This window comes from Octopus bimaculoides, chromosome 16 (assembly GCF_046866305.1).
Source record: "Octopus bimaculoides isolate indiv1 chromosome 16, ASM4686630v1, whole genome shotgun sequence".
Classification (NCBI taxonomy): Eukaryota; Metazoa; Mollusca; class Cephalopoda; order Octopoda; family Octopodidae; genus Octopus; species Octopus bimaculoides.
In genome coordinates this window covers 44,209,933-44,282,021 of record NC_142943.1, presented here as the reverse complement: position 1 = coordinate 44,282,021, position 72,089 = coordinate 44,209,933, and the positions used below count along the sequence as shown (strand labels likewise).

Genomic DNA, 72,089 nt, shown 5'->3' with positions numbered 1-72,089 from the left:
CAAAGTATCAATAATTGTTGGGGGTAGAAATATCTTCTGATTGAAAGAGAAATGCTAGTCATTGGGATACGGTTCTAGTTGCATTAAGGATAAGCATTTGTGTTACTAACAGAGATACTCAACATGGAACTGAGGATCTACCAAAGCTATTCATGGGGGACAGAGATCCCTGGTGCAGCTTAGTGAAGGTGCCATTTTAGTCACCAATGTCCTGACTATGCAACAGCTTGTATTGGATTCCATGTCGCCAGTAACATTCGTGAGAGATCTCACATGCAACCCAACATAATATATATAATTTTCATCATCATCACCATTTAATGCCTGTTTTCCATACTGGCATATGTTGGTCAAATTGACAGGAGCTGGCAAACTAGAAGTTTATGACAAGTTCTACTGTCTGTTCTGTAATGGTTTCTACAGCTGGATGCACTTCCTAATGCTGACCACCTTATGGAGTTCACTGGATGCTTTTTATGTGGTACCACACATGATTTACAAGATAATGAGCCCTCAACAGAGAAGCATGGAGTAGTATTGAAGGAGGTAGCTTTGTAAAATAAAGGGTCAAAAACAGGTGTCTTATTGTAGAGAAGTTACAGGGCTACTCCAGTTTTAGAGGAGAGAGAGATGATGGTGAAGATGTGGTGGAGCATTCCTTCAAGGTATAGGAAGATGAATATAAGTGAATTGGTACAGAGGCTTGCACAGGGACGGAATGAGTGGGAAATTGAGGGGAGGGGGATACAGTGAGTAGTGATTATCGGAGGACGGGTGGGAGAGATTAAGAAGATGCTGGAGAGAGACTCATCAGGAGCATAGACATAATCAACATGCCTTTAGAGCCTCATTTTTGCAATAATAAATTTGTCTGCTCAAACAGCAAATCACCAATTATCTTGGTTTTTTTGTCATCTCTGTGTGGCTCAACATCTGGAGGTCAATCTCCACCACTTCCATTGATGTCATCCTGGGTCTCCCTCTTCCACAAGTTTTGTTCACATTTAGCAATCGGCACTTCTTAATACAGGTGTCCTCATCCATATGCATCACATGACCATACCAGCACAGTCTTCTTTCTTGCACACCACATCTCATGTCTCTTATGCACAATTTTTCTCTCAACGTATTTACACTGACATTGCACATCTAGCGGAGCATGCTAGCTTCATTTCTTTCAAATCTTTACATGTTCTCTGCATTCACAGCCTGTAGCATTGCTGTTTATACACAAGCATCATACAATCTGTCTTTCTCTCTGAGGGAGAGACCTTTTGTTGCCAACAGAGGTAATAGCTCTCTGAATTTTCTTAAATCTATTCTTATACTAGTAACTGTACTTTCAGAACAACCTCATTCACTGTTAATTCAATCACCTAAGTAACAGACACTATCTACTAGTTTTAAGGATCCTCCTGGGTGTTTGAGGAATTTTATTTCCTCTGTATCCTTAATGTTTATTGCTCCTGTGCATCTGCCACACATAAAGTCATCTTTCTGTTGACTATCCTGTAATTCCACTGCCCCTCTTATATGTTCATAGTTTGCACTTGGTACACCATAAGGAATTTCTACTTAATCTTTTCTATACATCAAGCAAGGACATTTTCTGAAGGGATTGGTGGTTTGTCTATTTTCTTACTTACTAGAACTTTGATCTTTGCTAAGTTAACTTTAAGGTCCTTTGACTCCAGGTTTTATTTCTAATCCTTTTCTAATTTTACTACAGATTCAGTTGTAAGAACAAGGTCATTAGCATAGATAAGCTCCCATGGGCAACCAATCTTAAACTCTTCTGTTATGGTTTGGAGGACTATGATAAATAAGAGATGACTAAGAATAGAGCCCTGGTGAACTTCTACCTGTACATCAAATTCATTGCTCTGCTCACTACTAACTATCACCTTGGTACATTGCTTGCATAGCCCTCACCAGCCATTCATCTATCCCAGTGAGGTAGACAGAGCCACAAAAGAGAAGAGAAGTGGGAAAATGACAGTAGAAAAGACTGCACTGTCCATAACAGCAATTATAAGGTCCTGCAAACATTTTGTCAATGCTTGTATGTGCTGGGTGGTGTCTCTATGCCCATACTACTCTGTCAAGACTTCTCCACATCTCATTTCTCTATCCCCTTAGTAGGCTGTTATGTAGACATGTGTGTGTGTGTATATATATATATGTAGGTAAATGGATATGTGTAAGTAAACAGATAGATAGGTATTTAGGTAATACAGAAAGACAAACACACACACATCCATACATAACAGATGCATGTACATAGTCACACAAACCCATACACATATCTAGGCCAAATCATAGAGAAGAATGGAAGATATCCTGACCCATCCAGGGCAGACGCAATCAAGAATATGCATCCTCCAATGAATATACCAACATTACAAGTATAATGGAATTGAAGGCTTGTGATACCTGTGGAGTATCTCCTTCCCCCATTACAATTATTTCTGTAGTCTTAAGGATCTGGAACACAAAGAAGAAGCTTACAATAGTCGTTTGTTTTTAGTTCTTGTTCATGTGACTCACTCCCAGTGACCATCTTTATGGCAGTGCGTGGTTTGTTATAGCTCCATTCACATGAGGTTCATTACCTCTGGAGATAACATGTGAAGTTAGTGAGGGCTAAGAGTCTGCTGTGGGCTGCCAGCTTCGCAGTGTTTCTCAGCATAAGTGAGAAGGAAGAAAGAGAGAGAATGTCTTAATTCTCCTGCTTAAATAGTTGTTACTGACGAGAGTCTTGCTGTCTCATGCATGACAAATGGTTGCAGGCAAGATCTCGCTCCTGTCTCAGACATGGTAATGACTACCAGCAAGATCTCGTACAAAATGGTGCTGGCTTCTTGTGCCTTGTTACACAAGCTTTCCTTGGCCTAGTAAATTACTATCAGTAGTACATTCCAAATATACATACATTGAGAGCGCCATTAAATGATTTACTAAAAAACAAAGTAAAATGGAATTGGTCAGTAGAGTGCCAAAACACATTTGAAGACATACAGAAAATACTAATTTCTGACTTGTCACTTGCACATTTTGATCTTACAATGGACATTGTAGTAGTGTCTGATGCTTTGGAGTATGGAATAGGAGCAGTCTTGCTACACAAGTATAAAGATGGAAATATGAAGCCAGTAGTTCATGCTTCATGTTTGCTGATAGCAGTGGAAAAAAAGTTTTGTCAAATAGAGAAGGAGATTCTATCGATTATATTTGTGGTAAAAAATTTCAAAAATTTGTACATGGTAGAAGTTTTTTATTACAAACCGTCCATAGACCATTATTATCAATATTTGGATCAATGAAGGGATTGCCTACCCACACGGCAAACCAACTACAATGCTGGGGTAAAATATTGCTGAACTACAATTTTAAGATGCAGTATATTCCGTCGAAGAAAATTGGTCATGCAGACTGCTTATCGAAGCTAATTCCCAAGAGAGTGGAACTGCTAGAAGAGACCATGATAACATCATTGCAGTTAGAAAATGAAGAAATATTGTGTGTAATATAATCCGGGAACTACTGGTGACAGTGCATGATATAAAAATGAAATCCACAGAGGATAGTTACATGACAAGAATGAAAGAAACATTGAAAAATAAGCAAAATGAAAATACAAATTCAAATAATTTCTCACTGTGACAATGTATACACAGAGAGTAGTAGTACCAAGTGCACTACAGAAACGAGTATTGCAACAATTCCACTGTGGGCACCTGGGAATGTTCAGAATGAAAGCTTTAATGAGGAACTTTAGTATATTGGCTGACTATGGACAGGGACTTCAAGAAATTGGTGAAAGCATTAGAGGTTATGTGTTGGCAACTAAAGCATCACCAGTAAAATACTAATTGTAGCCAGAGACTGAGAGCCCACAGTCCAGGATACATATCGACAACACTGGACCAGTGAATGGCACATACTATCTAATCGTTGTGGATAGCTATACAAAGTAGCCAGAGGTATGCAGATGTAATAAACCCACAGCAAAGACAATATTGTTCCTACTCAAATTATTTGCTTGATACGGTGTTCCAGACACATTAATTAACAAAAAATTGTACATCGCAAGTTATTTCATGTTAAAGTTGTTGTATTTCTGTAATTTCAACCAATCACTGACATCTATTCAGCTGAATACAGTCAGTGCTGGCCAATCATAAAAATGTTATTCCCTGTGACATATTTCATCCGGCTTAATCGTAATTTATACGCATATATTGTTTATATAATAAATTACGCTGTGCGTATCTGTTTGTGTATATTTTTGCCATAACCTCACTCATAACCCTAACCCTAAACTAGAGTTTGATTTGAAGAAGATTTGGCTGCTATTTCTAGGTATGAAGCACTTGGTGGAGGTGCATTAATAATTCTGGTAGCTCCAATAACAAGTGCAGGCAATATTCAAGTATTTTTATGGCTTTTCCCCCTTTGTTTACGAACAGTCTAGTTAATCGGAAATGTCAGAACTAACGGGGATTAATACCATATACACCGTCACAGCACTAACTGTATCCAACTGAATAGACGTCAGTGATTAGTTGAAATTATCGAAATAAGACAATTTTTAACGTGAAATAACTTCGAATACAAAATTTATTATCTGTTCTATACCACAAAATATACAAGTATACGAAGTTTGAAAGTGTTTCGGTACCAAAAACACTTCATAAAAAAATGTTGCCCGTCAAATCACAAAGGCCCGGGAAAAGATCCCATTATACCGCCACAGCGTGTTGTTGACAATCCACAGCAGTAATTGTTTTCACCTCAATAGACGTCAGTGATTGGTTGAAATTACCGAAATACGACAATTCTTAACATGAAATAACTTCGAATATAAATTTTTTTCTCTGTTCTATAAGACAAAATATACAAGTATTCGAAGTTTTAAAGTGTTTCGGCAGAAAACACACTAAATAAAAAATGGTGTCCGCCAAATCAGAAAGATCCTAGAGCAGTCTGTGTTCTTTTTACAGGGGAAGGCCAGCTTATGGGGTTATCGTGGGTTTTCCATCCATATAGGGTTTAACTTTACGGCGTCTCGTCAGACCCCAAGACCTCTTTAAAATATGGAGGGGAAAAGCCTCCTTACAAATGTAAACAAGGGGATTATCTCCTTTTGCCAATGGCTATCGACTATCGGTATCCAGCTGTGTCACCATCATTTAGCTGCAAGAGGATTATCTCTCTTTGCCAGTGGCTATCGACTTCCGACTGTTCCGCTATCTTGCAGATTCCAAAAAGCTAGCAGGAATCTCTTAAAATGTAAAGATGGCCCTAAAATCTCTGTTCTGGAGTTAAGTATGGCGCCTGGTTCGAGCGAATCTTTTAGGATTCTCGTGCGTTCAGCTATGCATAACTTGCAGCGTTTCGTCCCGTTGATGTGGGGGCCTGGGTTTTCGAGGATTTCCCATGAGATCGAGTGTGCAGGATCCGCAATAGTTGCCCGGTAGGAGATCGTCTATATAGCCGAAGTACGAGCGAACCCAGCCAATTCTACCGGCAGGACCAATATCAGGCGTAGACACGTGGACAGAACCAACAACACCGCCACCATCGCCGCAGCGGACAGCGTTGGCAGCACCAACAACACCACTAACACCAACAACACCACTAACACCAGCCTTACCAATAGCTTCCCTGATGTCCACAGTAGCAGACCTAACAACGCCCACAATGCCTGGCCTGGCTGCCCCTATAGTAGCAGCAACGAAATATAAAGTATATATATATATAGAGGGCGGGGGAGTGAGATAGAAAAGACATTTTCAATTTCAAGGAATATAAGAATGTCTGATAGTAGACCATTCTCTTGTGTGGATATTTATTATGAATAGTGACTCACTGTCACAAGAAGAAATGTCTACTGTTTCTAACAGACTAAGTAGTCGTTACAACTCATAATGTTATTGTACTAAAGATTTGGCCAGTGACTAATTTTGTTTGATTCATGTCAGGAAGTGAGGGCAATAATTCTAGAAAAATGTCACACCTGCTGGATGGTTGGTCATTAGAGAGGTTTCACAGTGCCCCCAAATTTTCACCCTAACGTGGTGAATTGATTTTTTTTCTCTTTTTCTTCTCACTCTTATGTATATATTTAAGTATAAATAAAGTAAAGAATTGTATGTTGTGTGTACTTGTGGTTGTCAACAGTATGTGTATGACTAATATGTGCACGTGTATGTGTATACAAATATTCATTAGTGATTTTTATTGAGAAATTACTAGAATTATCTACATAATAGAGACCACTATATTTATACATTCATTCTCGTTTGCTCTGTATACATATATAGACGTACATAATATGCATGTATGTATACAGCCATCTATTTATCTCTCTCTCTCTCTCTCTCTCTCTCTATATATATATATATATATATATATATATATATATTATAGGCGGAGGTAAAGAATACGTACACCACCCGTTTTCGGTGTAACAAAAACCCTAACTCTAATCACCGGATGTATGTATTCTTTACTTTCGCCCCTAACCCTAACCACCAGGTGTACGTATCCTTTACTTTCGCCCCCTAAACCCTAACCTTAACCACCGGGTGTATGTATTATTTACTTTCGCCGGGAATTTAAAAAAAAGTATATATATATTTACACACATACACGCACAATGCATTTCAAATTATTGAGGACGTAACATTTAAAAAATTTTATTTAAAAACTACTCGCTGGAATTCAACGAAATATCCACAAAATTATGGCAACAGTCGTACGTGCGTGGTGTGTTTTTGCGCAAGTGTAAACAAACCGCTGTCATTTGTATGATTTCCACAAACTTTCAGTGTTCCAAATTATTAATAAGTATTCTGATAATTATGGGTCGTAAATGTGACTGGACTGCTTCATAGAAATCTGTTATTACTTCTGAACTTGCAAAAGGTAAATCAACATTAGCAATATCTAAAATGATTGGAAGATATCACCAAACTGTGGAAAAAATTGTTACAAATCCTACGAAGATACGTAAGAGAGCCGACAGGGATCAGTCGAGGGCTGTTTCTCAGCGCTCTCTGTCATGAATTAAGCCTGAAGATGTAAAGAATCCTGGTGGAGAACTTATCAGGCGCATTAGCGAAACAGCTGTGTCCAGAACTACCCGATGCTGTCTTCTGAAAAAGGTCGGTAGTGACTATTTTGTTTAAAGGCCTCCTTTAAACAAAATACACATACAAAATCGTCTGATTCATGCAAGATAATGCGCCCTCGCACTTAGCGAAGAAAACTATGGAGTATCTGCAACGATTAGGTTCCTGTGGACCTAATTGTTGCCTGCCTGACTTAATCCCAATAGAAAACTTGTGGAGTATCTGCAACGATTAGGTTCCTGTGGACCTAATTGTTGCCTGCCTGACTTAATCCCAATAGAAAACTTGTGGAGTATTCTAAAGCGACGAGTTTACGAGAATGGACACCAATTTAGGAGTAAGGATGAACTGTGTCAGGCAATAGTGGCTGTATCTCGCGGTATAACATCAAAGTAAATCTAGAAATTAGCACGTTCCATGGACCAGCGCCTTTTCCAACTTATTTCAAACAAAGGCTCACAGACATTCTTTCGTAACGAAAGAATGCCGGCTCATATATTCCTTACTAACCTGCTCACCAATAATTTTTGAACGCTGTTTATTTATTTCTATTTCTTCCATGTTTATGACTGTATGTGTTCATTTCAGTATGTACATCAAACAATGAAATAGGTATTTTCTTGTTTACATGAGTTTTAATTACATCTCGCTAATAATTTGAAACAGTAAAAGTTTACGTTAATTTGGTAAATGCCCGTAGTTTCTGTGTTGTTTTATGAAACCTCTCATGTTTTACAGACCATGCACATATAACTGTTGTCATCATTCTGTGAAAATTTGGTTGAATAAATTAAAAATAAAATGTTGCGTCGTTAAAAATTTCAAACGCAGTGCACACACACACACATACGAGGAGATGCTGAAAAGTTTCTGGCTTTGGCTAAAAGAAAATACAGAAGGATCAGTCAATTATGATTTTATTTAACATATTGCCCTCTCAGATTCACACATTTATTGCAAGTTTTCCTAAGGTCTTGTGAAAGACCTCAGAAGGTTGGGCCTCCAACCAGGCTTTCTGTGACATTCTTAAAGCCAGGAACTTTCCAGCACCCCCTCGCGTGTGTGTGTATATATACTCCACTTGCGAAGACCTGTTGAGGCAAGTGAAATCGAAATCGAGTTAAATTCGACGACTGGCACCCATGCCAACATCGTCTCCTTCATTGGACACGAAACTCAGCTTGCGAAGACTTACTGGGGCAAGCGAAAGCGAAATTGTGATGGCACCTGTGCCCAGCATCGCCTTTCTGGCACTTGTGCCCGCGGCATGTGTAAGGACTTTCGAGCGAGGTCGTTGTCAGTGCCCCTTGACTGGCTCTTGTGCGGGTGGCACATAAAATACACCATTTTGAGCGTGGCCGTTGCCAGTACCGCCTGACTGGCCTTCGTGCCGGTGACACGTAAAAGCACCCACTACACTCTCTGAGTGGTTGGCGTTAGGAAGGGCATCCAGCTGTAGAAACTCTGCCAAATCAGATTGGAGCCTGGTGTTGCCATCCGGTTTCACCAGTCCTCAGTCAAATCGTCCAACCCATGCTAGCATGGAAAGCGGACGTTAAACGATGATGATGATGATATATATATATATATCCTTTCTTTTCTTATTGGGGTAGCTAAATATCTCATCTATAGTAAGATACCCATTTCTAACCCTCTATTACTTTAACTTATCAACTGGCATAATGCTGCCTCCCTCGATTCCACTTTCTCTCCCAGCCAAGAGGTCTTCATCTTGTAAGTTACTTGGCAACCCCACTAATGTTGGTGCCATGTAAAAAGCACCGGAGCTGGTGTCACATAAAGAGCACCTGTTACATTCTGCAAAGTGGTTGGCTTTAAGAAAGGCATCTAACCATAGAAATCATTCCAAAGGAGACATTGGAAACTGGTGCATTTTTTGGCTTGCCTAGCTCCTGTCAAACCATCCAACCCATTTCAAAATGGACATTAAATTATGATGATGATGATGATTTACCTGTCTGTCTGTCTGTCTATCTATCTATCTATGCAATGACAATACTGATATGTGTGTGTACAAACGTATATACATGCATATACCTACTTACATACACACACGTGTGTGTATATATATATATATATATATATATATTCATATACACACAATTTCTTCCTTTTCTCTGCTCTTCCTACACTACTACTTCCGTGAATTATCATTCCATATAGCTCCAGCCTTTACATAAAAAAACAAATTCCTAAAGACACACACACACAGAGACAGAGCATATATCTACCTTGCGAGCATATGGAAAGGAGGACATTCAAATGGTGATGATTTCATATATATATTGGTGGGGGGAGGGGGAGAAACAGGCAGGCAGACAGACAGATTTATGTGTCTGTGTATATATTTTTAATTTACCAGAATGTGATGTTTGTTTGATTGGTGTCTGTTAATGTTGTCATGGACATCCATTATGATGGAGACTGACTCTGTGTCAGTAGGAGGAATTGGCTGCTATTTCTATCAAGTTGACTGATCACACAGAGAGACTATTTTGTTCGCTCATATATATATAAAGGAGTATATTCTGTAAGTGTGTGTGTGTGTTAGTTTATGTGAGTGAGTGTGTGTACGAGTGGGTGTGTCATGGTAAGTTCAATCATGGTTCAGTACCTTCATATAATTCTTAACCATACCTATGTACAAGGAATGTGGGATAGTTTCTGCAGTTTGCCTTTCAATAAGTTCGACATTATTAACAGCCAAACTTGTCTTATTCATTTATATTTTTACCAGTTACAGTCACTAGAATGTGGCCTTGCCGGGGGTCACTATTAGCAGTTTTGTTGATCATACTGACCCTAACACTTGTGTTGATTTAATTTTTTTGTATTCCATTTTCAAACTGCTCAGTTACTGGACATAATGAGACAACACAACCTAAGTATAGAACATGGACACAAACATAAACAATGACACATACATGCATGCACACATATCTAAAATACATATACACACACATAATCATCATCATCATTTAATGTCTGTTCTCCATGCTGGCATGGGTTGGACGGTTTGATGAGAACTGGCAAGCCAGGGGACTATGTGAAGTTCTTTTGTCTCTTTTGGCATGGTTTCTATGACTGGATACCCTTCCAAAGGTTAAACACTTTACAGAGTGTACTGAGTGCTTTTTCTCATAGCACCAGTACTGGTTGGGTCATCAAATAACTTGCAAGACAAGACAAAGTTCCCTCAACTGGGGGAAGTAGTATTGAGGGAGGTGGCTTTGTGCTAGTCAATAAGAGGTTAAAAGAATAATAGAGGGACAGAGATAGGTGTCTTGCTGTAGACGAGATACAAGGATATTCCAGGTGGATAAGAAGACTTAGAGAGAAAGGTAGAAATGGAGAGAGTGGGAGAGATGATGGTGGTGGATATGTGTCACAATACAGGAGACTATAGGTGAAGTGATACAGAAGACTGAACTGATTAGGGGGACAGGTGGGAAAATTTCACAAGAATGTGAGGGGTGATGGTTAGATGGGACATAGGTGGCTGTAGCAATTGAAAGTGAGAGATATAAGAGTGGCTCAGGGAGTGGGGTTATGCTAGATATGTGTGTGGGCATTGAAAGAGGTGTAAGAATGGATGGAGTATAGCAGACAGGAAAAAGCATGGAGGAAGATAATGATGAATGGAGGAGGTTCTAAGGATCATATCTTGCATGGCCGGAGAAAGATGAGGAGTAGAGGTGGTTCTGGGGAGGGGAAGGTAACAAAAGGTATGTGTGTGTAGTGTGTGCCTATTCTGCTCTCAGATGATTATGGTAAGCAAATAATATCAGAGATAAAGAAGTGATGAGTGTTAGGGAATGAGACACAGGGGAAGCTTGATGGTGCAGAAAGAATGGAGGTGGGGTTGAACTTTGCACGTACAAGCATTTACCAAGATGGTTTTAGGATATCGATTCTGTTGTGAGGGTGGGTTTTCTCAAGTGCAGCAAGGTGCCAGATATCTAGGTTCTTTACCATTTCCACCTTAAGGCTCAACATCTTGAGATCAGTCCTCAATACTTTGTTGCATGTCTTCCTGGGTCTCCCTCTACCACAAGTTCTGCCTACTTTTAAGTGATTAGCACTTCTTTATGCAACTGTTCCTATCCATACACATCATATGACCAAACCAGTGCAGTCTTACATCTACATCTGATTCCTCTTATGTCTAACTTTTCTTTCAATGCTCTAGCACTCTCTTGTACATGTATATTGATATTACGCATACAGTAGAGCATACAAGGTTCATTTCTCTCTTATCTACATGTGCCCTCTGCATTTAAGGCCCATGTTTTACTGCTATGTAGCATTGCAATTCACACACAAACATTATACTTTGATTGCTAACAGAGGTAAAAGCTATCTGAATTTTTATCATCCTATTCTTATTCTAGCAATTACACTTTCAAACCATCTTCCTCCACTGATGATTAGGTCACCTAGGTAACAGAAATTATCTACAACCTCTAGGGTCTTCGACAAAACTCATTTCCTGTGTATCTGTAGACTTTATGGCTCCTGTGCATCTTTCACACATGAACACTACTTTCTTTCTTATTCTTCCTGTGATTCCACTGCACTGGGTGTACTGAATGGAATTCCTGCCAACACCTTTCCTACATATTGAGTAGGGCCATTTACCTAAATTAGGTAGGGTTCTGTCTGTTTTCTTGTTTACTAGGACTTTGGTCTTTGCTAAGTTAACTTCAAGGCCATTTGATTTGAAATTTTGCTTCCACACCTGGAATTTCTTCTCTAGTTCTGGTATAGATTCTGCTATGGAAGCAAGATCATTGGCACATAGCAGTTCCCATGCATATCTGGTCTTGAATTCCTCTGTTATGACCTGGAGGACTATGTTGAACAGTAGGAGCACCTACTTGTGCACTACATATATGTGCATCCCTAGGTGACCAGAGTCAAAACACTGTTGTGTCATCTTCAGTTTCTCCATATTTTATACCCACACCAAATACTAATTTTAGAATTCCTTTGATATAGAGAAATAAGGTAATACAAAGAGATAAAAGTGAGAAAAAAACAACAAAAACAAAATAAGGGAAATAAAAAGATATAGAATAAAGAAAGCAGTAAAATTTTAGGAAAATTAAAAAAAACAATTAAGCATAAGAATGTCATAAAAGGATAGCTTTTGACAATTTACCCATCTCCTGTGTCTGTTACTGTTCCATTTCAAAGAAACCAGTTCACTTCCTTGAAAGGCTATTAAACTAACAAGTTTAGTTACACACACATACATATATATTTATTCAACCCTATTGTACATACATGTGTATACACATACACATATTTATTATATCCAAACATACATCTCATAAATGCATAATCATTCATGCTACTCCACTTATGAGACCTGCAATCCTGCTCATTTATCAGTACTTTTTCGATTTATATCCATTCATTTGGAATTATTAGCTTATGCTTAAAAGGAATTTAAATCTATAGGATAAACTCATAGGGTTTGTTTGTACATACCTACATAGTTCTATATATCATGATATATCTATTTGCATATAATTTATTACTATAGAGATAATTTCAATATTTATTCCATAATTATACCTTGTATCTGCATATACATTTATACTGAATGATAAACACATTCTATAGGTGTAGAGAATCTAAAGATGATACAGCAATGCTTTGACTCTGGTCACCCAAGGATGCACAGCTATTGTCAAATCTTATTAATGCAATATTGCATATAATTTATGTAACATTCAGCAATTAACTGCTGATAACACTGTGTAACAAAATTTTAATTTTTTTTGTCTTTGGTCAATAAGTATTATTTTCTATTTGCTTCTGTCTAAAAGTTAAAGGAAATTACTACTATTCCCTTCAAACTTTGCTTTTGTGACCTGGACATCAAGTTTTGAATCTGACCTATTTTCCATTACATTTCAGACAGATTCAATGCTGAATTGCTGAAGCAGAAATATCATTGTAACAAATATTCCGCTCAATATCACAGATTTGCTTGACTTTCACCACTTGGGTATGTCCCTTAGCGATCTTGAGTAGGAGTAATTGGGAAGCATAATAGCCATGTTTTGAGAGGGATTCTTTGGGGTTTGAATAAATGTATCAAAAGTAGAGTGTGAAGGAAATATTAGTCATTTTTCATACTTTCTAGGGTCAAGCAAATAGGAAATAACAGTTGCTACCCAACGACAAAAATTATGTTACATTGTATAAAGATACATTGAAACAATTGTTGCGATTTGTAATAAAGCCTGTTCAATCCATATCTCCTCATATTAAATTTTTTTTATATTCATGTGTATGTAAGTATGTATGTATGTACAGATACAGGCATGGCTGTGCAGTTAAGAAGTTCTCTTCCTGAGTATATGGTTTGGGGTTTAGTTTTATTATGTGGCACCTTCACAAGTGTTTTCTGTAGCCAATGAGTAGAATTAGACAGAAACTTGAAAGAAGCCTGTCACATGAGTGAATTTATATATATATATAGGTTACATGTGTGTGTGTGCATGTATATCTATTATGTGTGTGTATATGGGAACTTATACATACATACATGCATATATATATATATATATATATATACATATATGAAGTAAAACTCCCTTTGGTCACAAATGACAATAGTATTGCACCTAGAAAGTTCCACTCTGAGGCACAAGTCCAGGCAAGGTTGTTTGTGCATACCAGTCACCCTTCTCCACACCACTGATGTCCAAGGGAAAAGCAAAGCAAAGGTCAATTCAGCTTGATACTGGTGATGTTGCAACTTATTTCTACAGCTGAGTGAACTGGAGCAACGTGAAATAAAGTGTCTTGCTCAAGAACACAACACACAGCCTGGTCCAAGAATTGAACTCACAACCTCACAATTGTAAGCCTGACACTCTAACCAGTGAGCCATGCACATATACATACATACATATATCTTAGGTCCTAATAGGTTATAAATGTAGGGTATTTCCAGAGAAGTACCCAACCTGAATTCTTGGCTGTCAACACTGTTGGGTTCCAGACCAATGCCTAAATTCTTCAAGTGTTGACAATCCTGGTTTCATGACGGTAACACTGTTATGTGCATTTAGTGAAGAGTAAATTATAATCCAAGTCATAAGACAAAGGAATTCGAAATTCTTTAACACATCTTTAATGATTCCTCACAATTGTTTTTGTACCAACTCTGCTTGCAACACCAGTTTACACAAGAATTCAAACTGAAAATTTACATGATGTTTGTGGCTTTAGATATTAGAGTGGCACTTCATCAGACTTGCATCATCCCATATCTTCCTGGGTCTCTTTCTTCCATGGGTTCCATATATACATTAGTATATTTGTTCAGTATAATTTAAACCTTAAACTGTTCAACAAATATTCTGTATGAAGAATTCCATGTGTATTCTGTTGACGTTCTGTAATTTTATCTTTTGTTATTAAATCTGGGTTCCAGTGTTACAGAGTATATTTAAAAAATAAGACATGAGAGATTATTTATATTTAAGTAAACCATTTTAAGTATGTTTCATTAACATAAGGTGATAATTGGTTGCATAATTATCAACCCTTATTGTCAAATAATGAGGCATGTGTAATTATTAAATATATGGTTGGAGTGAAAAGGTAACAATAGTCACTAGCTATCTCCAATTTGACAGTAAGGGTTGATTATAAAATTTACATTATATAACCAATTATTACATTATGTTAATAAAACATACATAAGAAATATATAATGAAATATTTTATGAACAATCTTTTGTGTTCTATTTTATTTAGCTCCTTATCCCTTTGCAAAAAACTGATTCCCTCCCTGCTGGATTATGCCACCATCACTCAAGCATTCTTATTCAGCTCATCTGTGCAAAAGAAGGATCATTCATTGTGAAGAGCCATAGGAATTAAGCTCAACTTCTATTTCTCACACTAATCATTATGCCTGGTCCTTCCTTCCCAGAGGTTGACTGTCTGAAATTCCTTCCTTGCTCATATCATTCCTGCATAGGTTCAAGAGGTCCTTAGAAGTCCATATAAGATTTTGTTGTTAAAATTTATCTGCAACAAATTGGTTATATACTTTTACAATAGACAAAATATTTAAACAATTTTTTAATAGAATTCCTAATATTATTTAATTATAAAATTATAATAGGATTTTTTAAACATCGAATGGCTAGGAGGGTCCATTCGAGTAAAATATGATTCAAAAGGGTCCACAAGCAAAAAATAGTGAGAATCACTACAATAGAGAATTAGCTGTTAGGGAAGGACTGTGAGTTTGTCATATCAAATGATGTTGGCAGTTGCAAGCTATTTGTTAATAACTGTTATTTCATCTCAGATTGCCTATTCAAACATACCATAAATCCCCCATCTTTGAAGAATGAGAACCTTACTTGAGCTTTTGTAAGGGTGAAATCCAAGTGAAGGGGAGAATGTTGATAATTTTCATCATCTAACTGGCCTTCATAGGATTTTCGAGGGAGATCGTTGCCAGTGCCCCTGGACTGGCTCTTGTGCGGGTGGCACATAAAAGACACCATTTTGAGCGTGGCCGTTGCCAGTACCGCCTGACTGGCCCTCGTGCAGGTGACACGTAAAAGCACCCACTACACTCTCGGAGTGGTTGGCGTTAGGAAGGGCATCCAGCTGTAGAAACTCTGCCAAATTAGATTGGAGCCTGGTGTTGCCATCCGGTTTCACCAGTCCTCAGTCAAATCGTCCAACCCATGCCAGTATGGAAAGCGGACGTTAAACGATGATGATGATGATGATGATGATGAAGATGGTATGCACAATAAAATGCTTCTTCCCTGTTTAAAAATCCTGATTTGATTTAATGGGACCCATTATTCATATACTGTCTATAATATTTTAGAAAGTTTGATTTATTCAACTTATCTTTAAATTATAATTAAACGCAATTATTGTTTGCCAAGTTTAAGGCATCGAAATGTATTTATTAATCATCTTGATACAAAAATGATGTCTGTCTATTTATTGATGTTATTCAATTTGATACCAACATACCTCAGATCAACCCTAGTTCTATGATACGAACTTCTTGTTTTAAAGTGATCTAAATTTTAAACTTTCTATTAAAATTTCATGTAAATTTATGTTGCACACACTTTACAAAATTAACAGAAATCAAAGAAGAGTATTTCAACAGAAATTTGGTAACGAAAGGGCCAATAACGACTAAGTTAATTGATTAAATTTCTTATTATTTTAAAAGTAGTGAATTTCAAACGGAAAAAGGTAACAAAAATGTTAATTTAAAGCAGTGGGCTGTGATGCTTGAAAAGAGGGAGGAACAAAATGTTATGTTTAATAATTAAAATGTTTTTAAACTTTTAAAACTTGCCTAACACTATTATAAAGAAGAAATAGAGATGCATTGTTATTAATTTTTTTTAATTAATAAAAAGAGTGGGTAGGGAGGTTAAATTTCCCAAATACTTTTGTACGTGATTGGAGGGTGTGTGTCTGGTATTTGTCAGTTTAAGAGGCCACAGATTAAAAGTGCATTGGGTCTTAGCATAAGCTACTCGTTACTAGCTACATCCGGCCCCGGGATAAGTAGTAAACACTTCTTTAATTAACAGGAACGAGGGGGGGTAATAAACGTGAACGCCAGTACAGTTTGAACTCGGAGCTTAAAAAGAAGAAACTAAATATCACATCGATCAGTTAGAAATAACAGCCAAATACCATCACTAGCCCTCGCGGTCAAATTACATCCTAGACATCTTTAAAAAAGGCGAGACAGTCACAGCCGGAAAGCATTTCATCATAGTTTTGCTTAGTCACTTTTCACCTGGAGCTAAAGAACTAGGTTACATTATTCCGAGAATTCATTCATCGAACCTGGAAGGAGGAAAAGCGATAAATAATTTCTAAAATTGGCATCAAGCCACATATATTATAGTCGCATGAACAAGGCCCCAATTACAGCAGAAGGAAGAGTCGTTCTTTGAGAGATAATAAATATATAAATAAATAATTAGGACATCGGATAAAATATGTGACAAAATGGAATTAAAAAACAAAAATAATATAATGTACAACATATCGATTTTTAAAGGCAATGGAGTGTTATGTACATTACTGGACGATACATCTGTGCCTGTCTTAACACAGCATACACGTGTTCCATTGGTGCGTAATATAACCGACAAAGTATTTAGAAAATTGCTTAATACACATTGAATCCTTAGTGTATCTCCAGTTATGATATAAAATGACATAAAAAAACCCAGTTTATCCATTTATTCAACTCATCAGACAAAGCTAATACCTCTTGAAAAAAAGGCATAAATACCACTGCATGGTGTTGTGCCCCGTCTTATTGTATAGATAAATCGAGAGGTTTTATGTAAGATACTTTTGTGACAGAATATCGAAATGTGTTTAATAATTATTATATTGTGTTAGACACGTTATCTTTTGACGAAACCTATCTATAAGGACTCCTTTTTGAAATCAATTAGCATACACGAAGTGCGGGATCACTTAGAATAAGAACAAAAAAGAGCGTGTATATCTTCCTACAAATATCTCTATTTCTTTAATACTTGCACCTATATCTATACATACACAAATTTGTTTATACAGGCTATTTTCAAGTAACACTTTATAAGTTGAAAACACATACACGGCGTGTGTTTGTAACTCGTGTGCCTGCTTTGCTATTCGATGTTACTTGAATTCGCGCGAAATTTCGAGACGAGTGGATCCATATCAATGATCGCTGGTATTTTTGAGTTTAAATGTAGCTTTGGTCGAATTGTGTCACCCCATCTTCTGCATTGGAATAAAATAAACACCAGTAAAATATTGAGATCTTTTATTTTATCATTTAACTGTAATCTAATGTGAAACGATACATAGCTGATGGTACGAGTCATATAAAATAAAATTTTCACAAGGATATGGGTTCAACCCCCACTCAATACGTTTTCCTTTGTATTACTAACATTTCTTGGAAAGGATGAATATCACAGTTACCCGTTCTCTGTTTAAATTTTAAGGTTTCCATGTCTAACAGAAAGAGACATTATTGGGGCAGCATGGGGAGAGATAGAGAGATATTAAAGTACGTTCGTCTCGCTCCCATTACGAATTCCTGCTCGATGCCACTTCGGTCGTCATTCCTTCGAAACCTATTAAAATAATTTACACTCAGAGATTAACGTAATCGATTATACATTTATCTCCTTTTCAATAATTAGGCTTTATACCTAAGAAACCATTCTGACTAATGTCAATGAGTTCGGGCAAGGGAGTCAGATTTGCTCCTTTCAACTTTGTCAAGCTTTCCGGCAATCCACTCACGATTTCCAGTTGTAGCTATTCTACGACTGGGAAAATGCATAAACGAAACATATTTCCAATTTCATGAAACTAGACCAAAAAACATCTTATATAAGAAGTACTTATTATGAAGTTGGCAGAAACAATAAATTGCTCGGTATCATTGTTTCATAGTATTTAATTTACTTTAAAAAAACTCAGGGATCGATGAAATAATACAAGTTATATATTAATAAATTCATCGTTTGATCTCGAGTGTAAATAAGAGATCACAATGATGATTATTTTTAGTAGAGAAAAGAAAGACAAAAAAAAGGTGGGGAATGCCATCGTGTTTTCGCGGAATTTTATTCATGAGAGGCGCGTTCGAGGAAATGTAAACGACCTGTACTTGATATTTCCCTACTAAAGCCAGACAAAGGTTGACTTCTTTAAAAGAAAGTCTCGTTCTTACACTGAAGACTCTAAATGGTTTAAATGTTGTCATAATTACCGTTTTCTTTGTTTCCCTCTTATGTTATATTACGCTGAAGCACCATTTTGTCACGTTCATTTATTAAAAATCGAATCGGGTATTTCTTTGTCCACAGTGCATTTTGAATTACCAATTTCATCTACTTTCACTCCGTTTCGTCTTGTATAATTTATTGTGTAATAATAGTTTTAAGGGAAAAGTCGCAGTTGTCGAAATTTTCCGAAACATTTAAGGCAAACAATTTCATTATAGTTTATAGAAATCTTTATTAGATGGTAGGATAGAATAAACAACAGTATATGAGTTATATTAGTCAGTTTGGGAGTGTCTACGTGGTTGCTGGCCCTGCTAGAAATAGAACTGAATTAACCTCAAATAACCGTCTGCTTAAAAAGAAAACGAGAAACACATTGACTGTAATAAACAATGATTAGGTAATCGTTCTATCTCATGGAATCCCTCTGAGCAAAGGGTCTGTTCAGTCAAAGATGAGTAGGAATTGGCACGGCGATGTTTAAATTTTAAAGGCAACATCGAAGGAAATAAACCACCTGGCCATTTTTTTTCCACGTCTACTGCTCTAGTTATCATTGTAGTAAAAATAAAAAACCGGTTTTCTTTTTATTACATTTAGATTTTAACGAGCGTTTAAATGACATGTTAGGTCTATGTCTTTCCAACCGAGCAAAGTCAACGTGAAAAAGAAACGCGTCCGAGAATCGAAACCCAGTTTGTCGACCACCCCCTACTTCGACTCCACTGGGAGCTTACCTCTTACTACTACCACCATTGTAATAAGAAAACAAAAAAAAACCGTAATAATATAATGCATTTGAAGTTATAAATAAAATTTAGTTTGGCTTCTAATTTCTTCTTAATTACGTAAAAAAAGGAGTTAAGGAAGTCTACCTGACAAATAATCATTGATAAAAAAAATTATCTATGACGTATCATTAGTTACTGGAAGGTTCCATGAGTCGCCGTATAAAACGTTGCTCGGCCGCTCCCGCTTCATATCAGTTCGTTTGGTGGAAGAGATCGCACTGTCGTGAGAGACGTTCTACATTGCCTTAAAGTTCATTAGCGATATCTGGTAGTTATTTCTTTCTTTTTACATTATATATTTCGTCTGCTTAAACACACGTGTTATATACTTATATAAATATCTATAGATATGTAATCATATAGTTAATTTTCAAGCGTTTTTTCCTCCTGATTCATCCGGCTTCCTTTCCCTCCTGGTAATTTAATTATTCAGAAAAAAAGAAAATCTCCCCCATATTAATGTATTTTCACCTTTCTCTGGTTTTGTATAATGTTAAGAATTTTCTGAATTTTTGTAAAATGTTCAGATTTATGAATTCCCTTTTAATATCCTAAATCGTGTGATCTACCATTATCATTAGTGGATAATAGTATTTTTCTGCGTAAATTTTCCTTTTTTTTTTTTTTTTTCTTTCAAGCTTTCATTATAATTAACCCTGCTTGCCCTTTTATCCCTTCTGTTGAATTTAAATCTTTTTGATTCATTCAAAATACTATTTAACAAAAAATTCCCCCCCCCCCCCCGAATATTTTCAGTGTTCAAAATTTCGATTGCTAGAAATTTTTTATCTAGCACAAAATTAAAATGAGAAAAGTACTTAATTAGAAATTATACTCGGAAGACTTGAAATAATTAGACATGGTGTGATGTAGAGATACGCCCTGCTTCTACTAATCTAAGCCCAGCTGTGAATGGCGGCAGCCAATACTACAGCCTCTCGATCTCCCCTATTATCGCTGCTACTAACAGGTTTTTTTCCTATTATATAATGAATGAAAGCCATGATAGTGAATCTTTCTGGCCACGTCTCTCCCATCGTTTCTCATTATAGTATATCTGGCAGTTCATGTCACAATCTATTGATTAATCTTCAATAATCTCCATGTACTTTACCAGTACCTGCTCTTTATTGCTGTAATCTGTATTTAATCAATATTCCTCCCAATAACAAATTTTACATGAGCATTTAAATGTTTAAATTCATTTAGATGTGTGGATAAAATTAACATAAAAAAACCGTTTTGTTAATTTTCTTGACATTTTTTTCTGTAATTTTACACTATTTAATAGCTTTACCAAATGTTTAATCATGTGGCCGAGCCAGCTCCATTTTTGTTCGTTATTGAATTATAAACTGGTCTGTTTCTCACAGAAAGCAGTATAACGCATTTGCCGGTTTCAATTTTCAATTTGATAATTATTTTCATAGGGTTTTGGTAAAAAGCTGTTAATTTTTCCAATGGATTTAGATCTGATATTAGCCACGTCTTAGCCAATGAATCCATTTCATGAGGAGTCCCGGCAGTGGTAAAATTATTGATTATATGAGAAAATGTATCAGATTTGGCCTGTTCTTATTTCTGATGAGAACCTCGGCTCCTTCGTTAGTGTTAGATTTTGAAGCTGTCCATGTGGTGCTGGCTTTAATGATCTTGCAATGCCATGCCGTGTTAGCATCCAGATTAAACAGCAATGATTTCTGTGAAAGTTATTTATGTGATGAGGGTTGCTATGTACTTTTCAGACTTAAATATAGCTATTGAAAGCAGCGCTGCTTATTTTATAGGCTTTTGTGCGAAGGCTATTGTGATGTATCCTCGTGCTCAGTGACTTTCAACATAGTAACACTGTTAGCACTGCGCCTGCGCACTGACACGACCCTGCGGTCGGTGCCCTTTGTTGCATAATTGTAAACCTTGGAACCTTTTCTGTATGGAAATTTTGGCAGGATTTTTTAGTTGTCGAAGGGAATATTGTATAGTTCATACCCTCCTCCGAAATCGCAAAGTAGTTGTTTGAAGGAGATTAAATGTTTAAAAAAATTGTTCGGCGGCGAAAATGTTGACGGTTTCCTTTGTTTCGGTTGCTGTTGAGTTAAACATAAGGAAATGTATAAACATTCTGTTTTCGATTGCTTTTAAGGTTTATGGAATATTTTTTTTTCTCTATTGCTCATTTTCTGTGAATTCTGGTTTCTTCAAAACTGTCAACGTAGCTTAGCACTTAAATTCAGTACACGTGTGTGATACCATTTCTTGTTAAACATAGAATGTTTGTACAATATCTTGTGGGCCCAGAGCTTTTACACTTGTTGCTAAATAAGCAAAATGGTGATTGAAATGGTTTTCCTTTATCTGGAATCATTTTCAGTTTTGGAATGGTTATAGCTATCTTATAGTGAAAAAAAAGGTAAGAAATTCCAGAATTAATATACTGAAGCTCTCCCCTCATGAAAAATTAATTCAACCTTTTCTCCATGAGCTTTTTTCGAATAGTTATTTCAAAACACCGCAATTTTCTTTGAACAGAGTATTGTGAAAGGTAACTAGATTTTGGATTGCATCTTTTTTTTTCCGATAATAAATTTATAATACTCTTACTTGCAGGTATGGCGAAATCGCAAGCTATAGGAATTGATCTGGGAACTACCTACTCCTGTGTAGGTGTTTTTCAACATGGTAAAGTCGAAATCATTGCCAACGATCAGGGTAATCGCACTACACCAAGCTATGTTGCTTTCACTGATACAGAACGTCTTATTGGCGATGCTGCCAAAAATCAAGTTGCTATGAATCCCGAAAACTCCATATTTGGTGAGACTTTCTCTTTTTCTCTGTCCCTCCTTTTCCATCTGAATTTATTTCCATAAAAATTCATAATTTTTTCTTTTTTCCACTTTAGATGCTAAGAGATTAATAGGTAGAAGATTTACTGACGAGGTCGTGGTGGCGGATGCAGCTCTCTGGCCTTTCAAAGTTATCAATGATAATGGCAAGCCTAAAGTAAGAGTTAACTTTAAGGGAGAAGCAAAGACGTTTTCTCCAGAAGAAATTTCCTCCATGGTTCTTACCAAAATGAAAGAAACTGCTGAGGCATATTTAGGAAAGGTATTGTTCTGAACATTTTTTTTCTAAATGTTAATGTTGGGTATAAACCCCAAAAGTTCGTAAAGTGAAATACCTGGAATAAAATTAAAATGTTTTTGTTAGTCGTTGGTGTAAAAAAAATTTTTTCTTTTCTTTATAGACTGTAACCAATGCTGTAGTTACTGTTCCTGCATACTTCAATGACTCTCAGAGACAGGCCACTAAAGATGCTGGTACCATTGCTGGTCTGAATGTTTTGCGTATAATTAATGAACCTACAGCAGCTGCTATTGCTTATGGTCTTGATAAAAAGGTAACTTATCTAGATTTTAAATAATTTGATATTTGTGAAGTTCCTAATTGGAAGCAGTTTTAGAATTTAAGTTGGTATTGGCTTTAATCCTTTTCCAGTTAGGCGGGATACTTTTAGTGCAACATTGCTTCACCTATCCTGCCCAGGGACCCTGTACTACATTGCATAATTAAGTGCTGTCATTTGCAACTATTACAAGGTAGTTAACGACTTAATGAGGTGGTATTAGAAATTTGAATCAAGGTAAAAGATGGAGAGAATAAACTTTTATCTAGTTGAGTAACATCTTATCTAGTTGAGTAATAAACGTAGCATTTTCATTCTTTCTAGAAATGCATTTTCACAGCTTATCTGTGACTTCACTGAATATTTTCTGAAGTGAGGCACTTTCATTAAAGATAGAAATAAAACATTCCTTCATAGAATGCTAATGTTTTAGGAATGGGATCTTGATGTCGACATATCAAATAACAGTTCAGTTTTCTGATGTATTCATAAAGGTGTATGCTAAACCTAATTCCTTGACCATCGAGTTTAAAATGAATTTTGGAGTGACTGGTAGGTAGCTTGCTTACCAGCCACATGATTCTGGGTTCAGTCCCACTGCGTGGCTGACCAAAACCTTGAGTAGATTTGGTAAACTGAAAGCCAACCGAATGTTTGTGTATACTTGTCTGTTTGTAACCCCCCCCCCCCAACCATCGCTTGACAACTGATGCTGGTGTGTTGTGTCCCTGTAACTTAGCGGTTCGGCAAAGGAAACCGATGTTAAACTAAAGGTGATGCTCCAGCATGGTCGCAGTCAAATGGCTGCAACAAATAGAATAAAAGAATCCCAAGCTTGAATTTTTGAAGCCAGCATGGTTTCTTAAATATTTGCAACTATTACAAGGGAGATAATTATTTCGTGATAGAAATTTGAATTTAATTTTATTTAAATTAACTTCTAATTGGTTATCCTTCATAACACATTGTGCATGAATTTCTAAATTTTCTATTTAGTTGTTGCTGGTTGAGAATTTTAATATTGATAAAAACCATCTTTTCAGGTTGGTGGTGAAAGAAATGTGTTGATTTTTGATCTTGGTGGTGGCACATTTGATGTCTCAATTTTGGCGATTGAAGATGGCATCTTTGAAGTGAAGTCTACAGCTGGTGACACTCACCTTGGTGGTGAGGATTTTGATAACAAAATGGTGACACATTTTGTCCAAGAATTCAGCAGGAAGCACAAGAAAGATTTGACAACCAATAAACGTGCTGTTAGGCGTTTAAGGACAGCATGCGAACGTGCCAAGAGGACATTGTCATCAAGTACTCAAGCTAGCATTGAAATTGATTCTCTATATGAAGGCATCGACTTTTACACTACCATAACCCGTGCCAGATTTGAAGAATTGAATGCTATCCTTTTCAAGAAGACTTTAGAACCAGTGGAGAAATCTTTAAGGGATGCAAAGATGGGCAAAACTGATATCAATGATATTGTTTTAGTTGGGGGATCCACGAGAATCCCAAGAATCCAGAAACTTTTACAAGGTTTCTTTAATGGAAAGGAATTGAACAAAAGTATTAATCCAGATGAGGCTGTTGCATATGGTGCAGGTAAGTTTAGTTTCTTGAACAATTTATCTTATCTGTCTATGCTGTAATATTCAACCATTTGGACACATTAATGTTTTATTTAAAATTTGTTTTGTAGCTGTCCAAGCTGCTATCTTGTCTGGCGATAAAGATAAAGAAGTTCAAGACCTTTTGTTGCTTGATGTTGCCCCACTCTCCATGGGTATTGAAACTGCAGGTGGTGTAATGACTTCCTTAATTAAAAGAAACACAACCATTCCAACCAAACAGACTCAAACATTCACCACATATTCTGATAACCAACCAGGTGTGCTTATTCAGGTGTATGAAGGAGAACGTACAATGACTAAAGATAACAATCTCCTTGGAAAATTTGAATTAACTGGGATTCCACCAGCTCCGAGAGGTGTGCCACAGATTGAAGTCACTTTTGATATTGATGCTAATGGTATTTTGAATGTATCGGCCACTGATAAGAGTACAGGCAAAGAAAATAAAATTACTATTACTAATGACAAAGGTAGGCTGAAATAGTCTTTTAAGTTGACTGATTTATATGGAATTGGTTTATCTGGAATTGCTTTGTGTGAACCATTGAGTGGAAAAGTCTAAAACTCTTTTTTTTCTTTTTTTTTAGGCCGTCTTAGCAAAGAGGAAATTGAAAAAATGGTCAGTGATGCTGAGAAGTACCGGCAGGATGATGAGAAGCAAAAAGATCGCATTGCTGCTAAGAATGGTTTGGAGAGTTACGCTTTCAACATGAAATCAACTGTTGAAGATGATAAAGTAAAGGACAAGATATCTGAAGAAGATAAAAAGTCAATAATTGACAAATGCCAGGAAGTTATTACTTGGCTTGATCAGAATCAATTGGCTGAAAAGGATGAATTTGAGGCTAAGCAAAAGGAAATTGAAAAAGTGTGTAATCCAATTATTACCAAACTCTATTCTGGTGCTGGTGGTATGCCTGGAGGTATGCCTGGTGGTATGCCAGGTGGAATGCCAAACTTTGGTGGCTCAGCCGGTGAATCGACAGGACAAAGTAGTGGACCAACAATTGAAGAAGTTGACTAAATCACTTGACTTGTACCTACCTCCTAATCATTTGATTTTTTTTTTTTTTTTAACTCATCTCAACTCAGTTTATTTTCTGTGTATATATATATATCTATTCTTTACTGTATTGTAAATACATGTTACAGGACTTTTATAATAAGTCTTAGTTAACGCAAATGTTGACATGTTATTACAACAACCCATTTCAATACAATTAATAAAACTTAGTAATTTAAATGATTTCCTTTCTTGATCTTGCTCCTTTGCTTTATATCTAGGGTCCGTTGTGGTCAAATGGTTCTTTATATGAGTCGTATTGACCTAATAACTGTTGTGATTAATATGTACCACAAGAATAATAGTATATTTAGTGCACTTTTAGTAGGTTTCTGTAAAGTTTGATTCCTGATCAAAAAAGTTGGACGTCAGTTTTAAAATCTTATAAATCATGTTGCCAGAATCTTTGAACAAAAGGAAGCTGAAATGCATGGCTATGATGTTAAGAATGGTCCAGTTTCTTATAATGGAACAGCTTAAAACATTAATTAGTAACTGAGCTAGGTGTTTTAGGGAAGCAGCCGGAGAGTACTTGCTGTTATTTAGATCACTGGCAGTTCTGACACTGCAGAAGCTGGCAATTCTAATTTTTCAGTCAAGTTAAATTTTTTCCTTTTCTTTGTTGTTGGATATGGTTAAGTGAAAGTTTCTCAACTTTGCACTGAGTGATGCTCTGGACAAGTGTCTACTTTCCTTGGCTGAGTTTGTTACCAATTGCGGGAGCATGTCTGGTCCCCCCCCCCCCCCCCCGTGATAGGTTTGTTTATGACCCCCATAATTTACTGGTTCGGTTGAAGATTAGAATACCAGACTAAATACTAGGATTAATTTCAAAATACTTTTAAGCATGGCTGTGGTCCAGTATCTTAAGTTAAAGAAAAATTTAATTCATAATGGTGCGGATAGCTCACCTGTTCTAAGGTTAGAGTATTTAACCTTTTTGATAGTAATCCTGGTTCTGATTCAAACTTTTAATTTGGTTTGAAATGTTTATTTGCTCTGTGCACCAGTTTAATAAGGATTTAAGATTGTCTGGTTAGATTTTCAGTGGAATTAACTGGATTTGATCCCGAATAATTCCTGTTTTATAATAAGATCCAGAATTGCAGTTGCAAGAAACTTGGACCTCTTAATTTCTAACTTATCAGTCTAAGGCGAAATGATCTGGGAGAAGTTAAGTTTCTTCTAACTGGGCTTGATGTAGGAGTTGGTTTTTGTAAAAAATGTGTTCAGCTTTTTATATCAAGTGATTTATTGACTAAATTTAAGATGGAGTGCACGATAGTTTCTATTTTAAATTTGTTTTCTTATATTTATGCAATTTAATTACAGCTATTAAGGTGGAAAGTTATTCATGCAGAATTACAGTACAATATTGCATGGTGCTGAATTTGAATTTTCTATTAGCATCCAGCCACAGACAGATTTAACTCTTTAGCATTCATATTCTGCTGAAGTATTTATTTATTCACATTATTTTGAATGACTTGTACATTATTTTGTAGCTTTGAGATTTTGATGAGGTAACTATTTTAGAATGATATTGTAGGGCTGGTGTGAGAGGCCAAATCTAGCTAGTTTTGAACATAAGACAGGTAAAACATTTCGGTTTAATATCGTGGTTTAAATGTTCAAATGGGTTAGTGGGTGCAATTTCTGAATCTTTGCTACCTTTAACTATGTTTACATTGTTGTAGGAAGCAGCAATGTTCTGATCTGCATTTGTTAAACAATGAACCCAGTAACATCTCAAGTGTTGAGTCCATTTGGGTGACATTCTGTCCAAGACAAATAGACTAGTGATGATTTAAATGAACTTTTGGTGGATATAGCTATGCTCCCACAAGATTGAACATGTAGTTCATAGGATTAGCTTTACATTTAAAGCATTCAACCATTGGAATGGTTTTAATTCGAAATTTTCTTGCTGTTAATTTTGTTTGTCATTACACTTAGGCACTGACTTAAATTTTAGTTGAGCAAATCAACCCCAGTACTTAAGTCTGATACTTATTCTATCAATCTTTTGCTGAACTGATAATGGGAATGTAAATACCAGTTGTCATGCCTTGGAGAACAAACAGCTGTATATGGTGTGCTTTTTGTTTGCCTACCAAATTCACTCACAAGGCTTCAGTTGACCTGAGGCTATAATAATACACACCTAGGCCAAGATGCCTTGCATTGGAACTGAACCCAGAACCATGTGGTTAGGGAGAAAACTTCTTGCTGCCCAGCCAAAAGGTGTACCACAAAATTTGGAATTAGAAAATTAGCGTTATGTCTTTCAAAGACAAAGGTCCCTGGATTTGGCTCTATTGGTAAATTGTAATATCTGCCTATATAGTATTTTACTTTTCAGCTGGCTTAGTTTTGGCTTTTTGTACTTTCATGTTGATAAAATAGTCTGATCTCTTCTTTATTAGTTGCATAACCAATTTTTAATAATTGGGGCTGATGTTTGATGCCCTACAGAAGAAACTTATGGTTTTGGACTACACCTTTATGCAACGAACATTTGGGAACAATTTATATGCTCATTTTTATGGACAGAAAATAAGGGATGGATTGTGCTTGATTATAGGGATTTTAAAATCTATTTACCATTTCTGAATTACATTGTGCCCTCACCCTTTTTGTTTTCCTTGATTTAAACTATTGGAATTCTGGAAACATTGTTCTTCCTTGTGATGTTCCACAGTCTTAATTTCTTTGAGCATTGTCATAAGGGCTCCTATGGTAGACAAATGTAGGATTAAATCAATTCTTGTGACCTGCTGGTATCCTTTTGAATTTTTGTTTTAAAGATTGAAATGAAACTTATTTACCATTTGGTTTCTGAAGGTTTAAGAAGTCTGGTTATAGACGAGTGAGTCCTTGCTTGTGTGACAGGTTATTGGCATCCCTTCAGATGTCTGTAAAATGTACTCTACTTGCATAAGTGTTTGGGCTTAAAACTCTTACAACATACTTGTAGAAACATGCCATTCCTCCAGAACTTAACATTATTGGAAAATATAGGCATAGATGAGTCTAAATTTGCAATGTTAGGTAATCCATTAGTGCTAATGATCTAAGGAGCTCTACAATTTGTATTTGTTCCTGTTCTGTCTGCTATATGTAATTGCTACAGCTGACTACATAACTTGCAGTAACTTATTACTCGTACGACAAGGGAAGTGTGCCAGAGATCTTTTGGAAAAAAAAAAAAAGGGATTTGCTGGCATGGGTGTGGTAAAGGAGCTAACCAGCTGGTTTGGGGTCCAGTCTCAGTGTAGCACCCTTGGGTAAGTGTCAACAGCCTAGACTGACAAAATTCTTGTATTTGGAAGACAACTGAAAGGCATTGTGCGTCCAGGCAAGAAATATTCCCTTGCTTAGAAATGTGAGAATTGGTGACTGGAAAATTTGCTTTAATGAATTGTTTGTTTCTATACAAGCATGAAACAATGATTTGTGCCTAAAATGACTGCACTGTCGAAGACTTAAGTGGTGTCTGTCACTAGGAAGGTGTAATCCAAGGTTTATATCCAATTATTTTTTAATGCTAGCATTTAAATTAGTCTGTTCACAAATATTTTGGATGATCTGTTAGGTATATTAAGATTTAGAATTAAATAACAACCCACTTGTATTAATGTTTGAAATTAAAATCTAGAAGTTTCAGCATATTTTAATGTAGCTTGTGCTTAAGGTGTTGGTCTCATACCATAAAGTTGTTTGTTGGACTGGGTGGCATGTCTTGAGCAAGGCATTTTACTGATATAACTAGTTTACTAAGTGGAAAGTTAAGTACTAGCACTACTAAATGTAGCCCTCTCACCCTCCAGCTGTTGCATCATGAATGTATCACTGGTGGTGATAGATGTCATTTATCAAATGTCAACCCTGCACTTTCTCATAGTATCACTTCCTTGACCAGTGCAGAGCAGTATTGATGCTAAAAGTAAATTTACTTTCAGTGCATTTTAGTAAACTTTTCACCTTGATTTTTTTCATGCAGGTGTTATATATACACCAACATTTAATGCCCATTCTCCATGCTGTCATGGGTTGGACAGCTTGACAGGAACTGGGAAGGCTGGAGACCACACCAGGTTCCAGAGTCTGTTTTGGCTTGGTTTCTACAGCTGGATGCCCTTCATAACACTATCCACTTTATAGTGTACTGTGTGCCTTTTTTATGTAGCACCAGCACCCACACCAATGCTTTTTCTGTAACACCTTGGTTTTAGGATCTTGATTCAGTTGTGGGCAGGTCTTGTTACAGCAATGTGCCACATTTTGATCATGGCCTTTGACACTTCATCCCATGTCTTCCTCTTCTGCAACTTGTCTCCACTTCAGGCAATTGGCACTGCTTCATGCAACTGTCTGCATCATATGACCAAATCAGCTGTCTCTTTTCTTGTACACTACATATAATTCGTCTTATGCCCAAGTTCTCTCAATACACATGTACACTGACATGGAACATCTAGTGGAGAATACCAGCTTTGTTCCTCTACATGTTCTCCATATACACTGATGTATAAAATTTTGTTGACTGAAACAAGATCAAGGTATTGATCCATTGAACTCTGATGGAATTTTATTATTTAAAAAATTTTTTTTGATAGTCTGACAAATTTATGAATGTGAAATGCTTTTTTTTTTTTTTTTCTTAATGACAACATCATCTGTAAAGTGGTTGGTGTTAGGAAGGACATCCAGCTGTAAAACCTTGCCAAAACAGTCGGAAGTCTAGTGCAGTCTTCTGCCTAGCCAGTCCCTGTTGAACCATCCAACCCATGCCAGCATGGAAAATAGATGTGTTAAATGATGATGAAGGAGACTGGAAAAATGATCGTCGTCGTCGTTTAACGTCTGCTTTCCATGCTAGCATGGGTTGGACGATTTGACTGAGGACTGGTGAAACCAGATCGCTACACCAGGCCCCAATCTGATTTGGCAGAGTTTCTAACGCCAACCACTCAGAGAGTGTAGTGGGTGCTTTTACGTGCCACCCGCACGAAGGCCAGTCAGGCGGTACTGGCAACGTCCACGCTCAAAATGGTGCATTTCATGTGCCACCCGCACAAAAAAAAAAAAAAGCCTGAAATCATTTGACACTTAAATGGTTACACATTTGATGGGAAGAGTATAGTTACTGAGATTAACCAGTACTTGACCAATACTATTTGTATCCTCAACAGCATTTGCATTTAGTTGCTCTACTGATTTCTGATATTGGACAGAAGACATTTTGAGAATGATCAATGGTGGGACTGGCTGTAGGCATACCATCTGGGAAGAAGCATACTGGCTGGCCAGAGACTGAGATAACTGGCAATCACTTACTGCCCTATGTGTCACTTAAGGCACCAATGGACCTAAAGAAGAATAGTTGATTCAAGTACAAGTATTTGTCAAGTAACATTAGATCATTAAACTGAGAAGGTTGAAAAGTAAAGTTGACCTCTGGGACTTGTGTGTATATTTAAATACATACAGACATGGATGAACATCTCAGTAACTTGCCTGTCTTCGATGTATATACATTATGTATGATACATGAGATGGTGATTTTATTTTACTACTACTACTACTACTACAGTGCACACAAGGCTGTGTGGTTAAGAAATTTGCTTTGCACTCTTGTTTTGGGGTTCAGTCTCACAGTAAGGCTTCTAGGGCAAATGTCTTGTATTATAGGGTTGACCAATGCCCTGCGATAATTTGGTAGATGGAAGCCTATCCTGTGTGAACGCCTTTGGATCTACCTCCCCAATGTTTGATTGCTTACATTCCCGTAACTTAGCAGTTTAGCAAAAGAGACAAATAGAATAAGTACCAGTCTTAAAAAATAAGTAATGAGGTTGATTTGTTTGACTGAAACCCTTGAAGGCACTGCCCTAGCATGGCAGTAGTCCAATGACTGAAATGAGTAAAAGAAGATACATATATGACATCCAACCCCAACAAGCATAGTAAAGACATAACAAAACCTGACAGTATATTTTTAATTACTTTATTCTTTCTCAAGTATAACCATTTCAATGGTTCAATCATTAACAACAAATTGTTAATGATTTTCATATTAGTATTATAATTGATTTTCTTTATTAATAATAATGTGGTCATAGAAAGAGGGACAGTGCTCATAGCATTAGCAGGTCCTTTTCTGGACTTGTGGAGGGTGAAGTTGTGCAAGGTTTGATGAGTAGTTTGAAATGTGAGACTATATGAATGACAATGAATGAAGCTCAATAGTATTGTTGATAATCAAAGTATAGTGACAGTATCTAAATATAGTATACATATTAATACATGTAGTTTGTTTGTGTGTGTGTATATATGTATATTTTTATTGTTAGTTAGAAGATGAAAGTTGCAGTACTTGAAGTTTATTTAGTCTCTTCTCTGAGAGTGAAGAGTGTAGTATGGGGTTGGGAAGGGGTAAAAACATGGGGATATTAAATGAAGTGATGTTACCTCAGTTAATCTTTAATAAAGGGAAGGGATTGGGGCAGTGATCAAAGCTTCAGAATGTTTTTGTAGTTCAGGGTTGTGGAAAAGGAAGGTAGGATTGCATGGTTAGTTGGTGTGGAGGAAGTTGTGTAGAGAAGTATGTGTGTTACGGTAGGGTCTGGATTGGGACGGCGCTAGTTGGTTGACCAAGCCATGTGGTGAAACAAGTTGACAAGAGAAACTTCTTTACAAAAATAAAGAGGTATATAATAATAATAAATCATTTTAACAATGGATCAAGTGAAATCAAGTAAGTTGTATAATTAACAGATGGAATTAATTGAATGAGCTGGAGGATTTCAAATGTTGATAGGCTGGTTTGTTTAATTAGAAATCTAATTTAGATTCAGTTAATTTATTCCCTTACACTTTGTTTCCCAATGAACAAACTGCCTTACTGATTGAATCCAATTCAGAATAAAGTGTTTACTCAGACTTGTGAGTCAGGCTGAACAAAGAATAAAGGCTTATTTTAATTAAGAGAAGAGAACTAAATGAAATAATGAAGCATGGAAAAAACCAAAAAAAAAAAAAAAAAACCATGTATACACATAAGTTGTGTACGTGTGTACATACACAAACATGAATCTCACACACACACACACCTACAAGCATACATATAGTGTTGAAAATACACCAGATCAACTAATGCTTGAGTTGTTCCAAAGCTTTATACATTTACATCCATTTATATTTAAAACAGATTTTACACACACACAAAGGTAGACATGACTGGTTGCAAAGCTTACTTCCCAACCATGTGATCTCTAGTTCAATCCCAATGTGCAGCAGCTTGAGTAAATGTCTGCTACTTGACCAAATACTTGTGAATTTGGTAGGCAGAAACTGAAAGAAGATTGTCATGTGTATGTATGTACTCTTCGCTAGATATGCGATGGTTGTAAATGAGCATCATTGTCATACAAATGATGTTCATTTCCAGTCTTCCATAGAAAAACATGCCTAGCTGTGGGAAATATTTCCTTGCTTGGGAACAACTGAGGGTTGGTGACAGGAAGAGCATCGACCTTAGAAAATCTACCTCAGCAAATTCCATCTGACCTGTGCAAGCATATAAAAGTGGATGTTAAAGGAATGAGTGTAAGAAATGCACCCCCAAGGCTGCAAAAAAGAAAAAAAAAAGGAATGTGCGCCTCAAGGTTTGCAATGTTCATTTTGGCCCAAGTTTATTTTAAATAATTCATTTAAATGAAGATCAATGACATGGTTGATGCTCAGTTGGAGTATATCAGTAGATTGATGTTGATCAGAAATATAAACGTACAAGGAGAGATTCTCCAGACAGTTACTGTTGTGGGAAAGAAAACAGAACTGGGTGTGAAGTGCTGAGTATCAGATCTGGGAAGAGAGACTAGTGGGGAGAGGAGACAAGAAAGAAATGGTGACACAATAAAGCAGGAATTCTCTTTGTGGGGTATATGCCTCACTGGTGGAGCCTGAGAAAATTGTGATGGGGCATGGAATCCAAAATATATATTTTCTAGTGGGACCTGGAATTGTGAAAACCTTTTTCTTTTTACAGCAAACATGCTATATCTATACTCAGCCTAGTGAAACCAGTCGCTCCAGCCAAGCATTGTTTGCTACAGTAAGGCGCTATTCCAATGCCTTAGTATAGATATTTTTTCAAGTATGTAATTATGAAATATTAAAAATACTTTTTTTTCTAACCACCGGTAGTGCATACATTTTTTTGATAAGTTATAGAGGAGCCTGGGGGGGAAACAATGTAGTAGAGGGCACAGCCAAAAGAAACGATGATGGAAAGTGAGACTGAATAGGAATGGAAGAAAAATATACAAAGTTGTTGTTATTCAGAAGAGCAGAGATTTCAACAACAGTGGAAAAGAGAGAGAGAGAGGTGGGGGAATCAGTACAACTGAGTGTGTTGTATTTTAAAGATTGGATTAAGCATGGTCTCAGTAAGCTGACATTTGTTTTAATCCATGTTTTTTCAGACAATGAAATGTGTGAGTTTTGGAACAAATTAACAGTTAATCAGGCTGACATATAGGGCTGTGTGTATTTTCAACACCACATAGGTCAAAGTCAAAACCAACATAATATACACACACACACAAAATGTATATGCATACACACTCACAGGGCAACAGCACTGCCTTATCTCCTCATGGACAGGAATGAATAGTTTTCCCATGCAAATGTATGAAGTTTATTAGAATGATTTAACAAAAAAAAAAAAAAAATAGAAATAATTAAAAAGAAAAAAAATGAATCCTTTTAGGCCTTTCTCCCCACCAAATGACCCTTACCTTTCACTGTAGTACTTAATCCTAAATGCTCACTGGACAGATATTAATTTTAATGGGTTGTTAATATACACAATTTATTTTGCTTTCCACCCCCCTTAAAACAAAGAATTTAGCTAACTACTTTGACCCAGTGTATTACTGGTATCTTAATCACAATCCTGGCCCCTACACACTTTAGCAACGGAAATGAATCAAATACAAAGTCAGTTGATTTTGGTAGGATTTTAATCTGAAATGGTTGGTAACATAGGGAAGCAGCAGCAGTATTATAATTATTGTTGTTGGTGTAATAGCAGAAGTGATAGAGAACAACTTAACAACATACAGCTTCCTATCAAACATTGAGTAACTAAGTTCACACCTGACACCAGTATTTGATATTTAAGAGGCTGATAATATTAGATACCAGTAATGTCATGGTTTAGTTCAATCAACCATACCTCTTACCTATAAATTTTTTGCCTTGTACTATCTAAGTTAGAAACTCCTTCCTTATTAATTATTAAAAAAAAAACAGGATTCTTTTCCTTATGATGATTACACTACTCCTACACAATGCATATTTTTTAAATTAAATAATACTTTATTTCAGTTTCAAACTGTCTACTTTTCTTAATTAAGCTGTATCAAATTTAACTACTGAATTTGTGTTCAGCTCAAAGACACACAGAACCAGGTTTAAGATGATTTGAGAAATAATTTCCTAATTAATTAACGACTTAATAACTGTGATGTTCTTTGTCCCCATGTCAATAATAAACAAGCAGAGCTATGATCAAAGATGTTCCAACTAGAAACATTATTAAAAAGTCTATGTGTGCCTGTCCTACAGCAGGATATGATTTGAGAGAGATTTGGCAGCCATGCTTAGCAGGCAGAATGACTTTGTAGAGGTTTCCTAATTGGTTTGGCAATAAGTTAATTAATCTTGCATGGTAGTTAGTTAAATTAAAAAAAAAAAAAAAAAATTGAAGTGTTAAAAAGAGAAATTTCTGCAGGTTTATAATGCTGGTTAATTGAAGATTTAAAATTTTGCATGTATGTTTTTCTCTTTATTTTTAAGTTAAGTAAAAGGGTGGGGTGAAAATGTTAAAATGACAAAAAGAATAATATTAAAAAATGTTGCTGGAAAAAAAAAAACAAAAAAAAAACAATGAAAGTAATCATTTTGAATTTAACATAAAACAAATGAACATGTATGTATATGTGTTTGTGTATATATATATATATTATATATATATAATATTACAAACACACACACACTCATAGAAGTTATGAATTGAAAAACTGATGGTAAGGAAACAAAATACGTGTGAAAAAAAAACAATGGATGGTAAAAATTAACAAATGATTATAAAAGATTTTTTTTTATAAATCAAACCCCCACCAGAAACAAAAAAACAAAAAACAAATGATACCAAAAACTATTTGGGAATTGTTCACCAAACAAGATCAAAAGGCAATGAATAGTTAATATTTAACATAAATGGGGGTGAAATTTTCTTTTTAAACTAAGAGAATAGCAAAATCCCGCCCCAAAACTTCTTTTGTTCTTTGTTTATATTTATTTGCTTACATATTTTTTCTTATATTTCTATTATTGTTATCCAATTCTTTCTTTTTTTTTTTGAAATGATAATTTTCATTTCTCATCAGTTTTTTTCTTTCGATTAGAGTCCATAGTTTTCTCATCTGAAGTGAGGCTTTTGCGTACTAGGAAGACATTACCATCACTGGACTGTTGTAAAGAGTACTCCTGTGGATCATAGGAGTTGCCATACTCATCGCGGAGGGACCTGAACACTTCATGATAGCGGACATTATATTTTTCCTTCATCTCCCTAGTCTGTTTATGAATTAGGCTCCCCTCGCGAAGCAATCTGTCACGCTCCTGGCGCATCTGGATTACTTCTTCCTCCAATGTACCAATAATATCAAGCTTTCTTTTTCGGCAATTCTGTGCTGCCACTTTATTTTTGCCTCGACGACGTATATCCCTAATGAGCCTTAATTGTGGCTCAGGTAACGGGTATTTTCGGACCAAATCATTGAATTCCTCAACTGAGGAATTGATTATCTGGTTCATACTTAAAGGAACTTTCAACTCCTGGAGACGCTTATGGTCTCTTGAAGTTGGACCTCTGTGGTAGGCAGGGATGGTGGCACTGCTGCTGTAGGTTTCACTCCTAGAAATACTTGATACTGAAGGCTCATAACTAATGTTCTGTGTTTGAGGTTGCTGTGGGTAAGTATGGTTGTGTAGAATGTGGTTTGTATTACTTGGATGATAGTTGAAGTCAGTGTCATTTGAAGATGTTGACTGATTGAGCTTAGCCGCCTGTTGGCCATATCTCATAGAGTCATAGCTACAGTAGTAGGTGTTTGGTTCCAGTTTCACAGATTTGCAGCCACTACTACAGCTGTCATAGTCACTGCCACCGGTCGCACCTTCCAGTTGGTCGTATGCAGAAAACTCATTAAACTCCTTAAATAATAAAAAATGTGATAAAAATTAGGTATTTCTTAATTTAGCATGCATAAATGTATTTTAAAAAATCTAAATTTCTTTATTATCATTTTTATCAGAGCTGTGTGGTAGCTCCTGTGGAATATCTTCGTAAGAGGACATAAATTAATACAGGTGATAACATAGATAACATTTATAATAATATAAGAAATGATAGGATTTTATGTATGGATGTCTATGTGTATATGTGAGTGTATGCATGTTATATATGTGTGTGTGTGTGTGTGTGTGTGTGAGTACACACACACATACACTATTTCACCTGTGTGTAAATCTAAAAGTTCATACACACATACACATTTGGGTTTACACACTGGAGAAATAGTACTGTTTATATGTAACAAAGTTTAGTTATTCAGAACTGATATTCTACACTGTTGTTCCTATAAATTTCTGGGTATGTGTTCTCTATAAAGGTCAAAGGTGTTCTAGCCATGACCACTCCATATTATTTTTCTCATGTAGTATATCAATGATTACATTATCAAAGCTGCTCTTTCTTTTTAAAATGGCATGGTTTGGTGAGAGAGATTTGATAACTATTTCTAGCCATCTCTAGTCGCTATATAGACACTCCCCTCACCATAATATTAATACAATTGTATTTGCATCCGAAATAACATCATCATCATTATTTAACGTTTGTTTTCCATACTGGTAGGGGTTTGACAGGAGCTGGCCAGTTGAAGAGTTGCTTGGGTTCCATGTCTATTTTGGCATGGTTTCTACAGCTGGATGCTCTTTCTAATGCCAATCAATCTACAGAGTGTACTGATTGCTTTTACATAGAACATGGGTGCATTTTATGTGGTATTGGCAGCCACAACCCTGCAAAATTAGAATCACTCAGCTGAAGAGGGGTGTAGAGGACATGCCTGTATGTGAAGACAACCACAATTTTACTTAGCTTGACATGTCTTCTCAAGCACAGCAAACCATCAGAAGTCTCAGTCTCGTCATCTCTTCTGTGAGACCCACTGTCTGAAGATCCTTTCTCCCCACTTCAACTCACACCGTTCTGGGTCTTTACCAAAACTTCAATTAACATGTCACACCAACAACCACTTCCACATCACATTATCACCATAACACTACAACCAAACCAATACATTAACAACTCCTACCACACCAGCAACTCCTACCACACAAATAACGCTGTCTTATCTATCTACATCACTTTTACCATTACTAAAATGATTCTGAAGTACCAATTCTGCAATGCCTGTTGTCTTACTGTCCCCAAACCTCTCCTATAAAGTACAATCTCTCTGTAATTCCTTCCATATACATTCACTACAGGCATCTAGTTAAACATCAAAACCTCATTATACTGGTGAGGCATGGGGGAATCGATTACATTGACCCAGTGCTCAACTGGTACTTATTTTATCGACCCCAAAAGTATGAGAAAGTTAAAGTTGACTTTGGCAGAATTTGAACTCACAATGTAAAGCTGGACAAAATGCTATTAAGCATTTTGTCCAGCATGCTAACGTTTCCGCCAGCTCACTATCCTTGCAATAATAATAATAATAAAGTTTCATATTTTAGCACAAGGCCAGTAATTTTGGGGGCAGGGCAAAGTCAGTTATGTTGACCCCCAATTCTCAATTGGTACTTATTTTATCAACTCCAAAAAGATGAAAGGCAAAGTTGAACTTGGCCGACTTTGAATTCTGTTGGCTTGTTACATTAATAATAATAATAATAAAAGCAAAGTTGTCCTTGGTGGTATTTGAACACAGAACAAAAAGACCGAGAATAATACTGCAAAGCATGTTCTTTGATGCTTTAATGATTCTACCAGACACATATACACATACTCATGTATTAGTTCGTAAGAACTGACATATAAAATACTCAGTCCGTGTGTTGGAAGCAGTAGGATGTTGGGCAAAATAGCTTTATGTCCCTTTAAGTCCTACATTCAAATCCTATTCAGATTGTTTCTCATTCTTTTTAGATTAATATTAGAAAGAGTAATAAGTGGTGCATGGGGTCAATGATACGGGTAGAAATCTTTTCGGAATGGCACCCCATGATGGCAACTGTTAATGAGAGAAACAAGTAAAAGAATAAATATAAAAAAAGTACCTGTAGAGGAGAAGCAGAACTGGCCAAAGAACAAACAGCTGAGTCTCTACTGGCATCATCGAAAGATACCAGATCTAGAAGAATATAGGAATAAGGAAATATATAAAATATATCAAACTGAAATAGAGAAAGAAGGATGGAAAGAAACAGTAATAACAAACCAATCAAAATATAGTAAAGATCTAGTGTAAATAGGCATATTGGAAATAAAGTGTGGATTATAATAGAGTGAAGATATAGAAAAAGAGGGACTAAGGACTTAGTATTCAACGAACTCATTTCTCATGTCTTTCTTGCTCTTTCTCTTTCACACAATTCTTATGGAAGTTAATCTTAAGAGGTTGAACTTTATCAAAGAGATAAGGGATTGTAATAAGTGGCAATACACAATACTAGAAAAATCTCATTCAACCCATGCAACACAGGAAAAGCAGATATATTCTAAAGGTGTTAATAATCCACACCATAGGATAATAATCCACACCATAGGATAATAATCCACACCATAGTATAAATTTTTCCTCCTTAGCCATGGAGGAGAATTTGACAGCAGGATTGTAAAGTCAATAGACATACCTGTGTTCTAGTTTATTTTCTTTTGATATTTTGATGCCATGAATTGGTATACAATTGACTAATGTTGACTACCTCACCCCAGCTGAATAGAACAATAGAATATTGCAGCTTTCAATACAGCCTGGATAGTAGCATTCATAAATCAGCCAAACTGTAACATCAAATGTCCAGTTACTGCATGACAGTTGCCTGTCTGTCCCATCATCATGGATGGGACTGGATATAGACTGATGAACAGATGAAGAAAAGAGGAAAGAGAAATATATGCATACACTCACACACACACATTTGCACACAAACACACACACATTCATACAACATGCTAGACTGGAAATCTAATATATACATATATCAGAGAAGGAAACAGAACAAGTGAATGCAGGTAAAAGAGCATGATCTTCAAAGAGGCTCTACCTTCAGTTATATTGGGTAAGTCGATGTTTGTCATCATGTTCTGTTGTAATGCTGGTAAAATCTTCTCCATCTCCATCATGGACTCACTTTCATTGATGCTGGTGGTCATATTCGGGAAGAGATAGTTTTGGTTGTCCCATTCTGGTGGATTACAGGAACTGTGGTTGTTGATGGCTGTGCTGCAGTTTGCAGTTGATACAGAAGCATTTAGACCTTGATAGATAGGGGAGAGAGAGATATAGATAAAGATCTCAATAGATTTCCCTGTGTGTGGCGGTCTGAGTAACAAATAATTAAGATAATTAAGGGGAAAACAGAGTTGTTAAAACATACAGAAAAAAAAAAAGATCTTAAAGTTATGAGAACAGTTTTTTTTTGTGAGGTGGACTTATTGTATCTTTCCACAAGAGGAAAAAAAAAATTGGGGAAAATATTCATAAATGGAACAAGTTTTAGTTTCAGGATGCTGGTTCTTGTGGAAGAGATGAGAGTAAAGCATGATGAATCGTAGTAGTTAAGTTTAACTCTTATGTTGCCATATTCCTGTTGAGATATTATGTCTGTTTCAATTAATTTTGAAAATAATGAAGAATTTAGTAAAATAACTTATTATTGAGGTGGTGTTTAGAAACTAAATTAACATGAAATTTTGATATTCCCTTGTTTTTGCACTGTGAGTCTAATTATCAACATTGCTACCATAATTACTGTTTTAAAGTCAGTTTTCTTCATAATGTTATGGGTTGGAAGAATCCACAACCCCATTTGTCTTGATCCTGCATAATCTCATCTGTAGGGCCTAATACCTTCAAGTCTGATTCATCTTGCCTCCCTATTTTACTTTGCTGAAACAAAATGATATGTAACTATATACTACAGAATAGGTTTCTGACACTCAACCACTTATGTTGTGTCTTTGCTCATAGTTTCTATCACTATTAAAACAATCTTATGAGTGAACATCTATAAAGTTGCTTAACTTGCTAGAAATAACAGCCAAATCTACCTCCAATCACACTTATTGTTTAAAATAAGAGAACATATAAATAAAAGTTCTGTATTTGGAAAAAAAAAAAAAAAAAAAAAAAGACATTAGGATGGTCACAGTTGGAATGCCTCTGATCAAAGACCAGCTGCATCACGGTTGACCTGAAGTTAAACAACAATTATTGTTTAAAAAAAAAATACAAAAGTATTAATAATACTCACTTGTGTTCAAATTATTTCCACATCCAATGTCACCAGATGGAATTGGAAGTGTTGCATTTTGAATGAGCTCTGGACAATGAGTTGAATTATCTGCACTGGTGCCAGCTGTAGTCATTTCCAAAGAACCACTGATTTCTCTCCACCAATTATCAAGACTGTTCTGACGTTCACAAGTTGGCAGCTGGAGTAGAGAAACAAACATAAAACCTACTGCAAAACACAATTGCACACATACAGTGTCTAAGCAAACAAACATTCAAACAATAAACTTGCAGAATCATAAGGAGCATGGAACAAAATACCTTGTGGTTAGCTGAGGTGCTTCACAATCCTGCAGAGATCAACTTTACCTTTCTTCCTTCCAGGGTCAATAAAACAAAGTATAATTCAAGTACTGGGATCGAGTTAATTAACTAACCATTCCCACCAAATTTGTGGTCTTGTGCCTACGTCAGAAACATCAGCAACATCATCATCTGGATTGGAAATGCTTTGCAGTATTTGTTCACATTCTGAGTCCAAATTCTGTCAAAGTCAACTTTGCCTTTCATCCTTTTGTGGTCGATAAAATAAAGTACCAGTCAAGTACTGGAGTCGATGTAATCGACTTGCCCCCCACCCACCCTTAACATTGCTGGCCATGTACCAAAATTAGAAGAAATTATTATTGCCAGAGTTTTACAGAAAATGTATAGCATTGTACTAAAGAGCTTGTTACAGCTATCTCCCTTTACATTTATAATTCCTCCCAAAGGTCATTAAAACTTAAGTACCAAATACCGAAGCTGATTATTAACTTTACTACAATCACCAAAATTGAAAACTTGTGCTTGTTCTAGAAATGCTAATATATTTCAATGCCTTAACAATATTCCTTTATTTTTTCGCCAGTGCTTTACAATAACTTAGATTCGTCCTTTCTTTTCCGTACTTTGCCATCTCATTTTCAAATAAAGTTCACTGGAACAGAAACATTGATGGAAAATTCTATTGAAAGAAAACTCCACTTTTTCCCCCCATGCTATCTCTCTCTATTACCTTTCCCCACTCTCTTTCTCCCTTACTCTTCCTGTGATATCCCTTTCGAAAAAGCAACTTTTCTACTCATAATTTTGATAACCAGAATTTCTTTCATGATTATGATTTACATTCATTTGCTACAATTGTGAGATTGAAACAATGTGAAGCAGATATATATATATATATATATATATATGTAGAGAGAGAGAGAGAGCGAGAGAAGTATAAAGATAGAATGTGAACAAGAGACAGAGAGAAGTCGAGATAGAATGTGAAGGAAAGAGAGAGAGAGAGAGGAATGTATAGAGAAAAGGTTGGAGAAGAAGAGAGTGAGAAGGAAGGAGGAAATACATAGGCAGAGGTGTGAGAAACAAACAACAAAAAGAAGAGAAGAAGTAAATTGAACAAAAGAGAAAGAAGGAAGCCAAGAAACTCACAGTAGATTGAGAATGTTCTTGAAAAGTGTTGTGAATTGGTGTGTTGTATTCAGTACATGGGTTGAGGGCAGTAGAAGTAGTAGGACAAGGCAATAGGTTACAGTTGAACTGCGATGGTAGAATTGGTTCATACTGTTCAGTTGCGGCATTGCTGAAGTTGGCAACTGGGCAGTTAGCCAGGTATTGTTCCAGCTCAAAGACGGTCTGCTCACTGGTGGTATTCTTATTTGCATCGATGTCTAAAGTTTGCAAGGCTTCTTCTAGTGTAGAGTTCTTGAGACACAAATTAAATTGAGAGAGAAATAAAGTGTTATTTTAAACATACTCAAAGTAAAATAGAAGAAAATTAATTATTTAAAAAGAAAATTAATAGGGGTTTGTTGACTAACCCTTTTGAAATGAAGCCTATTGATGATTTTATACTGAAAAAGACAAAGTTTGTTTTCGTGAAATATATTATTTCTTTGACTGGTAGAGACTCCCTAACCAACACGATTCTTTGGCTACAGATGCACTTTCTTTTGTGCTTTTCTTATCTCTACAATGGTTTCCACCTTCTGAACTAGTTCTCTGGATGCCTTCTCTACCAAGTCTTTCTATTGTGTCACCTTTCACATTATGAACACTATGTCCAATCCAGTATCCCCAGAAATGCAATCTTCTAGAACACTCTTTCATGACGTGTACATGTACTTCCTTCAGATTTTGACTTACGTGAAACATCCTGTTGCAAAGTTACCACTCTCTTCCATCCAATTTACAAGCTTAATAAAACAAAAAATGGGGGAGGATTTCTGTGAGGTAGCTCAAACTCCTAGAAACAACAGCACCCAGAAGATGTTACCCAACTGATCAGTTGATCGGCATAAAGTCACTCATTATTACGCTTCAGCCCCTGGCCTGTAGGCTTACTGTCTCCTCTCGCTCTCTGTGCCTTTTCTACCCCTGTTCTTGGCTGGGGTAATGAAACCTCTGCTCAGACATTCCTGTTCACTCATTACTCTCGTCTCCAACTCCCTAGAGCCAGTCCCATTCCAGGAACATTGGCCAACAGGAATTCCTTTTTGTTCATGTCTTTCCTGCAGCTGTTGACTTATAAAGATTCTAGAAGCACATTACCTGTTTTGTCATATTTCTATAGAAATACACAATCTTTGTTTCAAATTATTTTGAAAATAAGGAATTTGGTAAAATGAATTTGCCATCTTTAAGCTGGTGCTTGGTGCCAACACGAAATTTTAATGGAAGGTTTTAATTTACACCAGTTTAAAACAGGAAGTTCATATCAGAACTAGGGACAGTTTTGGGAGGCTGGTCTCAGAAGGGTTAACCCTTTAGCATTCAGATTGCTTAATCAAATGTAATGCTTATTTATTCACATTAAAAAAAAATTATTCTGTATTATCTTGTAGCTTTGAGATTTCAAAGATGTGACTGTTTTTAGAATGACATTGCAGGGTAGGTGTGAGAGACAAGATATGGCTGGTTTGAATATAAAACAGGTAAAATATTTAGGCTGGATATGGCCGGTTTAAATGCTAAAGGGTTAATCTCACTGGTCATGGTGGACCTGCAAAGGCCTTGGGTACAGCTTCTCCTTCTAGAGCCAGCAAATCATCATCATCATCATAAAGAAACAAATAAAAAAACAACACAAGCTCTCTCAAATTACAGCCTACTGTAGTTGTAAAAATGAGACATGTGCACCTAAGATAATGCAGGTCTGGAGGAAATATGCCTTAAACAATGATACGATAATTATAGCTTGAAAGTCTTTGATCAGGTCTGCAGAAACAGGATTTAGGGCTAAACATCAGCACACAAAACAATAACTGCCAGAGAGAATTTAATTGGAAAGAGAATGAACGTGGTAATTTTTTCATGAGTATGTGGTCAATTTTGACATCTATGAGATTGGTCAGTTTCATCAGATATTTTATTTGAGCAACGAGAGAGAGAGACTATGCAGAATATGTTATTGGTTCAAATGGTCAATTCAGAAACCATTTCCTTGGTTGTGAAATGTTGGTGTCAAACCAACTTCAGTTTGGTGATAAAATATAAAAGCGCAAGGGCTAAGAAATTTGACAGTAAATTAACTTACCAATAAATTTGAAGTTTGGTATTGGCAAGAATTGGTTTGTATATTTGTAAGGTCAGTCTGGAGTTGGGGTATTGGCATAGGCTGCGGAATGCATGGCTGCTGCTGCTGCTGTTGTTGTTGTTGTTGCTCGAGAATGTTTGTTGTGTTTGGTATTAGGGGGATGTTTAAAGGAGGAGCTGGTTGATAGAGTGGAATCCATTCTCCTGAAGTAGACAAATAAAGAAAAAAAGAAAACCCCATCATGAGCCAGGACTCCAATCTAGTTTTAGTTTGTGTGAGAATGTGTGGAATATAAAAATCACAATAAAAAACAGGCAAGGGTTGGTGATAGGAAGAGCATCAGGCTGTAAAATTTCATTTCAAAATCAATTCTTGTCCAAACCACACTAACATGGAAAATGGATGTTAAAACAAATCAACAAATGAGTAATATATATATATATATATATATATATATATATATATATATATATATATATATATATTTATTTAATCACGGATACACACAACATATATACTTAATGAATGCTGAGATATTCGACTGTTGACAGTCCAGCTCAGGTGAGCTATTTGCTAAAGTATGTTATGCTTTGGTCTGTCTCTTACACACACACTGGAGCTAGATAGAAAGACAGAAAAAAATCCAAGGAACTGACCTGTTTCAATGTCTTGGGTATAGTTGTCTGTGAGATATTGTTGTTCTAATCGATGCTGTTTGTCTTGTAATTTCAACTGAATATGTTCATATTGTTTTTGCTAAAACAAAAATAAAACAAACACAACTGTAACTTCCTGGAATGGTCACTGGAATTGTTGTTGTTGTTAAATGTGATTGCAACAACTTGATATTGGAGTGCAAAGCATGTCAGTGTTGAAAGTTTAATTTCTGATCAAATATATTTGAATAGATTTATGTAAATATGTCGGTGTTTAGAGGAAGAGTGATGAGAAGCATTCACAGAAAGCAAAAAAAATAGATACATGGTTCTCTGTGTGAAAGCTGTCATTCACTCTGTGACCAAGAAAGAGTAACTGGTCCCTAATGAAGTTTTAATAAAAGTTGAAACTAGTCAGTTTGATCCCTTTTCTTGATCAGATAAAGAGAAAAATACCTGTCGTTTAATCATAACATTTATTTCTCCTAAGTTTACTAGAAGCATATGTTTGCATGCTTATACACATGCTGCATTTATTACCAACTCACTACATTTACCCTGTCAGCAATGAGCCAGCATTATTTTGTCCTGATATTTAATTTCTTTTAAACATCAAAATGAAATTACAATTATTACACATCATAAATATATTTAACATATAATCAAAATGACATATCTTAAAAACACAACTAACAAACAGGCTATTATGACATGGCATTTTCTTCCCTTATCTATAGGTCACATGATGTTCTCTTACTAAAACGTCCTCTTCTGAAGATGTAAACTTCAGTGATGTCAGAAAGAGCCCAAGAGGTGATAAAACACAGCATTTACTCCCTTTTATGATTACAGTGAAAAACGATCACCAAAGGTCAAAGGAGTTTGAAATACACCTACCTTCTCACGCTCCTTTTGCAAGGCAATTTCTTGCTCCCGTTCAAGTTCTCTTCGCAGTGTGATGTCATAGACCTCTCTCTGGACTCCCAAATCAATATCTTGGAGATAGAGCACATCGATCAAATCAAGGTCCTACAAGTAAATAAATAAATATCAGCATGATTAGAAAGTGGGTTAGAAGTTGAATATTAATATGTATGTGTGAGTGTGTCTGTGTGTGTGTGTGTGTGTATATATATATATATATATACACACACACACAGCCTTTTTGTTTGTTTATTTCACCGTTTCGTTTTCCTGTCTTGTTTTCCATCCGCCACTATCCTCCACGAAAAAAAATTTAATTTGTGTTCGTGGGAAGAGCCATTTTAACGATGTGTCCTGCCCTAACTCTTCGAAACGCCGGTGTTTTAATGGTGGCAGCTGATGAAGGATATGTTCTCTCTGTGGCCTGCTTGTTTTTTGTAACTTGTTTATCATTTTGTCCATGTTCTTTTGCAACGTCATGTACCCAGATATGTATCTATATGTACATGTAGATGAAGGTTTGTACATACATGTACATATACTCATATATTGCTTGTTTATATATATATACTGCATGGAAAGCAGACGTTAAATGACAACGACGATGATGATATATATACAAATATATATATATATATATACAAATATATATGTGTGTGTGTGTGTAAATTTGTGTTTGCTCCCCACCATTGCTTGACAATCAGTGTTGGTTTGTATGTGTTCCAGTAACCTAGCAGTTCAGCAAAAAAGACCAAGAGAATAAGTACAAGACTTAACAAATGATAAATATTGGGGTCAATTTGTTCAACTAAACCTGTGGTTCTCAACCATATTTTGTCTATGGACCCCTTTGAATCCTATTTTACTCTAATGGACCCCCACATAACCATTCAACGTCTAAAAAAATCTTATTGTATTTTGAGAACAACTGAACTAAACACTTCAAGGCAGTGCCCTAGTATAGCAGCACTCCTATGGTTGAAACAACTAAAAGGTATATACACGCAGACACATTCTTGAAGAGATCTGCCTGGTTTTTTTTCTAAACCCCAAATAACAGAATGCACTTGACATAGTTGTCTTATAGTCATTGGTTGCTACACTACTGACTGATTAGAAATTATCTCCCTTACTAATTAACGACTGAGGAGCTGTTTTAACCCTTTAGCATTCAAACTGACCATATTCTGCCAAATATTCTACTTATTTTATGTTCAAATCAGCCAGATCTGGCCTCTCATACCTATCCTACAATGCCATTCTAAAAATAAAACAATCATATCATTGAAATCTCAAAGCTATGAGATAATGCATGATTAATTCAAAACATGATAAATAAGCATTATATTTTATAGAGTAACATGATTAAAGTCTACTGATGCTACTGCACTAGAGAAGACAGAACATATTGAAAAATATGAAAGTGTTCTATTTATTTGAATTAAGATAGGTATAGAAAAAAGTATATGTATGCATCATCATCATCAGCAGCATTTTAATGTTAACTTTGCTATGCTTACATAGGCCAAACAGAATTCATTGAGGCAGCCTTTCTCTGCTGAAATACCCTTCCAATCACCAACCCTGACCCGTTTTCATAGAAGACTGGAAACAAAGAACATTAATTACATTACATCCATTTACAACTATTGCATGATGACAAGACAAAAGGACACAAACGCACACCCATATATATGCATATGTATTTGCCTCAGATGCCTTGCAGTAGGACTGAACCTAATGCCACATGGTTGAGAGACAAACATCATAATCACAAAGCTATACTTACAACACAGAAGCATTCCTGATTACACACATTGTAAAGATTGAAAATTCTTTCTTTCTAGCAGCCCCCCCCCCCAATATATCTGCCCAATCATCTAGTAAGGTTTACACAAAAGTACCACTTCCATTTAACAATTGCTAATCATTCACTACTTCCAATTTCACAGCTGAACTCTTAACAGAAAGGGGAGAGAGAGAAGGGAATAAAAAAAAAAATATATATATATTCTTTTTTTTTTTTTTACTTGTTTCAGTCATTTGACTGCGGCCATGCTGGAGCACCGCCTTTAGTTGAGGAAATCGACCCCAGGACTTATTCTTTGTAAGCCTAGTACTTATTCTATCGGTCTCTTTTTGCCGAACCGCTAAGTTACGGGGACGTAAACACACCAGCATCGGTTGTCAAGTGATGGTGGGGGGACAAATACAGACACACAAACACGCATACATATATATATATATATACATATATACGACGGGCTTCTTTCAGTTTCCGTCTACCAAATCCACTCACAAGACTTTGGTCGGCCCGAGGCTATAGTAGAAGACACTTGCCCAAAGTGCCACGCAGTGGGGCTGAACCCAGAACCATGTGGTTGGTAAGCAAGCTACTTACCACACAGCCACTCCTGCGCCTATGTATATATAATTGATATAATGTATGTGTGTGTGTGTGTGTGTGTGTAAGGCAGTGCTCCAGTCAAATGACTGAAACAGTAGAAAACTAAAAGAACACACTTATACAGTCACAAACACATACAACCTTGGAAAGCTGATGTAAAATTGTGTAACTAACCTATTGAGGATCAAAAACAATAGACTATAGCAATAGAGAAATAATTCAGAATTCAGAGGACAGTTGTTTAACAGGATTCACACAGAACATAAAACAATAACACCACCGCCACCCAATATTTTGGTCTCGATTGTCAAAGCCTGGTTTCATGTCATCAAGGTTATAGTAAAACAAATTGGGTTGGATATATTAAATTAAAAATGTGACTTGTATATTATGTAAGTGTAGAATGTGAAGGTGGGGTACCAGAACTAACTAAACTAGTACTGAATGATAAAAGAAACCGAGGAAGTTTAACTCTTTTGTTACTAACCTGCCTGAAACAGTCATTAGTTCTACAATATAAGTTCCCTAAATTAAAACCATCCATCAAAATACTGTGTAAATTTATACCCTAAACACTAGCTAAATAATCACAAAATAATTTTAATAACTTCTCTGTTATCAAAATTAATTGAAATAAAAGTAATGCATTTCAAGAGAAATAGAGTTAATGAGAGAAATGATGCCGAGAGAAGAGCAGTAGTGCCAATGTTTGTACTTGTTCAAGCAAGAACTCGTCAGAAAACTAAGATGATGGGCAAAGGTTTGGCATTTTGCTGGGAATGAAAATGTAAAAGAAAAAGAAAAAAAAAAAAAGTCTTCAGGATTCAGTTTTGTGGCATGTAGAGCATTCCTGTGAATTTTACTGTAATTGTCCAACAAATAAGTCTTGGCCATCCACAACTTGGAATGATTGTATTTACTACCCTCAGAGGTGACAGAAAGCACTACAAAAGTTTGAAATTTTTTGAACAGCTCAAAGAACACATTCTTGTAGAAATACAAATAGTCCAGCAAGTCTAATCAGAAATGACTGAGTCAAGTAAGTATTTAAGGAAAATAATGAAATACAGAAAAACTTAATGTTACCCAAAATAAAAGAGATTGAAAATAAACACAAATCTAAAGATTTTTTATTTATTTATTGATATTGATCTGCTGATTCTAGTTTAATAGCAATCATACTACAGTGGTAAATTAGTGAGGTCTGACATTTTAATAAAAACGGGTTTTCTGTGAATGTAAAACCTGGGCACAGAATAAATGGAGTGTGAATGGAATCACATAAAACTTAAAGTTTGTGAATCTGGGCTTAACTTGAATAATGATAAGGAGAGGTTGGTGTACCATGAATAATGATGTGGTGGGAGGAAGTTTACTTGAATAAGGATGACTGATGGAGGAGGAGAGTGTGTGATAATGAGTTTTATCACTCCAGAGAAATATCTTTCCCCAATTTTCTATTTATGAATATCCTTTTTGCCATTAGGGCCAACACAGATACAAACATCACATGTATGTACATCACATGTATGCATGTGTGTGCATGTAATATGATACAGATGTATGGATGCAGCATGGCTGGATAATTAAGTTTGGACCTCAATCACGAGGTCTCTGATTTAAAACCTCTGCTAACAGGTTGGGCAAGTACAGACTTCCAGTGAAGGCACATGGCTCAATGGTTAGAGTTTCAGGCTTACAATCATGAGGTAGTGAGTTTGATTCCTGGACTGGCTGTGTGTTGTGTTCTTGAGTAAAACACTTTATTTCACGTTGCTCCAGTTCACTCAGCTGTAGAAATGAGTGCCAAGCTGTATTGGCCTTTGCCTTTCCCTTGGATAACATTGGTGATGTGGAGAAGAGAGGCTGGTATGCATGAGCGACTGTTAGTCTTCCATAAACAACCTTGCTCAGACTTGTGTCTTGTAGGGGAACTTTCTAGGTGCAATCTCAAGGTAATTCTTGACAAAAGGGGTTTTTTACTCTACATTCTGTCTTCCAGTAACCTTAGATTAACATAAAACCTCGGAGTAAAATTAGGTAGAGTGAAACTGTGCGTACAGTGGGAGGGGGTCTGTCAGATGAACATGTAATTCAAATATCCATCCTCATAACACTATATTAATGATTCTACTGGAGGGTGACATTAAGGGTACACAAGAGCATTCTACATACATTATAATACAATGAGCTCTGAGTATTCAGTTGATTGAACAACTAACTACTCACTGCTCAACTCAAATGTCAACAATCACTTACTTTAGTTCTATTTTACATATAAATGTAACCCTTTCTACTATAGGTACACGGCCTTAAATTACATCAACCCTAATGCTCAACTGATACTTATTTCACCGACTCTGAAAGGATGGAAGGCAAGGTCAACCTCAGTGGAATTTTAACATAGAAGGCCAGAAAAAATGCAGCAAAGAAGAGGCCCTTTGTTGCCAGCAGAGGTAAGAGCTCTCTGAACTTTGCCCAGCCTATTCTTATTCTCACAACTATGCTCTTGGAACATCTACCTCTGCTACTAACTTGGTTACCTAGATAACAGAAGCTATCTACTACCTCTAGCTTACCCCCTGACAGTTGGGGTTTATTTTCAGTACATATTACTTAGGCAATAATTGAAGATGACCTAAAAGTGACAAGCTAAGGAGAGAAGAGATGGGATGAACTGGGATAAGAACATCGTAGAGGAAGGAGTAATGGGATACAGGCAGGCATACACTTTTCCATGCTTGCATGGGCCAAATGGAATTTGTTGAGGCAAATTTTCTAAAGCCAAGATGCTTTTTCCCATCAGTAACTCATTTGTTTTCATGCCTGAACAGGGAAAAGCAGATGCAAATGTGATGATTTTATATATATATATATACAGGGTGCGGTGAATAAACTGCCGTCTAAATTATGCAAAAATGAAAATAACACTGACATCTCGTTTTAACAGATATATTTATCAAAATTACATAGAAATATCTTGAAATACTAAAGAGTAAATTTATTCAATAAAATTGCCATTGGCTTCAACCACAGCTTCCAGACGACTTCAGAATCTGCTGCAACTCTTCTGGATGGTCTCCTTGTTTAAGTTGGTGAATGCTGCCATAATCCTTGCCTTCAGTTCATCTTTGGTGTGTTACAAGGAGCTTTGTTGGTCTCGCCCTCAACTGCACCCCACACATAGTAATCAAGAGGGTTGCAGTCTGGGGAGTTAGGTGGCCAGATGTTAGGGGGTGATGTGGTTGCAGAAATTGTCTGACAGCCATGACTGGGTTCTCTTGCTTGTGTGGCATGGTACAGAGTCCTGTTGCCAGACTTAGAGTCTTCTGGTCGCCATCCTCTTGGGCAGCACTACCTCCTCCAGGCACTTGATGTAGGCCTCTGTGTTGAGTGTGAGGCTGTGTGGGAAGATGAATGGAAGCATAATGTTGCCATCACAAGTGATCACTCCAAACACTATGATGTTGAGTGGATGTTTGATTTTTATCACTCTCAGCACATGTTCTCAGATTGATGTCCAAACACTCTGAAATGTTGGTATTGGAGCTTCCAGTGTGAATGCCAAGCAGTAGAGCATGTCTTTTCCAAATTTCTGGCAGAGTGAATTGTGTCATGGTGTTGTTTTTCTCACAGATGGTGCCCAACTAGCTCTACTATACTGTGTAGTCGACAAAATCAAAAACAAACAATGTGCATGCACAAAATTTAAAATATAAAATGGCGACAATTTACCTATCACACCCTATATATATATATATATATACAGCTATAATAAAAACAATTTTACGATAGAATCTGAAAAGAAGACTTTGTGTGTGTATGTAAATGTTTGTGCAAGTCTTGACTCTGCAGTGTTATTCATTTTCAATATTCTGCAAAAAACAGATCTGCCCATGGGAAATATTATCTTGTATGAAAAGAGGTGAGGGATGGAAACAGGAAGGGTGTCTGGCCTTAGAAAATCTGCGACAATAAACTTTGTTCAGCAAGCATGGAAAAATTGACATGAAAATGAGAGATAGTTTTGGTTGTTTCAGTGACCTGTTGTAGATAAATAGATACTTAAAAAGCATTAGTGATGAAACTATGTAAAAAGCATCTGGTACACTTTATAAAGTAGTTGGCATTAGGAGGGGCATCCAGCTGTAGAATCCAAGCCAAAACAGACTGTGGAGCCTGGAGTGGCCCCTGGTCTTGCCAGTTCCTGTCAAGTTGTCCAACCCAGGCCAGCATGAAAAACTGACATCAAATGTTGATGATGCTATATTGAAAACAAACTGTTTTCCAGTAATATCTTTACCAAGATAATTTTTCATATTGTTGTATGGGTTCCTTGTAGTTTATTTGTAGCAGTAAATGTTCCAAATCTATCATCAATGTTTTTCTAAATCTTCACATTCTCCCCTTCTGGATGAAGTGATGTTGCTGTCTCAAGGCCAATATGAGTAGTGTAGATATAACCAACAGAATTTGAAGTTTTGATTAATGTCATCAGTACACAACTTATAAACAGATACATGTGTATTTCTCCATGCTTGTATGTGTTACATTTTCTTCGACTAGATGCCCTTCCTGCACTCAAACCTGGAACCTTGTGGTTATAAAGTTTTTAGCCATTCAGCCATAAGTTGCCTATATAGATGCTGTATGTGTATGTATATATATATATATATATATATATATATATATATATATATATAATATATATATATATATATACATACATACACATATACACACACACACACACAATACTGGTGATCCTACTACATTTCTTGTGCATTCAGTTTACACAAATGCACTTTATAGAATTCCTACCAAATGTTTTTCTGTAGCTACTTCCCCGACGGTGGCAACGTCTTCTTGTCCTTTCTATTTACTAATATTTTAGTCATTGCTAAATTCAATTTGAGGCTTCTTGATTCTTGGTTTTGTATTCATACATGGAGTTTCTTTTCTAATTCTATTACTGATTCAGCTAAGCAGCCAGTCTTTAACTTCTGTTTTAGATTGGAAGACTATAATGAACGGAAGTGGTCAGGGGATCAAGCCCTGATGGACTTCTAGCCAAATATACTGTTGATTCACACCTTACAAACTGCTCCACTGTAACCAACAAATCACAGAGCAGGGAACAAGTTCCTCCTGGCAAGAAAATTCTCCTTCAGCTGCCTCACTAGGAAGATGGCATCAGTAGTACTTCTTCCTGGCACAGAACCAAACTGCATTGCAGCTATGTTAATTCTGTTTCTAATCAAGTCTGCTATGGCTCTTTCACAAACTTTCAAAACCCGATAGAGCCAGTTTAATATCTCTGTACTTTCTGTTTTCTAGCACATCTCATTTGTCCTTGTAGAAGTTTACAATAATTCTACTATACTAGTTGTGTATGACACCCTTCTACACTTACCTGATTCACTATACAAGTGACTGGCCCATATCCAACTCCATAAGACATTTTAAGAATTTCAGCAGTAATTTCTGATGAACAGGGTGCCTCTATATATCATTAATACCTTTAATCTTTCTCTATCCACATTCTGATGGTTGTCTATCTGACAAAACTGGGGGTTAACATTCATGCTAATACTTACTGCAGTCAACTAAATGGTTGGTCTGTATACCGAGTTTACTTGGGGTATATTATATATATATATATATATATATATATATACGCACATACACACACACATACCCACTCACACATATGTATACATATAATCATTACAGTCAGTTTTTTCCCCCCTATAGCAGGAGCTGAAAACTTATGACAGCATTCTATGGATGGATACCTTTCCTGACATCAACCCTTACTTATATGTATACTTGTATGTAGACATAAATGTGTGTGTGTGTATGTATGTATACACACATGTATATCCACAAACATATATATCTTTATATATGTGTAGGTGGGTGATTGACATGGGTGTATGGTGAAGAACATCTTTCTTCCCAACTTCTACAGGAGCTCTAGGCCTTGAGACTGGATTTTGCAAATTGAAACTGAAAGAACCCTGCCATGTATATGTGTGTTTGTGTGTGTCTATGCCAAATTATCTTGACATTATGCAATAATTGTAAACAAGCAGTGCCCTTTGTTTCAAATCTATGGAAGCATGTCCAATCAATGGGTAAATATTGCTTTGCATGGAAACCGGTGAGAGTTGGCAACAGGAAGAGCATCCAGCAGTAGAAAATCTGGCTCCTCAAATTCCATAAGCATGATGCAAGCATGAAAGAGTGGATGTTAGAACAATGATACATACGTATGTGTGTGTGTGTGTATACATATACACACATCCATTTATATCCACGAGCTCTCTTTTAGTCTGTATACCTGTGAGTGTATGCATATATTCTTTTATACGTTTCAGCCTTCAGGCAGTGGTCATGCTGGAGGCCTGACAGTGATATATATAGATATCATCAGTTTTAATGTTCATTTTCCATTCTTGCATAGGTCAACCGGTATTCGTTGAGACCGGTTTTCTATGGCCGGATGCCCTTCTGTCGCCAACTATATATACACACACACACACACAGAGTACACACGTACATTTCTATATATATGCTTAACCACGTACGTATGCACACAGTTTTGTATACGCAAGGAAGAAAACACATACACACTCACGCGCTCCGTATGTGCTAGGGATCTGACTAAACCTGCGGATATGTTCGCTCTAATAATGGATGCATGAATCATGAATATGCAACAAGTATTTGCATCAACATGATGCTGCCATCCCTTTCACTAGCACTGATTAACAAGCACATCATTTATGTAAACCTGCAAATATATTACTGGTTTCATATATGAAGGTAAGATAATGGCCTATAATTCTGACCACATGCACATGGAACTTTGCAGTTCGTTGCCACTTGTGTTTTCTTTGGAACAGGTGGTCTAGTGGTTAATAGACAATGGAAGGTTTAAATTTATCTAGTTTACTGATGACTAACAAGCCAGACATATGCGATATTTAACATAAAACCTGATTTATAGGAATAAAGATGGTGAAGAAGGCTGGTGGGGGACTGGATTTGTGACATTTTTGTCTTTTTCTCTAATATTTGTAGAATACTCCAACGATCTGTTGGTCCCAGGTCGTATCTGACCGAGTAGACATAAGATAAAATACAATCCAATAATGACTATCCTGCCTTTTTTTTTTCAGACTGTGTATCTAGAATTACAGTACGTCTTCTGTTTTTTAAACACAATGGAAAGCGGTAGTTAAGAGATTTCACTGCTATTTCAGTCAAACCAAGCGATCATATATACATGGAAATATGAAAGCTGTCGATAAACAGATTTACAGAAAGTGTGTGTGTGTGAGAGAGAGAGAAAGAGAGAGATATTTAAATGAGAGGCTGAAAGGAAAGGTATTAATTACCTCGTTAGTCGGATCACTGCTGCTAATTGCATGGCTATTGTTGACTTGACCACTATCATCATCTGTAGCAGTTGGGGTGGAAGTACTGTCCGAATCGTTGACATATGTCTCCAAGTTGGAGATATTTGCAACAGTGTTGTTGTTATTGTTGTTGTGGGGGTTGGTCTCTGAGTCATTGCCATTGGAAATATTTATGTTGTGGCAAGTCGGGTGCGAAACCCCGGCCCCGAGATCAGTAGCAGTGGCAGGTGTGGTAATAGCAGCAGATTGATCTCTTTTTCCGTCGCTGTGAAAATAAGAATTAATCCTATTTAGGTAGTCCACTTCTTCACACGGATGACCACCATGCTCACCGCCGCTTTCATCTTCCGTCTCGTCAGGCACCCTCACCGCTTCGCTATCGTTATTTTCTTCCACCTCTCTGGGGTGATGGTCATTGCTGTGTTGTTCGTGGATGATGTTGTTATCGTGATCATTGTTATTATTAACGACGATGTTGTAGTCGTCGTCATTGTCACCATTATTGCTATTGCTTTCGTTAGAGTTTTCAGTCAGGTGGACCGAGTTTGAAGATTGCTCGGCGCTGACCAAGTAGGTAGAGTAGTCTGTGTGGAAGCCCGGATATCGAACCCGCTGTCGCCGCCGCCGTCCGCGACGCTGCCGGCCGTCACTCTGCGGGAAGTAGTCGTCATAATTGTAAGAGAACGGGTTCGATGTAAGCCGGCGCAGCTCGTTGTAGAAGGACGTCGATAAGATGTGTCCATAGTCGACGTTCTTGAAGTGGAGGTGTTGTCCGAGCGAGTAGAGCTGGTTACGGTTGCTGTCTATGTAGTTGTTGACGCGGCCGTATGCCGTGCTGCCACCCAGGATAATTTCCTGGACCTCCGGGTAGCTGATGTAGTCACTACTAAAATAATTGGTCACATCCGTCCGAAGAAGACTGAGCACAATGGCTAGAGATATTAAACTGTCTGTAAAACATTGTTTGATCATTGTGAACTGTGGAACACAGAACGACGGAGATGGGAGACGGCAACAGATGGACTTAACACACGATCGAACGAAAGAAGGAATTAAAACAACTAAGAACCAAACCTAATTTAAACAAAAGAAAGCTTCAGTGATCTTCGGAGAATCTACCACCTATGTCTATGTATTGAAAAGTAAATTCAAATGTCTTTCACTTGTTTATTAAAGCGAAGCTATAAGATATCGCCACTAGGACAGTTTGGGACGAACAAATAGCCATATTTAAAAATATAAGTGTTCGTCTTAATTTGCTTTAGTACTGTGTCCCATTATCACCTCCATCGTTAGAAATCATAACAAAAGAACAGAAGTCCTTGTGTACAGCTAGTTGTTGCCTTCTATTAAGAATAGCTTAATACCCCTCATTATACATATGTATGTGTTGAGTTTTCCATTAAAATGTTAGTATGGGAGATTTGAAAATCACAAAAATAAAAAGGAAAAGGTACAACAACGACCCCCTCGAAACACCATGAACTGATTCAAATAATTAGAGGACTTTAAATTCCCCTTATTGCTATATTGGGGACAAAACCCCCAATTTTTCTACAGTCTGGCTTCTTATAAACCCTAAATCATTCTTATTAATATTATAAATAAACTAAAAAGACTATTAATGTCTAGAATTAATAATTATTAATATTATAATTACTAATATGAGTTTTTTCTATTTTTTTTATCCGCAAGGGTAGCAGCAATTAATGCCTATATGAACTTCTGCGTATTCCATGCCAGGATTTCTATTTTGTCCCCTAAAGTTTACAACACAAATATAGTTTCAAATAAAAACTGATCCTAAACACTATTGTTGGGTTTGTTGTTGTTTAGTTTCTTTTGTCTTCGGTTGGTTTTTTTGCCTCGCTTTGCTGTTTTTGGAGTGATTTTTTTATATACCCCTGTAATTCCACCCAGACAAACTGGGCCGCCAAGCCAATAGATGTGTGTTACAGTGTTTGTTAGTGTGTTACACTGTATGTAACACAGTGGCTGTTACACTACAACGACGGATTCTAGTGTGACTCATTGAACATTCGAGAAACTACTTCCGGTTAGGAATAAATATATATATATATATATATACATAAAAAATACGAAAGGTGGAGCGGTAGGAAGAATAACGTGAGTTTATGAGAGCGAGGGAGGAGGAGAATAGAGTGAGAGAAGGAGGATAAAATGAGTAGAAGGGAGAAGATAGAGAAAGGGTAGATATGAGGAGGGAGGCAATAAGGAAAAAGCTTGAGAGGAAGAAGTATGAGAAAAGAGAGGAAGGAGGGACGGTAAGAGCAGGAGAATAAAGTGAGAAAAGGAAGCAGGTATGAGTTAGGATAAAAGAAAGGACAGACATAAGAGGGAGGAGGGGAATAGCGTGAGAAAACAAGGTAAAAGATATAAGCAAAGAGGAGAGGAATAGAAAAAAGTGAAAAAATAGAGGAAAGATACGAAAAGGAACAAAGACAATGCAAGGGAGATAATAAAGAAGATACGTAAGCAGAAGAATAGGGAGAAAAGAAGACGGAAAACGAGAGAAGATAAAGAGAAGTGCGCGAGGGAAAGAGAGCGAGAAAGAAAGACGACTGAAAAACAAAATTACATTGAAAAAATATATACACATGGGTGAGAGAATGAAGTATGACAAACACACACACACATTATTCCATTGTCGTTGTGTTAACGCCCACTTTCCCAAACTTCCATGGGTCAGACGTGATTCTGCGGCTGGATGCTCTTTCTGTCGCCAACTCTCACCTGTTTCCAAGTAAAGTAATATTTCCTAATGGCTAGACACGTTTTCATGGAAGAGCGGACACAAACAACGCTGCTAGTGTGTGTCAAGACAAGGTGACATACACATTCACGATGAATTTCTTTCAGATTCTGCTAATCAAATTGACTCACAAGTTTTTGGTTGGCCAAAGGTACTGCACAATGATACTGAACCCATTAGGAAGCGAACTTGCTAACCACCTCACAGTCGTGCTCTGTGTGTGTGTGTGTATCTATCTATCTATCTATCTATCTGCATGGCATTGTGGTTAAGAAGTTGGCTTCACGACTACATGGTTTCAGGGTCAGTCTCACTGCATAGCAAGTTTCTTCTACTATAGTCCTAGGCCTTGCGAGTGAATTTGATAGATGGAAACACATTGTATATGTGTGTTGCTTGTTTTCAATCTTCCATGAAAACATATCTGACCATGGAATAAAAATACATTGCTTGGAAACAAGTTTACCATTTTCACTCAAGGTGTTTGGAGGACCAAAGCAATAACAGAAAACACTTGCTTGTGTGTGTGTGTGTGTGAGAGAGAGAGAAAGGGAGAAGGATGAGAGGTGCAAAGAGATAGATTAAGAACTTAGTGGAAAAACGGAAAGTAAATTAAAAAAAAGAAAGACGAAAGGGAGAGAAAATGAAGGCTAAATTAGAAAATGTAAAATGGAAGGATATATGAGGGATGCAGAAGAGGAAAAATTAAAACTAGGAAGCGTAAAAACTAAAAGCAGCAGAAACTAAGAAAATGAGAAGTGAGAGGGAGAGAAAAAAGACTAAAAATAGATATGCAACATATGGTTATGAGAAAAAAATGGAAAAAAAAAAAAATCTCATAAAAATCAGATTAAAGCGAGAAAGATGTAGAATATAAACGAAGGTTGATAGAAAAGAAAAACAGGAATGAAAGATGAGAGAGAAAAAAATAAGAGGAGAGAGAATAATAGGAGGAAGAGGAAAAGAAAAAGAAGAAAGAAATGAGATGAAAAGGAGAAATGATAAAAAGGGGAACGTTTATGGGAGGATGGAAAAGAGAAAAGGAAAGAAAGTTAAGATGAGCAAGAGAAAGATGATGGAAAGGGAGGGAGAGAGAGAGAGAGAGAGAAGGTGGAAGAAAGAAAGACTGTGCGTGTGTGTATTACTCAAGCTCCAATACGCAATCCTTCCCCTTCCTCTAGCCATCACCCAGTTTAATAGCACCACCTGGTACCTAAGGTACTGTTAGCAAAGTCCATTCTCTTGCAAGTAACCAGGTCAGGTGACCCAGTCCAAGAATATTGATGGTGGGCTTCTTTTAGTTTTCATCTATGAAATCCACTCACAAGGCTTTGGTTGGCCTGCGGCTATAGCAGAAGACACTTGCCAAGCAAGGTGTCATGCTGTAGGACTGAACCTGAAACCATGTGGTTGGGAAAGAAATTTTTTAAGCACAGTTATGTGTGTGTTGTGTGTATGTCTGTGTATATGTATGTATATATATATATATATATATATATATATATATATATATATGTGTGTGTGTGTGTGTGTATGTATATATATATATTTGTGTGTGTGTGTGTGCATGCATGCTGGGGACCTTTGTCAGTTACTTAAGACTGTGTTTGTAGCTTTGAGTTAGTTTTAACTCTTTAGAAAAGAGGTGCTAGTCAGTAGCCTCTGTGACTTTTGTGATCTCTATTAATTTCGCTTTTAAGTTCTAATTGCTAATAAGCTACCCATTTCAATTTGTATGCGTATGTATATACACACCATAATCATCATATTATTTAACGTCCAATTTCCATGCTGGCAAAGGTTGGACAGTTTCATAGAGTTCAGTGAGTCACAGCACTGCACTGAGCTCTAAGTTCTTCTTTAGCATTGCTTCTATGGCTACACACCCTTCCTAATGCCAACCACTGTAAAGTGTGCATTGGGTGTATTTTTCATGCCATTGTCACTAGTAAGGTTGCCAAGTAATATGCAAGACAGAAAAAAGAACAGAGAAAAAGGAAAATGAAAAAAGTTCCTACTATTAAGTGGGTAGGGGGGGGGGTGTAGCTTTATGCGAGGCATTGGCAGGCTCAAGCACAACAGAGTTTCAAGAATAAATGTCTTGTTACAGAGGAGAAACATGGTTACCCCCACATTATGTAGTGTTGGGAGGAGTTGGGAAAAAGATAAAGATGGCAGTGATGGAGTTCCAACGCAAACTCTCAAGGTACAAGACAGTGAGTATAAAAGAAGATACAGACAGGGGGTCAAGAGAGAGGAGGATATATGGTGATATAAATGTTGAGATATAAATAGACAAACACACATTAAAATGTAGTAATGATAATGTGCACATCAAAAAATTTAGCAAGGAATTATATATGTACCCAAAGTCCCCATGTACAGTCAGCTTGATAGCGGGCACAAGAATGTTGGTCGACCATGGCTCAGTTTATAAGGACAATCTGAAGAGTAACCTCTCAGCAGTTAATACAGTTCACAACACCTTTGAGTGAACAGAATGGAGATTATCATGTCAAAATGGTATAAGAAACTTTATTTCAACCAGCACTAACAGGATAAGGGGTGCAAAGCAAAGGAGAAAAGCAGCTGCAAATATACCATCTGCACTAACGTGTAATCCTCATATTTGCAACATCTGTGGGTTTCTTTGCAAACCATTGGCAGGACTCAAATATCACATCTGACATAAGCATTATGACTGACAAAGAGAGTGTAGGCTGTTGGATCCTCATACATCGAAACCAACAGGAGAGTACATATCACACACACACACACACACACACACACACACACACACACACACACACACACACACACACATACACACACACACAAATGTGTGTGTATGTGTGGGTGAGATATGTGCATGAATGTATATATATATTGTTATTTGATGAACTTCTACCTGCATGTTAAATTTATTGCTGAACTCGTTGACTTTCACAAGCCAATTTCATCTGTCCTCAGTGATTCACAGATAATAAAGCAGAGGGTTTTGTCAAAGGTTAATAATTACTAGGACAATCTGAAGCTTGTTCCTAGCTAGGTACTTCTCCAGTTGTCTCACTAGGAAGGTGGCATTGGTAGTTCTTCCTGGTTAAAAGCCTGAACAGCATTTCATCAGGTTAATCTTATTCCTAATCAATTTTGCAAGAACTCTTTCTGCAACCTTCATAACCTGGTCCAACACTTTAATACCTTTGCAGTTTTGTCTCTCTAGTCCATTTCCTTTGCCTAATGCTGTTGTTATGCCAATCTTTGGGTATAACATCTTTCTGTATTACCTTATTTTCTATTCAGATGACTAGCCAATATCCTATTTTGCATTAACATCACTTAATCTGATTAACCCTTTCTATAAATGTTGAGTCCTTGTCTCTATGTGAGATATTTTTGGCCCAGATGTAGATATTGTTTTCCTTATAAGAGATGCAAGAGTTGATTCAGCTCTTACATTTGTGTGGAATTCCTGTATCTACTGGTATTTATAATATGTTATCAGAAAGTTTCCAGGCTACACATGATGTAGTTTATATTCTTCAATGGAAATGTGTGTACAGATGATGATCAACAACAGCCAATGCATTAAGTCAGTCTATAAACATATTTCATGCTACATACATGTATTTAATTATAACATAAGGTTTTGTAACATTGTTGGAATAGTTCTGAAATGTTTAAGGGATCTAACGCATTTGAGCAATGTACTAAATTTTGCATGAAGCTTGTTAGATCTACTACTGAGATCCTAAAAATGCTTGAACTTAGGTCTTTGAGTGGTACATGCATGACAAGGAAAGTCAAATATTGTGAATTCATCTACAAGGACTGTCACTGAACAATTCACCAACTTCCTTCTATGAATGGAATCAGTAATGGAGTCTACCAGAAAATCCTCACAGAAAACCTGAACATGTGACACAGCTTGTGAGAAAGAACCAACAAAATGCTACTTGTTTCGTACTCTCCATACTAGCTTGACCTTCCCCTTTCTATCTTCACTAGGTTTTCCAATACCAAAGTGATATAGAGGAGGCACCACTTGGAAGAAAAATGAAGTTCAAATGGCACTATACCTGATATTGGATAGCCTTCAGGTAGAGGACTTCTGCAGTGCTTTTGAATTGGGGAAGATTTACTGGGATTACAATGTATGCTCTCAAAGGGATTATTTCCAAAAGGATGGGGATGAATATAAAAAAATATACTAAATACATTAGTTAATAGATTTCAAGTGTCCTTTGTACATTATAAGCTACATACCAGTCTATAGAATGGTTAACATCTCATAGATACTATAAAGTTTGCTATACCAAACGAATCAAAGAGGTATATAGACTGACAGATGATTGATTGACTGAATGACTAGATAAATAAATAAACAAATAGATAGAGAGAGAGAGAGAGAGAGATATATGAACAATTAGATAGACAAACAGATTGTTACATAGCTAGATAAACACAATATCTCACGAAGACAACGCTATATATATTGGTTTCAAAGCCAGCAAGTTCAGGGGAAGGGATAAGTTGATAGCATCGGCACCAGTGCTCTGCTGGCACTCATTTTATCAGTCCCAGAAGGATGAAAGACAAAGTTGGCCTTGGTGGAATTTGAACTCAATACGTAAAGATGGACGGAATGCCACTAAGCATTTTGCCCGGAATGTTAACAATTCTGCAAGCTTGCTGCCTTACAATGCTATATATATATTAACAGACAGAATATATAGCACACGCTATATATATTAACAGACAGAATATATATATATATATATATATATATATATATATATACACACACACACATATATATGTGTGTATATACATATATATATACTTTAATACACATACACATCATATATATACATACATATAAATACATTTCTCTCTCTCTCTCTCTCTCTCTCTCTCTCTCTCTCTCTCTATATATATATATATATATATATATATATATATATATATATATATATAGAGAGAGAGAGAGAGAGAGAGAGAGAGAGAGAAATGTGTATATATATATATATATATATATATATATACACGTGTGTGTGCACATGTATGAAATTGATAAACTAAATACAACTTATGATAAAACTTTGCAATTTTATTTTGATTAAAATACCAGCAACTTAAGAGCTAAACCTTTTGCTACAGTTTGTCTGCATTTAGCATCTCTGACTGTCACTTACTCCAACTCCGTTTGTTGTTTTGGTCTCCTTCTACCAGCATGACCAATGAGATACCTATTGTGTTTTATTATTTGTAAGATAACAAAGGCGGTGAGCTGGCAGAATTTTTACAGCATTAGAAAAATGCTTAGCACTATTTCTTCTGATTGCATGTTCTGAGTTGAAGATCAACTTTGCCTTTCATCCTCTTAATGTTGATAAAAGTTCCAGTTGAGCACTTGGGGTGGTGTAATCAACTTACCCACTACCCTGAAACTGCTAGCCTTGTGTCAAAATTTGAAATCAGTATTTATACATAACAAAATAAGCCAGTGTTGTGGCAAAAATGGCAGAGCAGTACCAGTCTGACATCTGTCATGTCTTTATGATCTGAAATCTTGGATTATTTTTGCAAATAATTCCTTCCATGTTTCGAGGTATATAACTATAAAAGTGTATATATATATATATATATATATACAGAGTGCGATTTTATATTTTTAATTTTACGCATGCGCATTGCTTTTGATTTTGTCGGCTACACAGTATAGTAGGGTCAGCTGGGCACCGTCTGTGAGAAAAACAGCACCATGACGCAATTCACTCTGCCAAAAGTTTGGACACAACATGCTCTGCTGCTTGGCATTCACACCAGAATCTCCACTATGAACATTTCAGAGTGCTTGAGTGTCAATCTGAATATTTGCCGTGTTCCCAAAACATGTACTGAGAGTGATAAAAATCTAACATCCAATCAACATCATGATGTTTGGAGTGATGGCGATGTTATGCCTCCATTCATCTTCTGACACAGCCTCAGACTCAACACAGAGGCCTACATCAACTGCCTGGAAGAGGTAGTGCTGCCTTGGATGGCTGCTGGAAGACCCTGTGTCTGGCAACAGGACTCTGTACCATGCCACACAAGCAAGAGAACCCAGTCAAGGCTGTCAGATAATTTCTGCGACCACATCACCCCTAACATCTGGCCACCTAACTCGCCAGACTGCAATCCTCTTGATTATGTGTGGGGTGCAGCTGCAGGAGAGACCAACAAAACTCCTTGTAACACCAAAGATGAACTGAAGGCAAGGACTATGGCAGCATTCACCAACTTAAACAAAGAGACTGTCCGGAACAGTTGCAGAAGATTTTGAAGTTGTCTGGAGGCCATAGTTGAAGCCAATGGCGATTATATTGAATAAATTTACCCTTTAGTATTTCAAGATATTTTTATGTAATTTTGGTAAATATATCTATTAAAATGAGATGTCAGTGTTATTTTCATTTTTGTGTAATTTAGACGACAATTCATTCCCCACACCCTGTACATAATAGCCATAAACTACCGTTGATTCAACTAACTTTACTCTGCTCCTTGTCAAGTTATGGTTTTGCAGTCTATTGTTATATTTTACAATAAATAACAGTTGTTAATAAAATAATAAGAGCATTATACGAGCATATTATGAGATTGTTCAACTTATATACAATAGTGATTAAAAACAATAGATAAAGTAAAGAACCTTCCTGCCCTGACATAGTGAAAAGCAGATAAGACAAGTCACACAAAAAATGACTGTAAAGAGCCGATTTATTCAGGAAGTGATCTTGATAGAAATGCAAGAAAATGAAAAAGGTTGAAGATATATGGCAAAAATGAGACAGGACAGAGAATGAGAATTTGCAATGGTTATGCCTTTCAATTAGAGCAGAGACAACTTGACCATAAGCAGTTCTGAATTGGAATTGAAATCCAATTGCTTGCTGTGTTTCAAGAAAGAAGGGAGATAAATAGTGATAGCTTTAAAAATGGCTCGTCTTTCAGAAAATGGTGAGGTCAAAATTTTAAAATAAAAGCAATTGAAGTTTCATTTCACTATTAAGAATGAGGAAGTATATCTAATTTTATAGATTCATCAGATGAATATGGATTTCTGAACAAAAGAATAGAAAATGAAAGACTGTCTTTATTTGCAATAATTCAGTGACAAAGAACATAAATTTACAAAAGTAAACTGTGAAATAAACGGAGAAAAGAAACCAGCAAAATAAATAAAATAAAGATGTATGCACACTCAATTATACACAGCTATTGGGGACAAGTGGTGTTCCCCTTCTAAAAATTCTTGGGACAACCCAAACATTCACAGTATTACTGTTGATGATTGCAAATGCATAGAAAGGTAATGGTAAAGTTTGGTTATAAGGACATTCTATATGCAGAGAATGACATTAAAGTTTAACAGCAGCTGGAATACTTGTGCAGAGAGTAGTAGATAGTACTTGAGTGAGAATATATGCAAAATATGGGTGCATGTATGGCTAAGAACTTCATTATGTATCCACAGGGTTTCATATTCAAATCCCACTGTGCAAGTGTTTTCTATTATAGCTCCAGGTTAACTAGAGCCTTGTGATGGAGTTGGTACATGGAAACTGAAAGAAGACTTTATATGTGTGTAAGTGTCTTGACATCACATGCTAATTGTAGACAAACATCACCACCATATGAGCAATGGCATTCATTTGCAATCTTCCATGAAAACATGTCTAGCTGTTGTGCTGTTCAAGTCTGAAGGACTAGGAGAAATATTGTTTTGCTTGGAAACAGGTGAGGGTGGTAACAGTAAGAGCATTTAGACATGGAATTTATGCCTCAACAAATTTAATTTGTTGTAAGCAAGCATGGGAAAGTGCATGCTAAAGTAATGTTAACAACAGCAACAACAATGATGATGATGATGATGATGATGATAAAGGAGTATATTACAATAATTTCCTAAAGTGTATTAAAGAATTATGGGAAAGCAAAGTCCACAATGCTGGTCAGAGCTGGTTGGTCATATGTCCGGAATTCATCTCTCCTCTCATCCTTCATATTATAGCCAATCCTCCCAGTTCAAAAACATTAATTGCTTTGACATCAGTGGTCTTGGAAGCCCTGTGCTTGTCCTTCCCACTCAAATAAACTAATAAAAAGGCAAGGATACAGGATGCACTTAAAGTTACTTGATGGCAGAATACTTGTATAGAGTGTACTGGAAATAGAAAAGTGTTTAAGGAGTGTAGCAAGACTCCCACTGAGATTTGAACCATCATGTTCATTTTCCTCGGCTCAGGACCATAGCCTCCTAAACAGCAATAAAAGCTAAAGCCAGTTTGGAAAAATTAATTGTGTTACCATAAAATTCATTAACACCTATTTAAACATGGATCAGCCAATCAGGTTGGCTGGTGTCTAACTAAATCAACTGAAATCTTCCTGCTGAATAATCTGGTCTAACTTCCTAGAAGTTCCATGGGGCATTGTAAAAACTGGGATTTTGGGTTACCAGATAGAAGAACCTCGGGTGCAACACAGAATTCTATCATTCAGTTTTGTGATAAGGTGTTCTCATTTTTTTCCTATTTCTCTGTCATTAATAACCATCAACAATTTTCATACATGTAACTAAAATATTTTATACCATGATGATTTATAACTGTCATATTCATTCTCCCGTGTGTGTATTCAAATTATTGTTGTACATGTATAAATGCAAATGTTCCAGATAACAAAAACAATACAGAAACTTGTAGAAACATTAGTCTGATCATTCTTGCATTGGCATGCAGCCTATATAACGGTTTTAGATTTTAGCACAGGGCCAGCAATTTCGGAGGTGGGGATAGGTCGATTACATCAACCTCAGTGCTCAGCTGGTACTTGTTTCATTGACTCTGGAAGGATGAAAGAGAAAGTTGACCATGGCAGAATTTGAATTCAGAACATAAAGACAGACGAAATGTCGCTAAGCATTTCACCCAGTCTATAAATGAATTTGCCAGCTCGCCGTCTTAGTGCAGCCTAATACTGTGGATTACCAATGATAGATTAATGATTGAGATTGACTAAAAGAGTAATGGATTGAAGTCAGTTAGCAACAAGGAAGTCAACCAGGGGAAAGTACTTCTGTATAATCTTTCATCACACTGTTTCTAAACAAAAATTTTTTTTTTAAATTAAAAAAAAGTGCCTGAACTGTGCCATTCTGCAATTCCTAAAATATGTGTAGAAAGGTAAATAGAATAAATTACACATAAATCATCATCATCATCATCATCGTTTAACGTCCGCTTTCCATGCTAGCATGGGTTGGACGATTTGACTGAGGACTGGTGAAACCGGATGGCAACACCAGGCTCCAGTCTGATTTGGCAGAGTTTCTACAGCTGGATGCCCTTCCTAACGCCAACCACTCAGAGAGTGTAGTGGGTGCTTTTATGTGTCACCCGCACGAAAACGGCCACGCTCGAAATGGTGTCTTTTATGTGCCACCCGCACAAGCCAGTCCAGGGGCACTGGCAACGATCTCGCTCTAAAATCCTACAGGAGCCAGTCAGGCGGTACTGGCAACGGCCACGCTCAAAATGGTGCATCTCATGTGCCACCCGCACAAGAACCAGTCCAGGGGCACTGGCAACGATCTTACTTGGCTTGCTGGGTCTTCTCACGCACAGCACATTTCCAAAGGTCTCGGTCAGTAGTCATCGCCTCGGTGAGGCCCAATGTACGAAGGTCTTGCCTCACCACCTCAGCCCAGGTCTTCCTGGGCCTACCTCTTCCACGGGTTCCCTCAACTGTTAGGGTGTGGCACTTTTTCACGCAGCTATCCTCCTCCATTCTCACCACATGTCCATACCAGCGCAATCGTCTCTCTTGCACGCCACAACTGATGCTTCTAATGTTCAGCTTTTCTCTCAAGATACTTACACTCTGACGGGTATTCACATTGACATTACACATCCAACGGAGCATACTGGCTTCATTCCTTGCGAGCTTACGTATGTCCTCAGCAGTTACAGCCCATGTTTCACTGCCATGTAGCATGGTTGTTCGTACGCATGCGTCATACAGAATTATATAAAGACACAGGTATGATAGTCTGCTCTAAAACCATGCAGTTATGGCTTCAGGCTTGGGTATGTTCTACTATAAGCCTGGGTGGATCAATATCTTATGAGTGGTACCACGAAAAATTGCACACAGGACATGCTGTGAAATAGTTAGCATTAGGAAGGTTATTTAGCCATACAAGCCATGCCAAAGCAGATATGGAGCTTGATGCAGTTCTCTAACTCATTAGATCCAGTCAAACCTGGCAAACATAGAAGACAGATATTAAATGATGATGGTGATGATATATGTATTTGTATATGTATGTGTATATGCGTGTGCATGTATGTGTGTGCATGTATGTGTGTGTATGTGTTTATGTGTGGATGCATGTGTGTGTATGTGTATATATGTGTGTATGTATATGGTGTGTATGTGTATATGCGTGTGTGTGTGCGTGTGTGTATGTAAATATGTTTGCCCATCTCTCTCTTGCACAGATATACAATAAAAAAGAAGGAAAACTAAATATAAACAGGGTGTGTCTATTGCAAAAGAAACATGAAATGAATCATAAGAAACAACTCTTAAATAATCATTCTTAATTATACAATATCATCACTTTCATCGTCTTCCTCCTCACCATCTCAACTGCTATTTCTAGCAGCAGCAGCAGTACCACCACCATGAACATTATCATTATCACCATCATCATAATTGCCGTTCTTGATAAGTTCACTCATCATGATCATTGTCATCATCATAACAACAGTCAAGATCAAAGTCATTATCGTCAATATTATCAGCATGATGTTTGTCATCATCATAAGCATAATCATCAAGGTGATAGACATTTTTCATCCTTATCATCTTTAATTTAGTTCTGCTACCACTAGCACTCCCACTGTTGCAGCTGCCACTGCCATCAACACCGCCGCCACCGCCACCACCACCACCACCACCACCACCACCACCACCAAGATAATAACCATAATCATAATTATTATCATTGTCATTATCATCAGCATCTTTTTCCTTCACTCAATTTTTATAAAACCAGATGCTACTGGAATATTAGTCCCATACTCGCTTCCCTGGGCTCAATTCCATATTGCTTACATATATCTACAGAACCACTTACGTGTGTGTGTGTGTGTGTGTATTATGAGGATGCATATATATATATTCAATATATAATTATTAACCTGTTGGAGTTAATGAACATTTGTTCTTCATTACATTCATCCTCTCACTCATTCCTCATCTCTAACCATCTCTCACTCTCCTATACACTCTTGTAACCCCTATCTACTCATACTTCCCATTTATCTGTCCCTCATTCACTTCAACTCAACTCACTACCTTGAGGGTCAACCCCGACACCTCATCACTACTATTTTCATTTCTTACCTCCTCCACCCTAGCCATTCCCACTCTCTCTTCAATAATGTGAGTGGCCGTGTAGCTCTTCTACAACAAAAAATCAGTTCTGTTCTAGCTCCTTCTCTCACACTTTTAACTTCTCATCGCACAGCATAAAAACCATCTCCCTTCTCTACTGTAACCCCACTCAGCTGAAGGGAATCTTTGTCTTGCTGGCTGCATGGCAACCTCACCAGTGCTGGTGTCATGAAAACAAAGCACCTAATACACACTGGACAGTGATTGGCAATAGGAAGGATGTCTAACCATAAAAACTATACAAAAGCAAGAATAGGAGCATGATGCAGTCTTTGGACATATTGCATCCTGTCAAATCATCCAACCCATAGAACATAGACGTTAAATGATGCCAGCATAGCACATGAACATTAAATGATAATAATAATGCAGATAATATATATATATATATATATATATATATATATATATATATATATATATATATATAGATATATATATATATTTATATATATCTGTAAAAATATGTGACACTTATTCGATAGCCATGATAAAACTCCGAGTTTCGGATGCTGGGGTGGAAACCCTGGGGCAGCACTGATAGACAGACACTTTCCAGTCAACCATAGTTATAAAAGATATCTTTTTTAAAAAAAAAAAAATTTAAAAAAAGAGAATAAAGGGTCATTTTCAAAGGAATTTTCAATGGCCAGATAACTGAAGAGATGGTGGCATGGTTTTCCGCCCCTACATCCGAAACTCAGAGTTTTATCATGGCTACCGAATAAGTGTCACATATTTTTACAGATAAATTCCTCTATTTACATAATATCGAGGTCTCTTTCTTTCTTTTGTTGTCCTTTCTATCAAAATATATATATATATATATATATATATATATATATATATATACAGACATACGTACAAGGGGGTACTGAAAAAGACCTGGCTTTGGGTAAACGAAAATATATGAGGGTCAGTTAATTATGATTTTATTCATCTTATTCCCCTGTCAGATTCACACACTTATAGCAGCAAACCTTCAGTGTTTTTAAGCTCTGTAAATGTTAGGCCTCCAACCTGGCCTTTCATGATACCCTTAAAGCCAGGAACTTTTCAGCACCTATGTATATATATATATATATATATATATATATATATACTAGCTGGGCCCCGTGCTGTCAAAAATGATAACTAATTGTAGTAATTTATATATAAATAAGGTACAAAACCAAGATTTTGGTTTAATAATTCTTTTATTACTAAACTTTTTGTGAAAAATCTATCAGCAACTAACATCCTTTGACTTACTTGTTTCCTTCAAAAGAATTTTCAAGTTTTGCTTCCTTCTTGTCCGACTTAAGGCCACATAAAGCTGGCTGTGACTAAATATCAG

General features: G+C 36.6%; 2 protein-coding genes across 2 annotated transcripts; one reads left to right on the top strand and one right to left on the bottom strand.

Annotated features, from left to right (window-relative positions):
• The first annotated feature begins 19,961 nt into the window (after positions 1 to 19,961).
• On the top strand, positions 19,962 to 26,053 carry LOC106879627 (heat shock 70 kDa protein cognate 4). The gene is made up of 7 exons (XM_014929288.3): positions 19,962 to 20,041; positions 22,381 to 22,587; positions 22,676 to 22,881; positions 23,021 to 23,173; positions 24,223 to 24,778; positions 24,876 to 25,277; positions 25,395 to 26,053. The coding sequence occupies exons 2-7, from the start codon at positions 22,383 to 22,385 to the stop codon at positions 25,829 to 25,831; spliced, it is 1,959 nt and encodes a 652-aa protein (XP_014784774.1). The 5' UTR covers positions 19,962 to 20,041; positions 22,381 to 22,382; the 3' UTR covers positions 25,832 to 26,053.
• A 5,811-nt stretch (positions 26,054 to 31,864) lies between these two features.
• LOC106879630 (uncharacterized) lies at positions 31,865 to 58,531 on the bottom strand. Its single transcript, XM_014929290.3, has 9 exons — positions 56,446 to 58,531; positions 46,609 to 46,740; positions 45,712 to 45,811; positions 45,056 to 45,258; positions 42,952 to 43,224; positions 41,495 to 41,675; positions 40,286 to 40,498; positions 39,296 to 39,369; positions 31,865 to 37,159 (listed from the first exon to the last, which is right to left on the bottom strand). The coding sequence occupies exons 1-9, from the start codon at positions 57,436 to 57,438 to the stop codon at positions 36,317 to 36,319; spliced, it is 3,012 nt and encodes a 1,003-aa protein (XP_014784776.1). The 5' UTR covers positions 57,439 to 58,531; the 3' UTR covers positions 31,865 to 36,316.
• Positions 58,532 to 72,089: the final 13,558 nt, after the last annotated feature.

Coding starts and splice junctions, on each gene's coding strand:
- LOC106879630 (XM_014929290.3), bottom strand. CDS start 57,438: ATGATCAAACAATGTTTTACAGACAGTTTAATATCTCTAGCCATTGTG. Junction 45,259..45,711: donor TACCCAAGACATTGAAACAG/GTCAGTTCCTTG, acceptor TGTCTACTTCAG/GAGAATGGATTCCACTCTAT. Junction 43,225..45,055: donor ACCAAACTTCAAATTTATTG/GTAAGTTAATTT, acceptor TTGTGTCTCAAG/AACTCTACACTAGAAGAAGC.
- LOC106879627 (XM_014929288.3), top strand. CDS start 22,383: ATGGCGAAATCGCAAGCTATAGGAATTGATCTGGGAACTACCTACTCC. Junction 22,882..23,020: donor CTGAGGCATATTTAGGAAAG/GTATTGTTCTGA, acceptor TTTTCTTTATAG/ACTGTAACCAATGCTGTAGT. Junction 24,779..24,875: donor GGCTGTTGCATATGGTGCAG/GTAAGTTTAGTT, acceptor TTTGTTTTGTAG/CTGTCCAAGCTGCTATCTTG.